Here is a 72,089-nt window from a genome sequence, read left to right as displayed (position 1 = left end):
AAGATGTTGGGATTTCACAGACCCTACTTTCATTTTACCAGAGTGTCTGGTAATAAGCGTATAGAATCATGGATTGTGGGGAAAGGCTGTGAAGTTACAAGTCACCCAAAATGCACCAAAAATAATCTTTTAGCTAGGAAGAGCCAAGTTCCCATTCCCAACAGTTATTCTTGAGTCTGTTCTGAGGTATAGAACTTAATAAAACAGTATTAGACTCTAGCTTGTTGTTCACAGATGACATTATTTTAAACAACCAGGTCCTAAAATTAGAAGGAAAGAAGGCCTAAGTTTTTAAGACATGGTCAATAAATAGATAGATTTTATTTTGGGGCAATCAAAGATTGCCACAAAATTTTGTCTACATTTTTTATTTCATAAAAAAATATGGAATAAATCCTACTTTGATGCCCTTCAAGAAAATATGTAAAGATATCAGATAAAGGGCTAGTATCCAAAATCTATAGAGAACTTATCAAACTTATCAAACTCAACATCTAAAAACCAAAAAGTTCAGTCAAAAAATGGGCAGAAGGTGTGCCTGGGTGGTTCAGTGGGTTAAAGCCTCTGCCTTCTGCTCAGGTCATGATCCCAGGGAGCCAGCTTCCTCCTCTCTCTCTACCTGCTTTTCTGCCTACTTGTGATCCCCGTCTGTCAAATAAATAAATAAAATCTTTAAAAAAAAATGGGCAGAAGTCATGAAGACATTTCTCCATAGAAATGGCTAATAGACACATGATAAAATGCTCCACATCACTTGGCAACAGGGAAATACAAATCAAAACCACAATGAGCTATCACTTCACGACAGTCAGAATGGTTAAAATTAGCAAGTCAGGAAACAACATATGCTGGCGGGGATGCGGCGAAAGGGTAACCCTCCTACACTGTTGGTGGGAATGCAAGCTGGTGCAGGCACTCTGGAAAACAGTATGGAGGTTCCTCAGAAAGTTAAAAATAGAGCTACCCTATGACCCAGCAATTGTACTACTAGGTATTTATCCAAAGGATACAAACATAGTGATTCAAACGGGCATGTGCACCCCAATGTTTATAGCAGCAATATGCACAATGGTCAAAATGTGGAAAGAACCCATATGTCCACTGACAGATGAATGGATAAAGAAGATGTGGTATATATACAATGGAATGTTACTCAGCCATCAAAAAAATTAAATCTTACTATTTGCAACCATGTGGATGGAACTAGAGGAAATTATGCTAAGCAAAATAAGCCAGTCAGAGGAAGACAAATACCATAGGATTTCACTCATACGTGGAATTTAAGAAGAAAAACAGATGAACATAGGGGAAGGGAAGGAAAAATAAAATAAAATAAAAACAGAGAGGGAGGCAAGCCATAAGAGACTCTTAACGATAGGAGACAAACTAAGGGTTGCTGGAGGGGAGGTCGGTGAGGGGATGGGGTAACTGGGTGATGGGATCTAAGAAGGACACTTGTGATGAGCACTGGGTGTTACATATAACTGATGAATTACTAAATTCCACCTCTGAAACTAATAATACACTATATATGAACTAAATTGAATTCAAATTTTAAAAATTTTAAAAAGAAAATCTGATTCACAGGTGTAGCAAAGTCTTGGACTTTCAGCACAAAGATCCTTTCTGGGATCAGCATAAACTGATAGCACAGCATAAACTGTGCTATTAAATATGACATGAGTAACAGTGGTAGCAAAGTTTAGGTTAAAACATTATTACATGACTGAAAATGGTAGTCTAGAGAACTCCAGAACCACTTCCCCCTAACCTCTTCCCCCCACACTAAAGCAATGATTAAGCTAGCAAAACCTGTCAGAATTAACTCTTAGGATCTCTGGACTATAATAACTTACACCTGGGGAATGATTAAAGAAGGAAGAAGTTACTGAAATTGAATAGGAGATAATGGTGGCATTTTTCCTTACCTGCCCGTGATGGTCCATGCCCCAGCATGGCAGCAACCAGGAATCCATGATGCAGCTTGCTAAAACCAGTAGGAGTGGGCCTTGTTATCAGAGGGTTGTGTCTGTGGGCTTTGATCTGTCTGGTGACTCTCGGGAGGCTTAGCCCTGGGGAGGTTCCTGTGGGGGTCCTAGGGGTTGGTGGAGATCACCTTTGTTTTCCTACCTTGGAGTTTTCTCAGGGCTGGATGGCTTCCTAGGCAGTATTTGTCAAGTGCCTCCAAACACAAATACAGTAGAGAAGCCACCCCCCAAAGGGCAAGCAGCAGACCAAGAAACCAGGGAAGGAAAAGGCTGGGAAGGAGACACCATGGTGAAACAAGGGCTTTAAAAATCTGTGTATACCACAGAATCTAGAAGGCCATGCTCATGCCCAGGGCTAGATAGATGTTCAAGAAAGACTGAGAAGACCCTGAACTTTCCCCTCTGACTATTAGGTTCTAGATAAATGGGAAATGAAGGTTAAGACAAGATTTGCCATCAGCCTGGGTAAATGTGGAAAGAGTGTCCCAACAAAATCCACCCTGCAAACTCAGGATTTTTTTTTTTTTTTTTTTTTTTAGCTCTAGGCATTTAAGAAAATCTATCTAATGACAAAGCTAACAAAATACAGAATCAGGGGGCACCTGGGTGGCTCAGTGGGTTAAGCCTCTGCCTTCACTCAGGTCATGATCTCAGGGTCCTGGGATCGAGCCCCACATTGGGCTCTCTGCTCAGCGGAGAGACTGCTCCTCCTCTCTCTCTCCTACCTTTCTGCCTACTTGTGATCTCTCTCTCTGTCAAATAAATAAAATCTAAAAAAAAAAAAAAATTATTTAAAAATACAGAATCAGTTACCTTGAGTAACAATGAATACAACCTTTGCAAAACTCCTTTAGAGTTTACAAAACTCATTTTAGAAATAAGTCATTTAGAAAAATGACTTTTCTTTTAGAAAAGTCAGTAAGCAGGGGCGCCTGGGTTGCTGAGCTGGTTGAGTGACAGACTCTTGGTTTTAGCTCAGGTTGTGATCTCAGGGTTGTGAGATCCGGCCTCACATCAGGCTCCACGTTCTATAGAACATACTACCCAACAATAGCAGAACACACATTCTTCTCAAGTACTCATGAAACGTTCTCAAGGATGGCTATATGTTAGGCCACAAACAACCACATAAAATTTAAAAAGATTAAAATTATACAAAGTATCTTCTTGAACCACTGTGGAATGAAACAAGAAATCCGTAATAGAAATAAACTGGAAAATGCACAAATTTGTGAAAATTAAACAACAAACTCTTAAACCACCAACGGATTGAAGAAAAAATTGCAAGAGAAAATAAGAAAACACTTTGAGACAAATGACACCAAAAACATCACATACCAAAACTTATGGGTTATGGTGAAAGCAGTACTCAGAGAAATTTGTAACTATTATAATAAATGAAATAAAGTATAAAAATGGATAGATTAAAAATTAGTTCTTTGAAAAGATCAACAGAATTGAAAAACTAAGAAAAAAGAACAATGAAATTACTGAAATAAGAAATGAAAGCATCAACTCTGTAGAAATAAGGATTATAAAATAATACTATGAAAACTTGTACATGACAAATGAGATAATTTAGACAAAATGAACAAACTCCTAGAAACAAGACACTATCAAAACTGGCTGAAGAAGAAATAGAAAATCTCAATTACCTATAAGAAGGAAAGAGTTAAATCAGTAATCAAAAACCTGCCAAAAAAGAGAAGCCCAGGATGGTGACTTCTACCAAATACCAAAAAAATTAAACCTAAGATTTTCTCAGATACTTTTAAAAAATAGTAGAGGAAGGAACACTTCTTAGCTCATTCTATGAGACCGGCATTACCGTGATACCAAAGCCAGACAAAGACATTACAAGAAAATGAAAACAATAGGGGTTCCTGGGTGGCTCAGTTGAGTAAGTGTCTGCCTTTGGCTCAGGTCATGATCCTGAAGTCCCAGGTTCAAATCCCACTTTGGACTCCCTACCCAGTGGGGAGTCTGCTTCCCCCTCTGCCCTTCACCCTGCTTGTGCTCTTTCTAGCTCTCTCTTTCTCAAATACATACATACATACATACATACATACATACATAAAATCTTTAAAAAAAATGAAAATGAAAATGATAGACCAACATCCCCAATGATTATAGACTAAAAATTTCCAAACAAAATGCTAGCAAACTGAACCTAGTAGCATACTGAACACATTATACATAATGATCAAGTGGGATTTATCCCAGAAATGCAACATAGGAAAATCAATCAATTCAAAACCCTACATTAATAAAACAAAGAAAGAAAAAACACCCCACGAACACCTCAAATGGTAGAGAAAAAGCATTTGACAAAACCCAATACCCTTTCATCATAAAAACACTCAACAGACTAGGAATAGAATGGACATTCTCAAAATGGCAATGGGCATTTATGAAAAACCCTACAGCTAACATAATACTACTCCATGATGAAAAACTGAAATCTTTCCAGCTAATATCAGGAACAAGGCAAGGATGCCTACTTTTGCCACTTTTATTCAAAATTTTATGCTCTATCCAGAATAGTTAAGAAAAATAAAAGGAAGAAAAGACATCCAAATATAAAGAAATAAAAATAACCATATTTCACGTACGACAATCCTACAACATCCTTATAAGAACTATTAGAGCTAATAAATGAATTCAGCAAATTGCAAGACACTGGATCACACAAAAATCAGTTGTATTTCTATATACTAGCAATGAACAATCTAAAGGGAAGTTAAAAAAAAACAGTTGAATTTTTATATTAGCATTTAAAAGAATAAAACAGTTCTGAATAAAATTAACTGAAAAGGTACAAGACTTGTGAACTGAAAACCACAAAATATTGTTAAAAGAAATTTGAGAATACCTAAGTAAATTGAAACTCATCTGTGTCAATGGGTTAGAAGGCTTAATACTGATGGGGTCCCTGGGTGGCTCAGTCAGTTGAGCATCTGATTCTTGATTTTGGCTCAGGTCATGATTTCAGAGTTGTGGGATCAAGCCCCAAGTCAGGCTTTTGCTCAGTCGGGAGTCTGCTTGAGATTCTCTCCCTCTGCCTCTCTCTTTCTTTCTCTCTCTCCCTCTCTCTCAAATAAATAAATACATCTTAAAAAAAAAAAAGACTTAATACTGTTAAAATAGCAGTACTCCCCAAAGCAATTTACAGATCCAGTGCAATTCCTATCAAAATTCCAAGAACCCTTTTCTGCAGCAATGGAGAAAGCCAATCCTAAAGTTCGCATGGATTTGTAGAGCACTCTAAACAGTCAAAACAATATTGAAAAAGAAAGGCAAAGTCACAGTATTAATATTTCCCAATCTCAAAACTACAAAGCTACAGTAATCAAAATAATGTGGTATTGGCTTAAGGATACTCTCTAAATAAAGGTATACATGAGATCATATTCATATAGGTCATGGAATAGAATTGAGACTTTATAAATTATCTATACATCTATTTTTCTTTTTTTTTTAAGATTTTATTTATTTTTTTGACAGAGAGATCACAAGTAGGCAGACAGACAGGCAGAGAGAGAGAGAGGGAAGCAGGCTCCCTGCTGAACAGGAAGCCTGATGTGGGGCTCGATCCCAGGACTTTGAGATCATGACCTGAGCTGAAGGCAGAGGCTTAACCCACTGAGCCACCCAGGTGCCCCTACATCCATTTTTCAACAAGTCTATCAAGGCCATTTAATGGGAAAAGAATAGTCTTTTCAACAAATTTGCTGAGACAATAGGATATCCAAGTATAAAAGAAGAATGTTGGAACTTTATCTCACCCCATATACAAGAATTAATGCAAAATTATCTGAAGGCCTAAATATAAGAGTGTTTAAAACTATGAAATTCCTAGAAGAAAAGAAAGGAGTAAATCTTTATAACCTTAGATTTGGCAATAATTTCTTATGTATGATATCAAAAGTATATTTGAGAAAAGAAAAAAATATGAATTGAACTTCATCAAAGTTAAAAACTTTTGTGCATCAAAAAACACAGTCAACAAAAAGGAAAAGCACAGAATCAGAGAAAATATTTGTAAATCATATATTCAATCACGACCCAAGATCCAAAAGATGTAAAGAACTCTTATAATCCAACAACTAAATGACAAATAACCCATTCAAAAGATGCGAAAAACTGGAATAGACATTTCTTTGGAGAAGATGTACAAATGGCTACTGAGCGTATGAAAAGATGTTCAACCTCAATAGTCATTAGATAAATGCAAATTAAAACTCCCATGAGATACAAATTCACAAATACCAGGATGGCTATAACAATAAAGAGAGGGAAATAACAAGTGTTGGCAAGGGTGTAGAGAAATTGAAGCCCTCATACATGGCTGGTTGGGACATACACTGATGCAGCTGTCCCTCCATCAGTTCAACATTACACTATGACCTAGCAATTCTACTCCTGGGGGCGGGGAGTACCAAAAGATTTGAAAACAGGTGTTCAGACAAAAACTTGTACACAAATGCGCATAACAGCACTATCTGCAAAAGATCGGAGTTGGAAACAATTGAAATGCTCAGGAGCTAATGAATGAATAAGCAAAATGGAATACGCAAGAGAATATTATTCAGCCATAAAAAGGAATGAAGTACTTGATAAATGTCCCAAAAGGATGAACACAGAAAACATGGTGAGTGAAGAAGCCAGACAGAAAAGGTAACATATTGTATGAGCCCATTCAAATGAAGTATCTAGGATAGGCAAACCCATAGAGACAGAAAGCAGATTAGTGATTGCCTGGGGCGGGTGAGGGGTTGATAGTGGGTCATGGGAGTGGTTGCTTAAAGGGTGATGAGAGTGCTTGGGAACTAAGTGGTGGTGATGGGTGTCTAACACTGTGAGCACTGAATACTTAGTTTACTCAGTTAAGTAGTTAAAATGGAGGATGTTAAGTTACGTGACTTTAAGCACAATAAACACCATTATTATCCAAATGGTAATTTATAGGCATTGTCTACACTTCACTGGGTGTCATGTTTTTCTGAAAGTGAATATCAAAATGCACAGATAACAGCTTGCCTGAAATGAATGTTATTTCTGTTGTTTTATCAATATTCAATGGCAAACGCTTGGAAGCCAGAGTCAGTGTACAAAGCACTTGGTATTTTTCACAGTGCTGCTTTCAACATCCATAAAGTAAAATGCTTCATGGGGAGGAAAGAGGCCCCCAGGTGCATCAAAGCCCCAAAGCCCCAAAATGTACGACGACAAGCAGCATGACCACTGTAATAACTTAAATTCTTGAACAACTACCCTGAACCGAGCACATTCATCATTTCTAATCTTTACAACAGTTCTACAAAGTGGGTACAATAGAGAACCCATGCCGCAGAGTTGGCGGGGGGGATGACAACTGGCCCGCTGATACCAAGGGTGCGTTAAAATGAAAATATTCTAGATGATGATCCAAATATATCTTTGAACATTTTATTTTAACTGAAAACATATAAACTTACATTTATTCATTAGTCTTTTCATAAGGAGCTAAGAATTTGCTTTGCCCATTGTTCATTGATTCCTTTTGTACAGCTCACTTATAACATGTGACCCAGTCTCCCAATTTCCAATTTGGCTTTCTTCCAAGAGAAGGGAGAATTTCCAAACACTTGTGAAATTATTAGAGCTCAGATTCCTGCTAGATGTTACATTCCACCAACCCAGCCAATGACGTAGAGTTGTCTTATTTCCACCTTACCCAGCAGGAACATTTTTCATTCCCTTTTCATACTGTCTTCCCAACACATTCAATGTCAATTTCATGGAGACAACAATTTTCTTTTGAGATTTTTTAAATCATTATTTTGTTTATTAATTTTTCTCTTTTCTAAAATTTTTTAAAAGATTTTATTTATTTATTTGAGAGAGAGAGACAGAGTGAGCAACAGAGATAATGAGAGAGACCACAAGCAGGGGGGAAAGGGAGAGGCAGACTCCCCACTGAGCAGGGAGCCCATGTGGGACTCGATCCCATACCCCCAACAGAAGGCAGATGCTTAACCAACTGAGCTGCCCAGGCGTCTCTCTTCTCTCTCATTTTAAAAATCAGCTTTGAAGTTATTTATATAATGACAATAAAAGAAAAGCAAGCATAAATAAGCGTGGGAGGGGTGCCTGGGTGGCTCTGTAGGTTAAGCCTCTGCCTTCGGCTCAGGTCATGATCACAGGGTCCTGGGATCGAGCCCTGCATCAGGCTCTCTGCTCAGCAGGGAGCCTGCTTCCCCTCCTCTCTCTCTCTCTCTGCCTGCCTCTCTGCCTACCTGTGATCTCTCTCTCTCTGTCAAATAAATAAATAAAATCTTTAAAAAAAATAAGCGTGGGAATTAAAACAACTTAATAGGTATGACAAGTCAGGGGTAGCAGCAGAAGTGTTGAGTATACCCCAGAGCAATCTAAAGTCAGACTTCTCAAACTTGAACATGCACAGAACTACCTAGAGAGGGAAATCTTATTGAAATGCAGGTTCTGATTTAGGAAGTCTGCATTGGGGCTCGGGATTGTGCCTTTCTTCTTTCTTTCTTTTCCTTCCTTCCTTCAGTCCTTCCTTCCTTCTAAGATTTTATTTATTTATTTGAGGAGGGAAAACACAGAGGGAGAGGGAGAAGAAGCAGGCTCACTGCTGATCAGAGAGCCCAACTCAGGACTCCATCCTGGACCCTGAGATCATGACCTAAGCCAAAGGCAGACACTTATCCGACTGAGCCATCCATGTGCCCCTGGGACTGTGCAATTCTAATAAACTCCCAAGTGACACAGTGCCACTAGTTCACGGTCCGTACTCTGAGAAGCAATGCGGTGAGGCTCTCCGTGGCATTAGCCAGGATATTTTCTGGAGGGAATGGGAGAGTCCATGAATGCAGGTCACTGTGAAGTGCAAGTCTGCTCTAAAAGCTTCAATTTCACTAGGTTCTGAATCTCATTCTATAAATGTGGAAGCTGAACACAGAGAAGCTGAAGGACTTACCAGTGCAGGCAAGTGGACAGTGGGTGAGCAGGGACTCAGACAGGGCTCTGTTTGGCTCCAAAGCCAGTGCTCTTACGACTGGATGTCCGGCACAAAAACCCAGGGAAGGGCTGCAGGAAATGAAGACCGCTTTGCGTCACTTGCTCAGAGGAAACAGCAAAAAGGAGAAAACAGTTTCCAGGGAAAGATCAGTGACTTTCTGGATCTTATACAGATCATTAGAAGGGTCAGCTAAAGGTAAGAGACCTCACATTCTCTTCCTTAAATGTACGTATTGTCACAAACATTTGGGGCTTGCAGGGTTCTCATGAGTTCTTAATTATTTTTATCACCACCATTTTCTCCAACACCCCAGTGCTCTTCAAGTGAATTGCAACCAGAAAGTGAACATATTGGCCCTCTGTTGTCTGGAAAAATGATCAGAAACTAGGCACAAGTGAACAATTGGGCATAATACAGTGATGTTAGTGCCTACATCATTCCTTAGAAGAAAGGTTCCTCCAGAAATAGAAAGTATTTTTTTTTTTCCATCAGGCTGCTCATTTGAATTCATATTCACTGCGTTATTATGCTGAAAATTGCACATGACTTCTTTGGATCTTTGGCTCAATAATCACTTTGATGTTTTATTTATTGATGCAAAAAGGGGACTTGCCTTTCAAGTTTGTTATCTCTCATTTCAATGGAATTTTTCAAAGTATTAAGAAACTAGCTGCAGAGTACTGTCTACCCAGTTTGGAATTGGCAGAAGATTATGAAGTGTTATTGGTGCCCCTGGGTGTTTCCTGCCATTTAGTTTCAAGCTAATAAGGAAATGCAGAGGTTGGCTAGAGTTTTCTATGAATATTGTAGGTAGACATTGGTGCTGGAACACACTCAAAGGAGTTTCTTCAGAGAATGCATTTTATCGTACCAGGAACTTTGTTTTTTGGCTATTGAACTCATTTGTATTTAGAAATCAGAGCTATTTCTCATGTTTGACCAACTCTTTTGTGAAGTCTGAACTTCCATGTTTATGGAATCTGTGATATCATTCAGTTATTTCCAAGGCAAAAAAAAAAAAGTAATTAAAAAGTTTAGAAAAAGCCAAGGAAGAAACAATATAAAATATAATATTGTTTTTGGAGGAAAGTCCTTTGCCCATTTTTGAAAATTGAGTTATTTCCTTTGTGTTTGGCTATTGAGTTGTATTTTATAAAGAATACGTACTTTATGTTTCTTAGATATTAACCCCTTATCAGATATATGATTTGTAATATTTTTTCCCATCTCATAGCTTGCCTTCTCATTCTATTGATTTTGCTGTGCAGAAGTTTTTGGTTTGATATAGGCTCACTTGTTTATTTTTCTTTCTGTTTTGGAGTCAAGAAATCATTGCCAAAACCAATGTCATGAAGATCTTCTGTTTTTTCTTAGGAAATTTACAGTTTCAGGACTTTAAGCTTTTAATCCATTTTGGTTTGAATTTTGTGTATGGTAAAGGATCCAATTTCACTCTTTGGGTGTGGATATCCAATTTTCCCATCACCATTTTCTTAAGAGACTGTTCCCATGTAGTCTTAGTACCCTTTTCAAAGATCAGTTGACTGTACAAATCTGAGTTTATTTCTGGGCTCTCTATTCTGTTCTATTGGTCTGTGTCTTTATGCCAATGCCACACTGTTTTAATTACTGTAACTTTGTAATATATTTGGAAATCAAGGCGTATGATGCCTCCAGTTTTGTTCTTCTTTCTCAAGACAGCTTCAGCTCTTCAGAGTCCTTTGTGGTTCCATATAAATTTTAAGATTATTTTTTCTATTTCTACAAGAATGCCACTGAGATTTTGAAGGAATTACATTGACTCTATATATCTCTCTGGGGAGTATGGACATTTTAACAATATTAATTTGTCCAGTCCATGAGCAGGGATGCCTTTCCATTTTGTAAGTCTTCTTTAATTTCTTTCATCAGTGTTTTGTAGTTTCAGTGTACAAGTCTTTCACTTTCTTAAGTTCATTCTAATGTGAAAAGCAAGTTTTGGAATTGGAGAAAATATTTGCAAACTATATATCTGACAAAGGGTTAATATTTGAAAAATTATAAGGAACTCTTATAACCCAAGAACAAAAAATAAATATCTTGATTATACAATAAATAATGAAAAGAATTATGCACAATGACTAAGTGAAAATTATTTCAGGTATGCAGTTCTGGTTCAGTATTGAAAATCAAAAATCTAATCCATCACATCAATAGGGTAAAAAAGAAAAACCACATGATGACATCAATAGATGCAGTAAAAGTATTTGACAAAATCCAGCATACATTCATGATAAATACTCTCACTAAACTAAGAATAGAGGACTTGATTAAGTCCCCAACTTGATAAAGACTATTTACAAAAACCTGCAGCTAACATTATACCTAGGGTAAGAAACTCGAAGCTTCCACACAAAAATCAAGTACAATGCAAGCATACCCCCTCTCACCATCACTTTTCAATATCATACTAGATGTTCTAGCTAATGCAAGAGGCAAGAAAAGGAAATAAAGTATATACGGATTGGGAAGGAAGAAATAAAACTGTTCATAGTTGACATGATCATCTACATAGAAAATCTAAAAGAATCAACAACAAAAAAACCTTTCAGGACTAATAGGTGATTAAAGCAAGGTTGCAGGACACAACGTTAATACACAAAAGTCAATCATTTTCTTATATACTAGCAACAAATAAGTGGAATTTAAAATTAGAAACACAATACCATTTACATTAGCATCCTAAAAAAACTAATATGTAGCTATAAACCAAAGAGAATATATTGTACAAGATCTCTATGAGGAAAACTACAAACCTTTGATAAAAGACAAAAGGTAACTAAATAAATGAAGAAACATTCCCATTTTCATCGATAGGAAGATGCAGTATTTTCAAAATGTCAGTTCTTCCCAAACTGATCTTAGATTCAATGCATTCCCAATCAAAATCTCAGCAAGTTCTATTGTGGATATTGACAAACGGGTTCTACCATTTATATAGAGAGGGATAAGACCCAGAATAACCAACACAATTTTGAAGAGGAACAAAGTTGGAGGGCTGACACTACTGAATTTCAAGACTCACATTATTGTAACTCAACTGATCTTCAACAAAGAACAAAGGCAAAGCAATGGATCCAGAAATGGTACTGGAACAAGTGGACATCCATGTGCAAAAAAAAAATGAATTTAGGGGCACCTGGGTGGCTCTGTGGGTTAAAGCCTCTGCTTTTAGCTCAAGTCATGATCCCAGGATCCTGGGATCGAGCCCCGCATCAGGCTCTCTGCTCAGCCAGGAGCCTGCTTCCTCCTCTCTCTCTCTCTGCCTGCCTCTCTGCCTACTTGTGATATCTGTCAAATAAGTAAATAAAATCTTTTAAAAAATGAATTTAGACACAGACCTTTCACCCATTACAAAAATTAACTCAAAATGAACTGTAGACCTAAATGGAAAACATAAAACTTGTAGAAGATATAACATAGGCAAAGACCTAGATGACCTTGGGTATGGCAATGACTTTTTAGATAGGACATCAAAGGCATGATCCATGAGAAAAATAATTGATAAGGGAGGAGTCAAGATGGCGGAGAAGTAGCAGGCTGAGACTACTTCGGGTAGCGGGAGATCAGCTAAATAGCTTATCTAAAGATTGCAAACACCTACAAATCCAACAGGAGATTGAAGAGAAGAAGAACAGCAATTCCAGAAACAGAAAATCAACCACTTTCTGCAAGGTAGGACTGGCGGAAAAGTGAATCCAAAGCGACGGGAAGATAGACCGCGGGGGGAGGGGCCGGCTCCCGGCGAGCGGCGGAGCAACAGAGCACAAAATCGGGACTTTTAAAAGTCTGTTCCGCTGAGGGACATCGCTCCAGAGGCTTAACTGAGGTGAAGCCCAGGCAGGGTCAGCGCGGCCTCAGCTCCCGCAGGGCCGCAGAAGGATCGGGGGTGTCTGAGTGTCGCAGAGCTTACCGGTATTAGAACGGGGAAGCCGGCTACAGAGACAGAACCGAGGAGTGACTCTCAGCTCGGGGTTGCCTTGAACTGGTCGCAGGCTTGGTCAGCTCAGAGCGCGGCCGGAGGCCAGGGTGACGGGAGTCATTGGGCGCTGTTCTCTGAGGGCGCACTGAGGAGTGGGGCCCTGGGCTCTTGGCTCCTCCGGGCCGGAGACCGGGAGGCCGCCATCTTCATTCCCGTCCTCCGGAACTCTACGGAAAGCGCTCAGGGAACAAAAGCTCCCGAAAGCAAACCCAGCAAACCCGAGCGGATTACTCAGCGCGGCCCCGGGTAAGGGCGGTGCAACTCTGCCTGGGGCAAAGACGCTTGAGAATCACAACAACAGGCCCCTCCCCCAGAAGATCAACGGGAAACCCAGCCAGGACCAAGTTCACCTACCAAGGAGAGCGGAGGAATTCCAGAGGAGAAGAAAGCAAAGCACGGAACTCATGGCTTTCTCCCCATGATTTTTTAGCCTTGCAGTTAATTTAATTTTTTTTTCTTTTTCAATTTTTTTTCTTTTTCTCTTCTTCTGCTAAATTTTTTTAACTTTTACCGTTTTCTTTTTTAACGTTTTTTAAATAGTTTATCTAATATATATATTTTTTTCCTCTTTTTATATTTTTTCTTTATCGGCTTTCTTTTTTTTAATAGTTTCTTTCTTTTTTTTTTTTCTTTCTTTCTGAACCTCTTTTTATCCCCTTTCTCCCCCCTCACAATTCAGGATCTCTTCTGATTTGGCTAAAGCATATTTTCCTGGGGTTGTTGCCACCCTTTTAGTATTTTACTTGCTCCTTCATAAACTCTTATCTGGACAAAATGACAAGGCAGAAAAATTCACAACAAAAAAAAGAACAAGAGGCAGTACCAAAGGCTAGGGACCTAATCAATACAGACATTGGTAATATGTCAGATATAGAGTTCAGAATGACGATTCTCAAGGTTCTAGCTGGGCTTGAAAAAGGCATGGAAGATATTAAAGCAACCCTCTTGGGAGATATAAAAGCCCTTTCTGGAGAAATAAAAGAACTAAAATCTAACCAAGTTGAAATCAAAAAAGCTATTAATGAGGTGCAATCAAAAATGGAGGCTCTCACTGCTAGGATAAATGAGGCAGAAGAAAGAATTAGCGATATAGAAGACCAAATGACAGAGAATAAAGAAGCTGAGCAAAAGAGGGACAAACAGCTACTGGACCACGAGGGGAGAATTCGAGAGATAAGTGACACCATAAGATGAAACAACATTAGAATAATTGGGATTCCAGAAGAAGAGGAAACAGAGAGAGGAGCAGAAGGTATATTGGAGAGAATTATTGGAGAGAATTTCCCCAATATGGCAAAGGGAACAAGCATCAAAATTCAGGAGGTTCAGAGAACCCCTCTCAAAATCAATAAGAATAGGTCCACACCCCGTCACCTAATAGTAAAATTGACAAGTCTTAGTGACAAAGAAAAGATCCTGAAGGCAGCCCGGGAAAAGAAGTCTGTAACGTACAATGGTAAAAATATTAGATGGGCAGCAGACTTATCCACAGAGACCTGGCAGGCCAGAAAGAGCTGGCATGATATATTCAGAGTACTAAATGAGAAAAACATGCAGCCAAGAATACTATATCCAGCTAGGCTATCATTGAAAATAGAAGGAGAGATTAAAAGCTTCCAGGACAAACAAAAACTGAAAGAATTTGCAAATACCAAACCAGCTCTACAGGAAATATTGAAAGGGGTCCTCTAAGCAAAGAGAGACCCTCAAAGTAGTAGATCAGAAAGAAACAGAGACAATATACAATAACAGTCACCTTACAGGCAATACAATGGCACTAAATTCATATCTCTCAATACTTACCCTGAATGTTAATGGGCTAAATGCCCCAATCAAAAGACACAGGTTATCAGAATGGATAAAAAAAACAAAACCCATCTATATGTTGCCTACAAGAAACTCATCTTAAACCCGAAGACACCTCCAGGTTTAAAGTGAGGGGGTGGAAAAGAATTTACCATGCTAATGGACATCAGAAGAAAGCAGGAGTGGCAATCCTTATATCAGATCAATTAGATTTTAAGCCAAAGACTATAATAAGAGATGAGGAAGGACACTATATCATACTCAAAGGATCTGTCCAACAAGAAGATCTAACAATTTTAAATATCTATGCCCCTAACGTGGGAGCAGCCAACTATATAAACCAATTAATAACAAAATCAAAGAAACACATCGACAAGAATACAATAATAGTAGGGGATTTTAACACTCCCCTCACTGAAATGGACAGATCATCCAAGCAAAAGATCAACAAGGAAATCAAGGCCTTAAATGACACACTGGACCAGATGGACATCACAGATCTATTCAGAACATTTCATCCCAAAGCAACAGAATACACATTCTTCTCTAGTGCACATGGAACATTCTCCAGAATAGATCACATTCTTGGTCCTAAATCAAGTCTCAACCGGTATCAAAAGATTGGGATCATTCCCTGCATATTTTCAGACCGCAATGCTCTGAAGCTAGAACTCAATCACAAGAGGAAATTTGGAAAGAACCCAAATACATGGAGACTAAACAGCATCCTTCTAAAGAATGAATGGGTCAACCAGGAAATTAAAGAAGAATTGAAAAAATTTATGGAAACAAATGATAATTAAAACACAACGGTTCAGAATCTGTGGGACACAACAAAGGCAGTCCTGAGAGGAAAATATATAGCGGTACAAGCCTTTCTCAAGAAACAAGAAAGGTCTCAGGTACACAACCTAACCCTACACCTAAAGGAGCTGGAGAAAGAACAAGAAAGAAACCCTAAACCCAGCAGGAGGAGAGAAATCATAAAGATTAGAGCAGAAATCAATGAAATAGAAACCAAAAAAACAATAGAACAAATCAACGAAACTAGGAGCTGGTTCTTTGAAAGAATTAATAAGATTGATAAACCCCTGGCCAGACTTATCAAAAAGAAAAGAGAAAGGACCCAAATAAATAAAATCATGAATGAAAGAGGAGAGATCACAACGAACACCAAAGAAATACAGACAATTATAAGAACATACTATGAGCAACTCTACGCCAACAAATTTGACAATCTGGAAGAAATGGATGCATTCCTAGAGACATATAAACTACCACAACTGAACCAGGAAGAAATAGAAAGCCTGAACAGACCCATAACCAGTAAGGAGATTGAAACAGTCATCAAAAATCTCCAAACAAACAAAAGCCCAGGGCCAGACGGCTTCCCGGGGAATTCTACCAAACATTTAAAGAAGAACTAATTCCTATTCTCCTGAAACTGTTCCAAAAAATAGAAACAGAAGGAAAACTTCCAAACTCATTTTATGAGGCCAGCATCACCTTGATCCCAAAACCAGACAAGGATCCCAACAAAAAAGAGAACTACAGACCAATATCCTTGATGAACACAGATGCAAAAATTCTCGCCAAAATACTAGCCAATAGGATTCAACAGTACATTAAAAGGATTATTCACCACGACCAAGTGGGATTTATTCCAGGGCTGCAAGGTTGGTTCAACATCCGCAAATCAATCAATGTGATACAACACATTAATAAAAGAAAGAACAAGAATCATATGATACACTCCATAGATGCTGAAAAAGCATTTGACAAAGTACAGCATCCCTTCCTGATCAAAACCCTTCAAAGTGTAGGGATAGACAGCACATAACTCAATATTATCAAAGCCATCTATGAAAAACCCACCGCAAATATCATTCTCAATGGAGAAAAACTGAAAGCTTTTCCGCTAAGGTCAGGAACACGGCAGGGATGTCCGTTATCACCACTGCTATTCGACATAGTACTAGAAGTCCTAGCCTCAGCAATCAGACAACAAAAGGAAATTAAAGGCATCCAAATTGGCAAAGAAGAAGTCAAACTATCACTCTTTGCAGATGATATGATACTCTATGTGGAAAACCCAAAAGACTCCACTCCAAAACTGCTAGAACTTGTACAGGAATTCAGTAAAGTGTCAGGATAGAAAATCCATGCACAGAAATCAGTTGCATTTCTCTACACCAACAACAAGACAGAAGAAAGAGAAATTAAGGAGTCCATCCCATTTACAATTGCACCCAAAACTATAAGATACCTAGGAATAAACCTAACCAAAGAGACTAAGAATCTATACTCAGAAAACTATAAAGTACTCATGAAAGAAATTGAGGAAGACACAAAGAAATGGAAAAATGTTCCATGCTCCTGGATTGGAAGAATAAATATTGTGAAAATGTCTATGCTACCCAAAGCAATCTACCCATTTAATGCAATTCCTATCAAAGTACCATCCATTTTTTTCAAAGAAATGGAACAAATAATCCTAAAATTTATATGGAACCAGAAAAGACCTCGAATAGCCAAAGGAATATTGAAAAAGAAAGCCAAAGTTGGTGGCATCACAATTCCAGACTTCAAGCTCTATTACAAAGCTGTCATCATCAAGACAGCATGGTACTAGCACAAAAACAGACACATAGATCAATGGAACAGAATAGAGAGCCCGGAAATGGACCCTCAACTCTATGGTCAACTCATCTTCGACAAAGCAGGAAAGAATGTCCAATGGAACAAAGACAGCCTCTTCAATAAATGGTGTTGGGAAAATTGGACAGCCACATGCAGAAAAATGAAATTGGATCATTTCCTTAAGCACACACGAAAATAGACTCAAAATGGATGAACAATCTCAATGTGAGAAAGGAATCCATCAAAATCCTCGAGGAGAACACAGGCAGCAACCTCTTCGACCTCAGCCGCAGCAACATCTTCCTAGGAACATCACCAAAGGCAAGGGAAGCAAGGGCAAAAATGAACTTTTGGGATTTTATCAAGATCAAAAGCTTTTGCACAGCAAAGGAAACAGTGAACAAAACCAAAAGACAACTGACAGAATGGGAGAAGATATTTGCAAATGACATATCAGATAAAGGGCTAGTGTCCAAAATCTATAAAGAACTTAGCAAACTCAACACCCAAAGAACAAATAATCCAATCAAGAAATGGGCAGAGGACATGAACAGACATTTCTGCAAAGAAGACATCCAGATGGCCAACAGACACATGAAAAAGTGCTCCATATCACTCGGCATCAGGGAAATACAAATCAAAACCACCATGAGATATCACCTCACACCAGTCAGAATGGCTAAAATTAACACGTCAGGAAATGAGAGATGCTGGCGAGGATGCGGAGAAAGGGGAACCCTCCTACACTGTTGGTGGGAATGCAAGCTGGTGCAACCACTCTGGAAAACAGCATGGAGATTCCTCAAAATGTTGAAAATAGAACTACCCTATGACCCTGAAATTGCACTGCCTGGTATTTACCCTAAAGATACAAACGTAGTGATCCGAAGGGGCACGTGCACCCGAATGTTTATAGCAGCAATGTCTACAATAGCCAAACTATGGAAAGAACCTAGATGTCCATCTACAGACGGATGGATAAAGAAGATGTGGTATATATACACAATGGAATACTATGCAGCCATCAAAAGAAATGAAATCTTGCCATTTGCGACGACGTGGATGGAACTAGAGGGTATCATGCTTAGCGAAATAAGTCAATCGGAGAAAGACAACTATCATAAGATCTCCCTGATGTGAGGGAGAGGAGATGCAACATGGGGGGTTGAGGGGGTAGGAGAAGAGTAAATGAAACAAGATGGGATTGGGAGGGAGACAAACCATAAGTGACTCTTAATCTCACAAAACAAACTGAGGGTTGATGGGGGGAAGGGGTTGGGAGAGGGGGTGGGGTTATGGATATTGGGGAGGGTATGTGCTATGGTGAGTGTTGTGAAGTGTGTAAACCTGGCGATTCGCAGACCTGTACCCCTGGGGATAAAAATATATGTTTATAAAGCTGTAAAAAAAAAAAAAAAAAAAAAAAGAAAAAAGAAAGGATGAATACCCAAGTTTTGTAGCAACATGGACGGGACTGGAAGAGATTATGCAGAGTGAAATAAGTCAAGCAGAGAGAGTCAATTATCATATGGTTTCACTTATTTGTGTTGCATAACAAATAACATGGAGGACAAGGGGAGATGGAGAGGAGAAGGGAGTTGAGGGAAATTGGAAGGGGAGGTGAACCATGAGAGACTATGGACTCTGAAAAACGATCTGAGAATTTTGAAGGGGTGGGGTGTGGGAGTTTGGGGCACCAGGTGGTGGGTATTGTAGAGGGCACGGATTGCATGGAGCACTGGGTGTGGTGCAAAAATAATGAATATTGTTATGCTGAAAAAATAAAAAAATTAAAAAAAAAAAGAAAAAAGAAAAATAATTGATAAGCTGGACTTCATTAAAATTAAAAACTTTGGCTTTGTGAAATACATCAAGAGAATGAGAAGACAATCTGCAGACTGGAAGAAAATACTTACAAAATAAATATCTGATAAAGAATGTTAGCCAAAATATACAAAGAACTTTTAAAATCCAGCAATAAGAAAACAAACCACTCAATTTTTAAAAATGGGCTTAAAGCCCTTAACAGAATCCTCACCAAAGAAGATATATGGATGGGGAAGGAAAATAAGCACTTGAAAAGATGCTGCACATCATATATCATTAGGGGAATGCAGATTAAAATGAGATACCGCTACACACCTATTAGAATGGACCACACCAAATGCTGGTGAGATGGTAGAGCAGCAGGAACTCTCATTTACTGCTGATGGGAATGCAAACTGGTACAGCCACTTGCAAGAGAGTTTAGTGGTTTCTTATAAAATTAAATATACCCTTACTGTATGCTCCAGCAAGAACACTCTTTGGTATAGCCAAAGGAGTTGAATACTCATGTCTACACAGAAACCTGCACATGGATGTTCATAATAATTTTATTCATAATTGCCCAAACTTAGAAGGAACAAAATGTCTTTCAGTGTGTGAATTGATAAACTGTGCTACATTCAGAAAATTAAATATTATTCAGTGCTAGAAATAAATGACTGATCAAGCCATGAGAAGAACACAGAGGAAGCTTACATGCCTATCACTAAGTGAAAGAAGCCAATCTGAAAACACTACATACTGTATGATTCCAACTACATGGTATTCTGGAAAATGTAAAACTATGGAGACAGTAAAATGATCAGTAGTTGCTAGGGGCTTGGGGGGGATAACATGGGGGAGGGATGAATAGGTAGAACACAGAGGATTTTTAGGGCAATGAAAATACTCTGTGTGACACTATAATGATGTGTACATCATTATGTATGTTTGGCCAAACCCATAGAATGTACAACACCAAGAGTGAACTGTAAGGTAAACTCTGGACTTTGGGTGATAATGACATGTCAATGTAGGTTCATCAGTCCTAACAAATGTACCACTCTGGTGTCCGGATGTGGATAATGGGGGATGGGAGGGAGGGCTGTGCATGTGTGGGGGCAGGAGGTATATGGGAAATCTCTGTACCTACCCCGAAATTCTGCTGTGAACTTTAAACTGCTCCAAAAACTTCATAGTCTGAATTTTAAGAATGGGAAAAGGACTTAAATAAGCATTTCTCCAAAGAGATATACAAATGGCCAATAAGCATACTAAAATTGTCAGAGAAATGCAAACAAAACCACAATGAAATATCACATTCTACATGCTTAGATGGTCACTGTGAAACCACCCCCCTGCCCACCACCACCACCGCAAACCACTAACAAGTGTTGGAGAAGAGGTGGAGAAATTGGAACCCTTGTATACTGTGGATGAGAAGGTAAAATGGTGTGACCCCTGTGGGAAATAAAATGGTGGTTCCTCAGTTAATTAAAAATAGAATTACCATCTGCTCCAGAAATTCCACTTCTGGGTATTTATTCAAAGGAAACAAAACCATTATCTTAAAAAGCTACCCGTACCATGTTCACTGCGGCATTATTTCTAATAACCAAGAAGTAGAAACAACCTAAATGTCCATCGACAGACAAATGGGTAAACAAAAGATAGTATACACACACCATGAAATATTACTTGGCATTCAAAAAGAAGGAAATCCTACAAATGTGATAGCGTGAATGAGCTAGAAGTACATTCTGTTAAGTGCAATCAGCTACTCAGAAAGACAAATGCTATAGGATTGCATTTACAAGAGGCATCCTCTGAAAAAAACGAGGCAAACTCATATTTCTGTGTTCCCTCTAAAATGATCCGATGAGCCACAGAGATAGAAAAACAGAGCTGGTCACCAGAAAGGGGAAAGGACTATTATTTATGAAGGAATGTACCAAAAATTAAGGACAAACAACAAGGGTGAGTGCGGTACTCCAAGGGTAGGCCTTGTGGGGAGCGATGAAAGGTATGGGCGGAAGGGCTTCCAGAGAGAGCAGAGAGGGCAGCTCTTTGGAGAGGACCATCAGATAGGAACTGTGGCTCTGGCAGCTAACCCTACAGGGACCCAGCAGGTAGACAGCTGGAGGATAACTCCCCCACCCCTCTCCCCCTGTTTTGGCTTGGACTGCATGTCTACGCCCCTATTGACTGATTTCAGTCAGATGAAGGAGGCAAGGGGAGCCCATGGCTGCTATCTGTATGGGGACCCAGGTCAGGAAGGGTGGAGCCTGGATTTGGACCTGGAGAGCCCAGTGGACAATCCTGCCCAGCTTACCATACGTGCTTCTCCTGGATTTTCCTTGGTGCCTCTTTTGCTGAACGTGACTTTTGAGTCCTTCATCCTCAAGATGTGGACAAGCCTGTCTGTCTGAAATGACCAGCTTATGGCCTGGAGGATACCACCACCCCACCATGGATGGGAGCCATGGCCGAATGTTTGACTTGGGTACAAAGACTGAAGCAAAGTATGGGGAGCTCAAGTGAGTGATTGCCTGGGCAGTGTTTATTTAATAAACACAGGCAGACGTGGCTTGACCAGGACGGTGTGCTAAGCCAAGGCCAAGATGAAAGCTGGCCTGCTCCAAGAATTCGCTAGAACCTACTTTGGCCCCAGAGAGCACAGACACTGGTACACGTACTTCCATCCAGAGGATCTCTTATACTGCACACCAGGTTTCTTCTCAGGAGTTTCAGAGAGTGCATTAAATCTCTCTCTGGCTTGACCCGAGCTGCTCAAATACCTGTCCCTTGAGCTTGAAATATCAAGTGTGTGCTCGTGGATGCAGAAGCCCATTCCAAAGTCACCTTCACTCACTGGTATGGAGACCTTGGACCAGGAAAGATCTGGCTGAGGAACTGAGGGTCACTGAAGCCTGATGATGTTTGGAAGTTGAAAATGCCCGCTTGTTGCAAAGAGGGCATGCGTCGTTCCATCCAGATGGTTCCCGAAGGCTTCTGGGAGGAAGGAGCCTCCCTCGGCTTCCCTAAGCCTGATCAGGGAGTAATGATCATATAAGGAGCTCGCAAAGTTAAAAGCAGAGGCTGACGCTACCCTAGTTTCTACTCTCTCTCCCCTGAAATCAGGGAATGACATATGCTTTACAGCTTTGCTGTGTCTCCTGGGTTCTGGAAGGGTGGGTGATAAAGTGCCTGAAGAAAAATTGGCTTGTTTGTGGGGAGTTAGGACAAGCATTCTGCAAACCCTAACCGGATTTCCCCGCAAGAATTCAAAACGGTAAAGTACTAGGGTGTAGTGAAGATGAAACACGATAATGGATATAAAGAACAGGTTACAACGCCTCAGACACTGTGCATTCGAGAAACGGTTGCTGTGCTTGAGAAGGTCAGGCTGAAATTCTGGAGTGTGAAAAGAACGGCTCCCACAACAACTCTTTGATTCCCTAATCCCTGACCTCAGGGATCGTCACCTTTATCATCTAGAACCAGAAATTAGTGATGCCTTTTTGGTCTTCTCTAGAGTCGGCTGAGGTTTCCAAGGAATCCAATGCTCTATTCACTAGCCTTACTTTAACAAACACTTCAACAATGGGTCAGATTTAATCTGGAACATGTAGTTAGTGGGAAAGGAGAATTGATTTGTAGATTGGCGAAACATACATACAATTAAAAAACAGAAAGATCTTCACATTGACAAAGGGTGGAATAAGCATTGAAAATGGACACAAGTGTCCACTGGAACTGGATACCAATTGCTTCTCTTCCTATGTAAGTGGCAACAAACCCTATAACAAATGCTATGTCTAACAGGCCATAGTACTCGTACTGCTGTGCTCTCCATCTGATACTGGGAAGACAATTCATTTCAAAAGCTTAATGGATGCAAAGGGCTTTGAAGGCAAAGCGGTCTCATATGTCACTAAGCTGTCTTTTGTTTTCAGGGATAGCAAGGCTGCCACAGTGGAAGGGAGCTCTCTTCTCGCCTATGTGAGTTTCCCCTGCCAAGCTACCGGCTTCTAATACAACGCACAATACTCTTCTGTTTCGAGATGACACACTCTTTTCAGGAACTTTTTTCTTTTAATGATCTACTTAGGTGCTATGAGGCTGATTCACTCGTCTCTTCCATGTAAGGGATGCTGAGACTCCGATATAATATAGCTCCACTTACCAAATAAGTTGGAGGATAAAACTGCAACATGCAACATGTATTTCGATTTTTCAATCTATGGGAGATTTCAGTTTCAATGAGATAGCTCAGCGTTTCCAACTGATTCCGGGGCAGACATGTTACCTTGGGCCCAGCATGTGAGAACATGGACTGCGTTATTTAGGGAATGGGAAGACATTCTGCAAATGAGTTTCTTAACACACAGTATTCCTCCCTTGCTTATTATAACCTGATTTTCTGAAGGTCATGTCCTCTCAATTGTCCTACATATGCTTCCTCATCTGCTGCAGAAAAAGCTCAGACCTCAAAAGCTTAAAGTCTTCAGGAAGTACAATCCTGAACCTGCAGAGGATCTCTCTCAGCCTTTCCCATCACTTGAGAGGGAGAGACTTCATGAGGATTAAAGAGGCTGGAACAGTCCCCGAGCAGCGGACAAAGCTGCCAGGTGGCCCTCCAGCTCAGGAGGACAAAGATGCAGCTGGTGGTTGAAGAAGCTTGGAGGCCTGGGTTTGCAATGTGTTGCTATCTGCACTCACAAAGCCTCTGGCTTCCAGATTCTAACATAATGGCTCTACGAGATGGATTAAGTGACAGGGGCATGGAATCGCTTGGGTGGTGTTCCAGAGGGCAGAGGGGTCGCAGAGGTGGTTGTACAGCGATGTCAGAAACCAAGAGACCCAAATGAATCCAATGGACACCACGGGAGGCCACCAGTCAGATCCTGCAACCTGCTGTCCAGTGTGAGGTGTGGGTTTGGCCAGTGTGTTAGGTCTCCCCTGGAGCAGTATGATTGTGTCAAGTGTCTGTGTCATCAGGTCTCAGTCAATGGAGAAGTGGGAGGGCATCACCTCCCCAGTATTTTCTCGTGATAGTGTTACTTCTACCTACTGAAACCCCAGGGAAATGGGGTCGTGCTAAAATAGGAGCCCCACAGACATGCGCAGATCATTTACCCTGCAAGCCAAAGGCTCTTGGGTCATCAAAGGGAATTAAAGGATTCAATTGGTGTCTTAGGACATAGGATTCTCTTACTTATAAGAGAAGAATGCTTATGCAATTCTCAAGAGTCTAGAAATCAGTGAGAAACATTTATCTAAGCTACCTTTATTTCCTCTTGCTGCAGGTGTATCCTTATGAAAGATGTTTGGATTCATGAAAGCTTTAAATGTCTCAGGCCCGAAAAAATCTGTGTCAGATAGATAAATTCTCTGTGTCAGAGTGAGTCCATTTCCTGTGTGTTTCCACCCACATCACTGCTCCCCTAACGCCGCCTCAGAATGGTCTGCATTTTCCTTTGAGAACAGTGTCCAGAAATGCCCACTTAGATGCTATCTGTTGGTTGCTGCCCTCCATTGTCATGCGCCTGGTAAATCATAGGGACAGAAGGGGGGGGGTACCATTCTAAACGAAATATTGCAATGTGTGTGGATCGCTTTGAACATCGTCTCTGTTTTCAAGATCTATTTAAGGAGGGGGTGGGTTGGAGAATCTCTTCTATTTTTTTGAGAGCTTTCCCTTCAACCCAGAACTGCAGGTCTTACAGTCCAGTTGTTTTTACAAGTGTGTGTGAAACCATGTTGAGGACGCCCTGACCCCCCAGCCTCTCACGCAGGGAACCTCAGTGCTGGGCGCTGCTAAGAGTTACCCTAGTGGGCAGCCACAGCACAGGGATGCCACGACGACTGTTCAGGATGACAGGACAGACACCACCTGGAAGTCACAGACGCTGGGCATCTATGCAGATGACCAGATTTGTCATGTCTGCACAAATTACCTTTGTTCTGTACGGGGTGACTGGAGGCTATAGGAAGCTCCTGAGCCCAGGTCCACCTGGAGTTGGCCAGGGTTGCCCGAGGAACAACTTTCTGACCCTGACCATCATCAGCCTGCTACCCAGGAAGAGAGGAAGTCTAGTTCCCGGCCAGGGCAGTCAAGGACAGCCATCCTTTAGTTACTTACTTCTTCCACCAAGCCCAGGATTTAGAGTGGAGCTACCTGCCACTAACGTACTGACCCTTATTTGTGTCAATATGACATAACCAAGATGTGATACTTGTGGGTGATACAGCGAGTGACAGGTGTACATCTAATTGTGTTGATAATCTGTGATTAAAATACATACTGTGATGGGGCGCCTGGGTGGCTCAGTGGGTTAAGCCGCTGCCTTCAGCTCAGGTCATGATCTCAGGGTCCTGGGATCGAGTCCCACATCGGGCTCTCTGCTCAGCAGGGAGCCTGCTTCCCTCTCTCTCTCTCTCTCTGCCTGCCTCTCTGTCTACTTGTGAATCTCTCTCTGTCAAATAAACAAATAAAATCTTTAAAAAAAAATACATACTGTGATTAAAATTCTCTGTAATGATTTCTGGCGTATCAGAAAGTGATACGATCTCATGAATGTCATGTTGTCTCTAAGACATATATACATATGCATACATTATACACATGTAAATACCTACATATTTGGATATACGTGTGTGTGTGTGTGTATTGTTTAAAAGTTTGAGTAGCTAAGTCTGGGTGAGTGCCTGTGAATTAAATGGCTATAAATCTATCACTTCTATGACGAATCACTGAGGTATTCTTTAGCAGTGAACATAGTTTTTCACGTAATTTTATTATATCTTTTAAAGATAGCGTTAGCATTAATTAAATAGATCCACAGGTAAAACGTATTCTATGGGAGTATTTTTGACATCTTTGTTTATTAAACTTGGCAGACATTAAGTTAGTATTTTCATTTGAATAAACCCCCTCAGTATGCCCCACAACTTAAAATATATTCTAAAGATAAAGCACTTTGGGACTCCATGCTATCCTGATAACTCATCACCACACTGAATGCTACAGCATTTCATAAAGTTATTTTTTAAATACAAGTACGACTCTCGACCTTGACTGTGGTTTCCATGCTCACTTCCGGTTCCGTCCAGGCTTCCGCAGACTTGGTACTCCCCTCCGTCGGTCTCTACCGGCAATAGCACTTGGTGTTCAGAGAGCACCGTTTGGAACAGTCCAAAGTAGACGTGGGCAGACATGACTCACAGCCCCTCCCAACGTCTGCGAGGAAGAAGCTCACAGACTCTCTGGAAGGTGACCCTGAGACCCTGTGCAGCCACAGACCAAAGGCAACAGCAGGATAGAAAAAGAGTCAAGATGTCGCATCCGGCGATAAAAGGGCTTTACCGGAAGCCTGGGTTTCAGGCACACTGAGGGTCTAGTACAGCCCCGATGAGGATATCCCCGCTACACTGTCTTTGAACATTAAAGTGGGGTCTCTGCATAGTCATCTTTGAAGGTAGCCGGGATGACCGTGAGGCTCCGTCTGCCCACCCTTGACCAGATACAGCATGAGCCGGGAGGAGGGCCCCACGAAGAGGAAACTGTGGAATGAACAGGCACTTTTTTTTTTTTTTAATCATCCTGTTGGCATTTAATGCACTATCACCATCCCGTACATTGCTGGTCCTGTGGGTACTGCTTCTGGTATTTTCTCGACCACCCTTGTCAGCTGGGCAGTCATCAAGCAGCGTGCATTCCACGACCACCCAGAAACCAGCATCTCGCCGAGTCTCCTTTCCCCACAAGTTCAAACAACGGATAGTTTAAATTACGTTGAACCTTTAATTACAGATACTTTTCCCCTCCACATTGGAAAGCTGGGGTTTCCTCTTTTTTTTCTTCTTTTTTTTTTTTTTGCATTAAGGCTGTCAGGATGGTGAAGTGAAACCGTGTGTCTTTCCCTATATACATATCTACACTCGAGTCTCTTCTTTATTAATAGAAGGTGTTTTGCTGGTGGTCCTAACCCAAATCTGCACTGGATTCCAGGTCATAACACAGTTTCGGGGGAGGACAGTGGCAGGAAAAGCTGGAGCTTGATATCTGTCTACGTGTAACTCAGAAATAGATTAATAATCATGAGGGAGAGAAGAAGAGGACTTCGCTGTCACCCTGCTCCATCTACCAAACACATGAGCTCCACGCTCTCTGCGGTCTTAAAGTGCAATTACTCTTGAGAAGGCGTCCCGGCGGCCTGGGATCCCACTGGCCAGAGTTCAAAGCAGAAACTTCAAAAAGGGTTGCTTAGGACTCAGGCTGGGAGGGAGGGGGGCCTGGCAGCAGAATGGGAGCCACAGTTCTGGAGCACTCAAGTGCATCATGAGAAGGAGTGCCCTTTCTTTTCTTCTTCTCTCTCTCTCTCTCTCTTTTTTTTTTTTTTTTGGTAAAGAAATTTGTCCATTGTAAGGAATCCTGGCTTGGAAAAAGATTGCTTTTTAAGAAACATCTATCTGAGGACATTCCAGTGCAGGAGAGTCAAAAGGCCAGTGAGCCCAGCGAGAAGCAGGGAACAAGTGCTCCTCTCGGGCGCCCAGCTCCCGTACTGGTGACCCCGGAGGTCCTCAGAGAAGTCGTCAGCTCTGGGTGCAGAGGACGCACACTGAACTAAGGGCATCTGGTAGGAGGTGGCTCTCTTCTCGGGCCTGTCCGGACTGGACCCATCGCTGGGCCTCTGGCCATTGAACAGCAGATAGTGGCCGCGGGCATCCTGCTCCATTTTGAAGATCTCATATTCGGTGTGAGGTAGTTTGATCCCCAGTGCCACGCAGCCGTTGGTGTGTGTCACGTCCTGCTGGACGCCCACCTGCCAGGAGCCCTCGGCCCCGCACTCATTCCCGTTGAAAACGTTGAGAAGCGAGGCAGTGGCCGCGTCCATGGGGGTGACCTTCATGTGGTTCACTGCGAAGGAGAGAGGACAGGTCGGTGACACCAAGCCGGGCACGGCATGTGGTACAGAAAGCACTCTAGCCCTAAACCCAGTCCCTCGCGGCCACCCACTGGTTGCAGCCTTGAAGAGCAGCTCCCACCCCAGTCGGGAGAGTTCCACATGTGAATGTGACCGCCGCTGTTAACGTGAACTCAAACTGTCATGCAGAGTGTCTCCCAGGACTTGCCTTTGGTGTCACTGCGTCTTTGGGACTGACACAATATTCAACGCAAACTGGAATTCTGTTTTCATGAAAAGGGCTTTGAGGTTTTTAAATACTTTTGGTGTTGAATGCCTATCCTAGCTGGGAGCCTTGCAAATTCATACTGGCCCACAGATCAGGCATCTAAAATGAATGAGGCTGCAAGCAAGAAAAATATGCGTGAATGTATGAAACAGAAATCCCAGCACTTAGAGAGGGCTATTTCTGAAGGACCCTAGGGGAATTTATCTTATGTGCACCACGGCAGCTTCGGGGTGGAACCTGGCCAAGGTGGCTGTTTTCTTGGCTGCATTTAGCAAAGGTCCACCCTTCCTGGAGAAAACCTTCCTTCCTAGGTGGGGGATTAAGAAGGCCTAAGTCTTATCAGGTTGGCAGAAATACTTCCTATTAAATAGACGGAACCATGGAATGCTACCCTAGGAGGGGTCACACGCAGTACATGGGCCACGTCTCTGTTACTTGTCTGTGATATGACTGCCACCAGCTTGAAAAGATGTATAAGTGCAGAAAGAAATTCTAGAAAGAGAGGCTGCGAGACCTCCCTTGCTGATAACAGCCTGGTGAATTTCACCCCTTATGTTCCTCGCTTAAGTAATCATTACAAACCCCAAACCTCCCACTTCCAGGCACAGGACAACTTTCAGGTGCATGACAGACACAGCGATAAGTATGATGCTATCACAGGGGCAGCTCAAAAGCAGCCTGAGCGGTGTACAAAAAAGGAAATGGGTAGGGGCGCCTGGGCGGCTCAGTCAGTTAAGCATCTACCTTTGGCTCAGGTCCTGATCCCAGGACCTGACACGGGGGATCAAGCGCCGAGTTGGGCTCCCTGCTCAGCGGGAAGCCTGCTTCTCCCTCTCCCCAACCCCCAACTTGTGTTCTCTCTTTAAAAAAAAAAAAAAAAAAAAAAGGCAATGTGCAGACGTGAGGCTTCATTCCTAGTCATGTCCTCCCTGGCCACGTCTGACACCGTGCAGAGCCGTGTGGGCCCTTCCGAACTGTGGCCCACGGGCTGAGCCACCCCTGCCGGCCCCATTATGAACAGAGGGGAACCTCGGAAGCTGATGTGAATGATCACCTTGAAGCAGAAAGGACTCCCTAATTTCTCCCCCAACATCTGTCCCAGAAAAAAAAGAAAGGCCCTTTCTCTCAGGCTCTGCCTGAACACAAAGGTCCCCAAACCGCTCAGTTCCTCACCGGCTGGGCTGTGACTTTGCGAGTCGCGGCAGGAGCCCTACCTTTGAACACGAACTCCGTTCCTCCCATGACCCTGGAGGAGTGCACCCCCCGGCTGTAGCGGCCCTTGGCATAGATGGTGAAGGTGGGGTGCTTGCAGACGGGGTCGGAGTAGTGGTAGTAATGCCCTTCCCAGGTGTTGTTGTTGTCGTGAAAGATGAAATGGCGCGTGAGGAACAGGACCTCGGGCCGCACCTCGCAGCGCTGGCTCACCCACTCGCCATGCAGGCCGACGGTCAGGTCGGCCTTGGGGGGCAGGAGGGGCGGGCGGTGTTCATCCGACCTGTGAATGATGCGGCAGGCGATGCAGGCGTGGTCGTGGTTCTGGGGATGAGAAACACACATGTGGAGAGATCTCAGTCATCGTGATTGGGCAGTGCACGCGTGCTGACTTCAAATGAGGCCCACAGTGGGACTGGAGGGGGTCCCGTCATTTGTCACCTGGGGACCCAGGAGGCACCTGGAGCTAGGCCCTCAGGCACGGAGGGGGTGAGATGGGGTGTGTGTGTGTGTGTAAGTGTAGGCTCACAAGTGCACATGTGTGTTTGGCTGACATCAGCCAAACTTACCTAAATATGTCAGCTGTGAAGTATACTCTCTTTAGAATCCTACCACATGTCCCAAATGCTTGACTTCAGCAAGGCTATAGGGTTACCACTGGGATGGGTACTAGGGACAAAATCTGAACAGTGTGGACAAGGAGGGTGGGGGGGAGCTGGAACCCGAGTGCGCCCTGTTGGGAAGCTAAAATGGGACAGTGGCTGAGGGAAAGAATTCCAATACGATGCAGCAATTCCTCCTCTGGTTTATGTCCAAAGGACACCAGAGTCTTGAAGAGACAGCCACGCATCCATGTTCCTAGCAGTGCAGTCACAGGGCCAAATGATGAAAACCACCCAGTATATGTCAACAGGTGAATGGAGACATAAGATGTGGTCCACACCTACAATGAAAGATTATTCAATCTGGAAGAAGGAAAGAAATTCTGACCCAGGCCGTAACACAGATGAACCCCGATGACAGGATGTGAAGTGATATAAGCCAGATACCAAAGGACAAATACTGTACGATCCCATCCCTCTTCTATGAGCCACCCAGAGTGATCAAATTCAGAGAGAGAGAGAGAGAGTAGAATCATGGTGGCCAGGGGCTGGGGGAGGGGAGATGGGGAGCTCGTGTTTAATGGGGACACAGCTTCAGGTCAGGAAGATGAAAAAAGGTCTGTGGGTGGATGGGGGAGACAGTCGCACAACGGTGTGAATGTTCTTAATGCTGCGGGACTGGACCCGTCTAATAGCTAAGATGGAAATGTTATGCGTCTTTTACAGATTTTTTTTTTCCACTTTTAAAAACAATTAGGAGACACGTGAAACTTAAAAAAAAAGGCCAAGCTTTTTTTGCTGGGATGACAAAGGGAGCTGTGTAGTAAAGCAGGGGTCCTTTCAAAGGAGGGCCGTAAGGAGGCGGCCGGCAAGTGGGCAGGAGCAGAGGCCTCTGTGAAGGCAGCCTGCACACCTCGAGACCGGCCTTGAGGCCTGATGGTTTATGGTCTCTTCACTTGCTCCCTGCTCTATAGCTTTAAGCCGTTTCACTAGATCAAGATAACTGCAGCTCTGCCTTCCAGGGGCTGCCTCCCTGAGTGTCTGCTTCAGAACACTCCCCCAGCCTCCCGACGATGGCTGTCTGTCCACAGCAGTGGCCGAGAAACCATCCCAAGCAGCAGAGGTGGCCGGAGACTGCCAGCCACGTAAACGCTGTTTGCCCAGCAGGCGTGGGGCTCCCCTTCGAATGCCACAGTCCAGAGGGTAGGACAGCTGTGTTCTGGGCCCGACCTTCCATGGCCTGTTTGATAGGAGCCACAGGACACCTGTGGGCTGTGGGCTTCCTGCCCCTGGACGTGGGGGCCCACGTCTCTGGTACCCTCCCTCCCACACCAGCTGTGCTAAAGCTGACAGGGCTAACAGAAGCACGAGGCAAATCTGATCTGTGCAGTGGCAGGAGGGTCACCATTGCAGCCAACTGTTGGGGGAAACAGCTCGTGGACACTGGCCTTGGGCTCCCCCAGCCATGGGATCCATGGTATGGGGCAGCTCACTGGTGTGGTCTCAGGCCTAACAAAAGGCACTGACAGGAATGCCCAGGAGGGCATACCCATGCCTCCCAGAGTCAAAAATCCAGATTTCAAAGGCCTTTTCTTGTCCAGCAGTGACTCAAGGTGTCGTTGCAGTTGTCTAGTTAGGTGCCTGGAGATCTCAGAGAGTGGGAGAGCAGGACAGTGGGAGAGGGCTCTTGGCCGTCATGCCTCCACAGATCTCTGCGGAGATCTCAATGCTCACTAACAATGCTCTTTCGTGTCATTCCCCACAAATGGGTTTGCTATCTGTAGTTCGGGGATTGCCTGATTATTTCTTTCAAGCATTTTATTTATTTGACAGAGACAGAGATAGCAAGAAAGGGAACACAAGCAGGGGGGGTGGAAGAGGGGTGAATGCTGAGCAGGGAGCTTGATGCGGGGCTCGATCCCAGGACCCTGGGATCATGACCTGAGAGAAGGCAGACGCTTAATGACTGCCACACCCAGGTGCCCCAGTAGTTTGGGGATTTAAAAACATCACTTGTGACCACTTCATTTCTGGCCATTCTGAGATAGGAGTCTCATTTCCTGACAGAATTTGGCTCCTCAAATACCAGTATCAGTTTGGGAACCTCAGAAAGCTTCTTGGATAGGGCAGAGGGGGTGGGGGAATAGGGGTCTTCTCACAAGAGCTTCTGCCCCCAGCATAACACCAGGGATCAAGCGCTCTTCCGTCAGAACCAGAACAGGCTCGGTGACAGGAGGTGGGCACAGCCCTCGGACCCAGGCTCTCTCAGAAAGGTGCCATGGTAGCATGTGGCGTTCACGTGGTGCTCTTAAGAACAACGGCACAGAGGTCTGACTTCGGAGATGGGGACCTGGCTGAAGCATTTCTGTTCGTCAGCAGAGAAAAGCCACAGGCAAGGGAAGCTTGCCATCCATCAGCTGGGTCTATGAAAATTTAGGGATGGAGTGGTATGGAGTGGGAGGAATCTGGCCCTTAGCTACTAGTCTTGCCAAATTCCTACTTTTTTTATTATGGTAAAATATACATGACGTAAAACTTAACATTTTAACCATTTTAAGGACAATCACACATTATGCAACCATTACCACGGTCCATTTCTAGAACTTTCTCATCTCCCCAAATTGAAACTCTGTACCCAATAGACACCAATTCCCCATTCTTTCAATACCAGTCCTTGGCAACCACCATTCTACTTTCTGTCTTTATAGATCTGTCTACCCTAGGTACCTCACAAATGTGAAAGCACAAAGAATCTGTCCTTTTTGTGACTGGCTTAGTTCACTAAGCATAATGTCCTCAAGGTTTGCCCATGTTGTAGCACATGTTAGAATCTCCTTTCGTTTTAAGGCTGAATAGGAAGAGTTCGATGTATGTATGTACCACGTTTTATTTATCCATTCATCCACTGATGAACATTCCATTTTTTGACTACTGTGAATAACGATGCGATGAGCACAGGTATACAATCTATTTAGAGACCCCACTTTCAGTTCTGTTGGGCATCCATTCAGAAGTGAAGTTTCTGGATCATACCATAATCCCACGTGTAACTTTTGGAAGAACCACCACCATATTGTTTTTCCAAAGCAGCTGCACCATTTTACATTCCCACCCCCAGGGCACAAGGGTTCCCATATCTCCACATCCTTGCACACAACTATTTTTTTTCTCTTTCTGATAATAGCCAATCAAATGGGTATGGTGTGGTATCACACTGTAGTTTTTATTTGCATTTCCCTAATGATTAGTGATCTTGAACATCTTTTCATGTGCTTAACGGCCTACCTGTAGATCTTCTTTAGAGACATGTTCATTCAAGTCCTTTGCCCATTTTGTAATAGGGTTGTTTTTCTTGTTACTATTGAACTGACCTGTCGTAACAACTCTTGAGTAGCCATTAAGAAACCAAGATGTCATAAACATGGGTGGGATTTTTGGCCTCTCTGTGCATACTGTCACCAAGCAGACAGTTTTAGCCATGGTTAGATAAGGGGGAAACCTCTCTATTGTATGGACAGATTTTTTTAAAAAATCTAATTTGTGCTCTTCATTCCCACCATCCTTGGCTTGAATAAAACTTGAAAGACCTATAGGAACAATTACGTGGAAGCAGAAATTAAGGCCTATATTCTGGCTCTAAATTTTCTCTTCTTCCAGATGCTTTTCTTAAAACAGCAGCTTTCTGGGGCACCTGGGTGGCTCAGTTGGTTAAGCTTCTGTCTTTGGCTTGGGTCATGAGCCCAGAGTCCTGGGATCGAGCCCCACATTGGGCTCCCTGCTCAACAGGGAGTCTGCTTCTCCCTCTGCCTGCCGCTCCCCCTGCTTGTGTTCTCTCTCTCAAATAAAATCTTTTTTTTTTAAGGTTTTATTTATTTATATGACAGACAGATCACAAGTAGGCAGAGAGGCAGGCAGAGAGAGGGGGAAGCAGGCTCCCTGCTGAGCAGAGAGCCCAATGCGGGGCTCGATCCCAGGACCCTGGGATCATGACCTGAGTCGAAGGTAGAGGCTTTAACCCACTGAGCCACACAGGTGCCCCTCTCAGATAAAAATCTTAAATAAATAAATAAATAAATAGATAGATAGATAGATAGTAGCTTTTCAAAAAGAATAAATGGGAAGAGTTTCCTGACATGAAGAGTGATGTGTACTTTGAAATATCATTTGCTTTATGAAATTCCTCTCTTTTAAGGTCCGTGCTCTGATACTGGTTCTCCTCTGAGAAGCTATACTTTTGTAGGCTCTCCCACTGGGCTTCTACCTCCCTCCCTCCTTTGGGATCTTAGAATGGGCTACTTTAAAGTTAGGGTTTCTGGACACAGAAGATCCGAAGGTTAAAGCAGCAGGACCAGAATGTGTTTCTTTGTTGCTACTCTTCACACCAACTATAAAAAGCTTTAATTTTGAAGGAGGAGGGGAGAAAAAAAAGTCCCCATGGAATTAATTTCCTAAAAGAAGATAATCAAACTTATTCAAAAAATGACAATCGGGACGCCTGGGTGGCTCAGTTGGTTAACAGCTGCCTTCGGCTCAGGTCACGATCCCAGCGTCCTGGGATCGAGTCCCGCATCAGGCTCCTTGCTCAGCAGGGAGCCTGCTTCTCCCTCTGCCTCTGCCTGCCATTCTGTCTGCCTGTGCTCGCTCTCTCTCCCTCTCTCTCTGACAAATAAATAAAATCTTAAAAAAATGACAATCAACCTTCAACTTCATAAGTGTGCAATGTTCTAGCAAAGAGTGGGGTTTTGCCCACTCTGCATTCCAATTCCTGTCCAACTCCCTACCCACAGCTTGCACGTCCAGCACAATGAGTCTGAGCAAGTTCAAGTACACCATCCCCTTAGCTTTACAACCTCTCGAAGAGACCATGGGTACACTTTACAGATGAGGCCACCAAGGCACAGAGAGATAGAATAACATGGCCCAGATAAGTTTACAAGCCAAAAGTAGAGTCTGGAACATACTCTGGTCTTGGGGCTTGCTGAGTGCTATCCTCTGGCCCCAGGCTGCCTCTCAGGCTGAGAACAGATGTCTATCAAGGACTCTGGTCCCTAGAAAAGGTCTTCTCTGGCTGATGACTGATAGGGATTCTCCAGGCTCTCTCCTGTTCCCTGCCAACATTTATTTCTGGAGAGATGGTTCACCAACAACATTTGCTGACAGTATCCACTTGTTTCCAGCCTCTTCCCAGAACGGAAGAAATTACTTGATATCATCTTGCAGTGAACTGATCAACTAGAGAAGCAGGATGAATAAAACATTTCTTGGGCTAAAAGTTTTGCCCAAGGAGGAGGAGAAATGGGAACAGATGATGGAAACTTCCTTTCACAGTTTCCTTCCACGGGATCAAAAACACATTCATGTTTCTCAGGAAGAGACCTGCCAATGACTGAAGCTAAAAGCTTTTTTTTTTTTTTACAACAGCAATTCTCTATGCATTTGATTGCATTTCTACTGTAGGTATTTCTACACACATAGCCTTCCTGGAGCCTCTCTATTTCACTGGAGAAGAATTTCTCCAAGCTCTTGGAGGCCAAGACCAGAGTACTCTCCCATGACATTTGGGGGAGTGTGGCAGACTGATTGCTAGAATGTCGTCACTGACTCTTTAACAGTATGAACAGAGTAGGCAGCAGTCATCGCAAATGATGAAAGCTGATGGCCTTGTGGAAGGGGCCTCCTGGGGTGCATTTCAGATCTGGGGTCACAGGAATTCATGAACCTGGGCTCATTTTGACCACCTCGATGGGTCACGATGATTCCACTTTCAGGAGGATGTGGAACAGCCATGGTCACGCCTGTTGTGTCTCTCCAACAGTGGCTTTAGGAGCTGGAGGGGGCTGTTAGTGGCCACGAAGGGGTGGGGGACGAAAGGAGAACGGAAGGACATAAGAAGTGTGAGCTGCCAATGTCTCAGGCTTCATATTTGTCTCCTCGCCGCTCAGTGAGACAAAAGTTAACCCAACACTGTCCTGGAGTTAAGGGGTACTTGGGGGCAGGGGAGGGGGCTCGCTGGGAGCAACCCTTCATTTTCTAAAAAGAGGTTTTCTAAGAAGTTTAGAAGCTAAGAAGTTAGCTCACAAAGGCCTTTCCAGTTTACAGAACATTAGGAAATCATCCAAAGATAAGTTTGCTTCCACCTTGCCTATATACACCCATCATGTTCAGACTCAACAGCCAGAAAGGGCCATGAGCAGCCAATTCTTTAAAACAAAGTTCCTCAAGAACGGTTTCGGAAAAAAATTTCTGATTGATGTTTTTACTTGATTGTGTCTTCCACTCCTGTCAATTTAAATTCATTTCAATAGTTAAAGTAGGCTCATTGTAATAATGACATTAAATCTACTGTAAATCCAGATACCCCCTTACCACCCCCCGCCCCCCGCCGAGGTCAGGCCCTCTTCCCCTCCTCCAAGCTCTCCCCAGTGCCGAGTCGGCCCCCCTGCACGCTAGAGGCCTACTCCAGACTGAACAGCTGACTTCCGGCACGCCCGGGGCTTACTCTCCGTCCTCTGGGCTCTCTTGCCTTTTAAGGGATGAACTGTTTACCACTTATCCTGTCCCTGACAACAAGTATTTCCTGGTCGGCCAACTCCTTAAATAAAGCAACCTCGCATGTCTGTTTATCTGCTGAAATGCTCTGGAGTCAAGAAATGTAACGAACTGTTTCTGCAAGGAAAGTAGACGCCAACAGCTGTGGGGAACAGAGATTGAAGGCACGATATTCACACTTTGGCCCAAATCAAAGGTCCACACAGGCAAGCCTTTCCAAATCAAGACCCCATCACCCAACCCCCATCGTCAGCTCTGACTTCTCCAACCACGTGCAACATTGGCTGCTCTGTAGTAAACACCCAGCCCTGGGGAGCAGGGCCACACTTTTCTTTAGGATTCCTCTTTGATGTGAGACGGGCTTTTGATTAGGTCATGACTCCTTGAATTCACTGGTCCTCTACCACCTCTTCTGTTCCCTGTCACCTCCACGAACCCCTTTCCTCTCCCTCCAGAGGCAGAAACAGAAAGCAGGCAAATTCTTCCACAACCACCTTCCCCGGCTCCTCCTGCCATTAGTTCTGTGATGCCCACTCACCCAGTCAGTCCCCCGCCCCAGGAGCCCACCAAGCACTCACCTGAGGAGCCCCTCCCTCACCCCGTCCTGTGGCAGAGCCAGCTCCTGGGCATGGGCAGAAAAGTGCACTGCCCGTGGCCACCTGATCCATGGTGCCTCAGATGTCCCTGATACAGAAAGTCTCGAGGTCCATCTGTATTTCTCACAGACTCTGAAAAGGCTCGGAAAGGCCAGCTCCCTCAAAAACGAACACTCGTTCTCAGTCTAGAGGTTTCTACAGAATTCAAGAGCGAAAGCACGGGAGTATCACATTCTTCATCTTTAGTGCTCAGCGACTCTTGAAAATACTTCGGTGCCTGTCTTCCCCAGAGGGCCTGTGGACGCGCTGGGGCAGAATGTTGGAGATGCATGGCTTGGGGAAGGCTGTCTGGTTTCAGACAACCTCTCTGATGTATGATGTTGTGGCTAAATCAGTGCAGGGTTTTGGAAAGAGACCAACTCCATTTGCTTACAAGTCTGATCCCGAGGCTCTTGGCATCCTCAACAACCCCGGTGATCATTTGCTTTTAATTACTATCTGATTCTACCACTGAAAGAATTCGGCTCGCTCACCCTTCAACGGCACGAAAAGCAGAGGGCGATGGCTGCCCTGATGGGAAACTCAGTTGAGGGAAACCATCTTCTTTGAGGGTTATTTTATGTGGTCTTGATTTTCCTAGTGAAGAGCAGCCAATTTCATCCTGGAAGAATCCTCCCAGCACACCTGATTCTCTTCAAACATGATGCATTTGCCAAAGGACTCTGAACCTCACAGCAAAGCTGTATAAAGCTTAGAAAAACAAGTTGATTTAAAGTTTCTATTTTTACATGGTGTCCCATTTCCAGAGGAGCTGAGATGAGTGGTTTCAAACTCAATTTAGCATTTAAACTAATTTTCAGCCAGGTCTCTATGGACCAGCAATTAGAGGAGGCAAAAAGTTCAAAGAGGCGGGTGGCAGGGGGGAGTGTGGTCTCTCCGGATGCATTCCCAGCCCTCCTCCTTCCCGTTCCCAGTTCCCAGCGGGCGAGGTGACCTGCCACTGGCCAGTGGGTGGGGAGCACCTGGGGCTCTGCCTGCGCTGAGTCCGGAAACGCACCAATGGCAAAGTCCGCTTCTTCCTTCTCAGAGCTGTCCTGTGGAGGGATCTAAAAACTTCCTGAGGACTCTGCGGCATGCTGTGGGCCAAGATGTTCAATGCCAGGGACAACAAGAGAAGAAGGGGCCCTTTCAGCTCCCAGAGCCATGCAGACCTCACTGGCCTTCGAAGGACGCCCGTGGCCATGCAGGCTGGCTACGGAAGCAGACGGCAGCACACACTGGCCCTGGACGGCCGCCTGGGTCCTTCTCCCAGCCCTGCCACAAGCTCTGGCGGTGGCCAGAGCTCCCCTCTGAGCCTCAGAGCCCTAGCTTCCAAAATCTATTTCCTTCTTGCACGATGACTCTGTTTGGACAATACAAGATCATGGCACAAAATGCAAAAGGTACAAAAAAGGCATACAGTGATGAGTTGCAGTCCAACTGTCCCCCAACTGTTCCCTTCCTCAAGGGCAACTGTCATGTTTCTCATGTGTCCTTCCAAAAATACTGCCTCCTTTGTAAGTTTACCTTATTCTTCTTATTAGTTTCACATGATGGTATCATACTGTTCATGCTATTCTAGATGATCTTCTTCTTCTTTTGTTTTGTATTTAACAGTATGCCCAAGGTTCTTTCTATCCTTAAAATTTCTTAAATCAGGGCCTCGGGCCTAGAGTTTAGAGGGTCTCCCTCTTAAGTATCTGGGTCAATGTCTTCACAGTTGCCTTAGTAGGGAGGGGAGGAGAAAATGGGAGGAGATGCTTCATGGTGAAGCATCATCAAACACCTGAAGACCCCTGGTCAATGTCATTGTCATTGTCATCCCTCCAGGAGACACCTGCCCAGAAGAGCTACCTACTCCAGGAGTGGGCAAGACAGGAACTTTGGTGAAGGGTCTTTTCCAGATGGCAGATAGCATTCAGCATGCTAATCCAGTTGATTCTTCTATTCTTACCACTTTATGGAAAAAAAAATCAAGGCTCCCAAAGGTCAGACGACGCCACTAGCACCTCGCAGCTGATGGCCACAGAAGAAGTGGACTCCAGGATTGGCTACCATCTCCAAAGTCCGCATTCTTGCCAGTTTATCCAGACAGTGTTTAAAAAAAAAAAAAAAAAGCATGTCTCCCACTTTTGTGTTTATAAAAATTCTAAGGCCAGCCTTACAACTATCATCCTTAGTCCTTATGCCAATGGTAATAACTCATGGTCAAGACATTTTCCCTCCAGGAACCACAAGTGTGTGCCTTTGCTCTCCCAACAGACAGGCTCTGTTCAGGGAGTTGACTGACAGCAGGAGAGATGCCTCCTACGGGTCTGGGGAGGGAGTGGGAGAGAATCTTCCAGAGCTGCAAGTCTTAGGAATACTGATTTTACTTATTGAGCCTGCTGACCGGGCAGCCACCGGAAGATCAGAGTGAGGGAACGGACGTAAGAAAAGAAAGGTATTACGGTTCGTCCTTTTTTCTTTTCAGTCCTAAAAAGAGCCTCCATGGGCGTCTACAGTTGAGGAAAAGGAATGTGAATCTGAGTGTGTGCAAAGGACTAATCCAAGGTCAGGTGTGGACAGGAGAGCAGCCAGACTCCAGCCCAGACAGCTCCGGGATGGTACCTGCCTCCTCCCTCAGACTGCCTCCTCCTTACTCAGTTCCCTGCCTCACTGCTCCTGCCTCTTGGCCCTTCGTTGCCTGTTAGTGTCTCTGCTGGAGGGCGAGCAGGCGCAGAAAGGACCGGACTGGCGTTCCTGGCTGACAGAAAGTTTCTGGATTATCTGTGGGCCATTTTTATTCATGACATTCTTACCTCCCATTACCAGAGATAATTTAAAAGTTGGCTAGACCGGACTCAGAGGAAGCCAAATGTTCAGACGAAGAACTCCTTTACCCTGCTGCTCTCTCGCACCAGAGATTTCGATCAAGAGAAGTGCTGTTCAGCTGCAGTGTTCAGCACCGACTCTGGACCATGTTTCCGTGTGGAAGCATCTCAGGATGGACGGGGAGCCCATGAGTCCTGTCTGCCCCTCCCCCAACAGACCATGCCCTTGCCTAGGGGCCACCTATGGCCACTGTCCTCTTGATGCCTTTGTGTGACCCATGGAATGAGTGCAGCTTCAGCTCCTCTGCTCCCTACCTCTCCTGAGGAGGCCTGGGGCATCCCAGAGTGATACTGGGATGGAGACAGAGAAGAAAGGCCATGCTCTCACTGCCCTGTTCCCCTCTTCCTCCTCAGTGCATCTGGAATCTCGAGGCAGAATGCAGGAGCCCTGACTCCCTTTTGGCGCCCAGAGTCATGCTGTGAGCCCAGGGAGGGCTGGGTCTGGGGCCCAGAGCCCCCGGTCTGGCTTCACCTCACACACGGGGACCGTCCCTGGTGAGGCGCATAAAGAGGAAGGAGTCTTGGCCAAGTGGGCTTCCTCAGCAGATTTCCCACAATTAGAATAAAGGCGACTTTCATTACAGGAGCTCACAATAACACAGATAAACAGAAGATAACACCGAGTGGTCTCTGGCAGAAGTACTCTGGGATATCTCTACCAGTCATAAATAAGCTCAAAGGACTAAGAAAAAAATAAAGATTAAAATAATGAATAAACCATCAAACAAAAGTCAAACGGGGCCCCTCATTTAGAGAGTCCTTGTTGGAGAGAGGATTCCACAGAAGCCAATCCGATGGTGGCGGGGGTGGGGGCGGCCAGAGGAGAAATCTCCCTTGACCCCCTCCCTGCACGCCCCTCCCTGCCTGGAGCTTCTGCAGTGGAATATGGTGCTACAGGCTGACACGGATCCTGAGCCCATGGAAAGGAAATGTTTTGTGAATTCCAAATATAATTACTGGACTATCATTCACAAAAAGAACATTATAAGGTTTTAATTGTTTCCTGCCCCACTCCGTCCTCCCCCGGGGATCACAGTGACTTTACATTTCACTTAGCTGAATGGAAAGAACGTGGGGTCTGGAGAAGGAGGTCTGGGATCAAGTTCCAGTGCAGAACCTCACCGCCTGGGTGACACTGGGCAAAAGAGACAACCCCCTGAATCTCCACTACCTCTCCCTTCTGCCTAAGGGGGCAGCCATATCTGCCTCAGGGGTTGGCTGGGAAGACCAGAAGCAGTAGTGGGGGTGGGAGACCATCAGCTCTGCAGCCTACAAGAGCACTGTCCCTATTCCCCTCAGCTGCCTCGCCCTCTCCCCCAGGGCCGGGATCACTCCTGCCGTGGCATCTCTCCCAAACATGGTTCTAACATCTCCATGTTGCCTTTGTGCTTTCCTTTCAGAACCAAAGATGTTTGTGGAGTGTTAGAGCTGAGGAGAGCCTTTGGAATATGCTGGAACCACACCACCAGGCCCCTAGCACACCCACAAGCCCACTGCCATTACCCACATCATGCAGAAAAGCACAGCACCCCCACGGCAGAGCAAGCCGGTGGCCCAGCCTGGTGTCCTGACTCTGCTGCGGGTCCCTCCCTGGGTGGCCCTCCGCCATCTCCCCTGTGACGCTGGTCACCTCGCAGAGGTCCCTACGGACCCCACTGCCATGCCTCCCCATGGCTCGCTCATCTTGCTTCATAAAGACCTGCCCGCGGGTCCCAAGTGCGGTCAGCTGTGGGGTACCTTGGCGTTCTGCAGGGGGGGCTGGTAGCTGGACGGCCGGTAGAATGTCCTCTGCGAGGCGTCCGTGTGGATGTCCCCGAGGAAGAGCTCCTCCACCAGGCGGTCCAGGTTGTGCTGCAGATACTGCTTCTCCACCCGGATCAGCTGCAGCTCGTGCATGGCGAAGTTCACGGCCTTGGTGCACTCGCAGCCATTCTCTTCCCGCCACAGGTCGTAGGGCACATCCCGCACCCAGGGGCTCCCGGCGGGCACGAAACCCGGGCATGTGCGGTTCACCAGCTGGCTGAGCGTCTCGGCGACAGCCTCCGTGTGGCAGACGACCTGCACGTTGTGCAGCTGGTAGTCGGCCTCGGTGCCCCCTCGGATGATCCAGGAGGCCTGGCGCAGGCGGACCTTGCCCCGGATGACCAGGGTGTAGGTGGGGCTGGTGCACCGGTTGCCGCCATAGTAGAACTGGTAGGCCTTGAAGGTGTTATTGTGGTAGAACCTGTAGGACCTCGTGATGAACTCTGGGCCCGACCTCACTTCACAGCTGCAGGAGGAAAAGGGAGGGAAGACGTTTTCAAGCCCAAAAGCGCTGAGGGGCAGATTCGCTAAGGTGTCAAGAAACTAGGGTCACAGGCACTGTTCTGTGCCTTCACAGACACCCATGTATTGACTCCCCACAACGACGTAGGGCTAAAGGAGATATCGTTTCCATTGCACAGTGCAGAAACCAAGGCCTGAGAGATTAGGGAAGGTGCCCCCAGGCCATGTAACCAGGAGAAAAGCCAGACCATGAATCCAGGCAGTCTGGCTCCAAGCAGTGTTCCTAATCTCTCTACACCACAGTCTTTATTCGTTGTAGGAACAAGCCACCAGAGCCCAAACCTGCCATTCTCACTCCTCCCTGGGGGCTTGACTTCAGAGAAGGGTCTTTCCGGTGGAAAGAGGGAAGAGAGTGGTGCTGGCCTATGAAGGAAGGCTCCTTATGCTAGCTCAGAAAGAGCTGATCCCCTGAACACTTCCATTTTATGGTCCTTGTCTAGAGCAGGCGGGTGCCGAATGTCTGTCATTCTGCCATGGAATCTAGACTGGGGAGAAGTCTCTTAGGGGCAAGTGGAAATTCACCCTCTCATCTCGTGAAAATGAATTTTCCCTCTACTGGGGAAAAGGGTCCATTAGTGAAAGCAAAGGTAAAGGAACAGAACTAAGGGTTCCTTTTGATTGTGCTGATTGACAAAATGGCAATGACAAAGTGGTTTTCTGCTGTGGCCTTAGATCAATACTAGGTTCGCTGGCCAGAAATACTTGGACTAGGTCTACAGTACACATATGGCCAGCAGGAACTGATCACTGCCCTACCTGGGGCCCGTTCCTATTGCTGCAGCGCAGCCCATACCAGGGAAACGCTGGCGGGCTTCTTCAACATACCCACCACAGAATCCAACCTCTGGAACTCTCCAGTAGATCAGAATCTCAGTTACATCATGACTTACATCCATCAGGTTTGGCCTTATAACTCTGCTCAAGTCTGTGAGAGAGATATATATATATATATATACATATATGTATATATATACATATATGTTTACATATATATTATATATATAAAATATAATGATATAATACCAGAACTCAGTAATATATAGTATATTACATATATATATTTACTATGCATTATTTATAGAAATTATGGTTTGAGCAGACTCTGCATGGTTTGAGCTGAAATCCTAAAGACCTGTTATTCTCAAAACTGCTAAACACTTCCATTTTTCAGTTAACACACTGCTGAAAGGTAAACATCACTCCAAGCGGACACCCGCTTCTGGGAAAGGCTGTCGGTGGAAGTCCGGGGAGGGCGCATGCTCAGAAGGCACTCGGTGGAACTCTGAGCCCAGCATTCTGCAGAGAAGGCACGAGAGGGGCTGCAAAGGTCCTCCCCACTGTGAAGGAGGCCCTGTCCAGCGAGAGCCGTAATTGCAGTCTGTTCATAAGGGCCCTGAAGGTGTGCTGCCTGACCTCAGGGCTCAAGGTATCTCAAGTCCTCAGGCACTGCACCGGCCTACCACCCCCTCACCTACGCGTTGTCATCTCTAGATGCACCTGTTACAACCATCTTTTAATTGGTCATCCTCCTCTCACTTTTTCTACTACCCATTTGCCGCACTGCAGCCACAGTGCCTCATGTGAAAGCTGGATCGTGTCTTAAGCATGGCCCATGCTGCGAACTCCTCAATGACCGTCCAGTTCTAACCCCAATCTGGCCAGATCTGCTCTGGAGTTGTCCCGGCCCTTCCTGGCAGCCTCATCTGGAGCTGCCCTGCCTCACCGCCCCCACCCCAGTCCCTCCACCGGGGTTTACTACTCCCCTGCTACAAGGACTCCTGGTCAGTTGCTTCTCCAACCCAGTCTTTGCTAGTTCTTCCAGATGGAAAGCTCTTCCCTGGATCTTCGCACAGCTAAGGACATCCCAGCTCAAGTGTCCTTTCCTCTGGTAGCCTTTCCTGACCCCACCCCCGTCCTAAAATAAGGCCCCTGGTATCCTCCTTTAGCACCTGTTGTTTTTTTCCCTCTTCAAAGTACTTCTTTGTATGTTTATTTGTAAAATTCCTGAAGACAGGGATCGTGTCTTGTTTTGTTCACTGCTAGATACACAAAATCTAGAACAGTGCTGGGCACACTGTAAATATTTGTACACTCAATAAATAGGTGTTTGAATAAGGTGATAAATTCTTTAAAAGTACATCACACTAAGATTGTGCAAATATTTATCATGCAGTTATTTTAAGAAACCCCCTCTTTAGGGGGAAAAAAAACCCACCTCTGGGTCTTCATCATCTTATAAAAATTCCTTTTTTTCTCTTCTCTGTGCGCATTTGATCCCTCCCCGGGGTACCCAGAGGCTGCAAGGGAGAAGTGATCAGATCCCAGAGCAAGCCTTGTTAATTCTCAACAATTTAATGGGTAGGGGAAAAACTGCAGGTCTGCCTCTAGGCTATTTTTAAAAGCTCTAATGGAAGATAAGCCAGAGCTCAAACTGGGATAAATCTCAGCTCTGTAGCCTGGGAGAGTCAAAGAACTACGCCCTGGCTGGTGGAGGTAGCCTGAGTACCTCTCCACGTACGCTTAGAACCCTGAAGCCATATATTAAATTACCAGAATATGGCTAGAATATTTAGACCCTCAGAAGCTTGCAAGTCATGTTTCAGGGTTGGTGAAACACAGACTCCTAATTTCACTTGCTAATGGTTTCTTTTCATACAGGAGAGTTCAGTAAACAAGGACCCATTCACTCACAGCCTGTGGTTAACAGTGGTAAGCATCATCTCTGCTTTGGCTAACATTTCTAAAGTCCTGAGCTCCGTGCTTTACCCACTGGAGTCTCAAAGTGTTGCTTGGTTTTTAGTTAGAACTTAGATAACACGTGCACCATTGCAGATAGGATACAGTCTCTGGGCATCTGAGAAGCCCCGAGGAAGGCCTTCCACAGATGTGTGCTCTCTGGTCCACCCCCACCCTCCACCTTCCCTGCCTTGGTCCAGCCCCGACCCTCTTACCCAGTGGACACCCAGTGGCCCTCGATCGCTGGCGGCATCTGCACGGTGATCCTGGCGCCATTGTGGAGATGTTTGAGCATGTGATGGCACTGTGATTCCTTGAAAGCCCTCCAGGCACTTTTCTCTAAGGACCTGGGATGGGATCTGCTGTCTGGATGAAGGAGGGCAGAGCCCTCTCCCAGCCCTGAAAAAAAAGTGGAAGTTTGCTGAAGGGAGATCTCGCAGCACACTGGAGTCAGGCTGACGAACGGCCTCCTTGACAAGACATCGCCGCAAATGGCCGGGGCGCCTGGGTGGCTCAGTTGGCTAAGTGTCTGCCTTTTGCTCAGGTCCCGATCTCAGCCTACTCGCTCAGCGGTGAGTCTGCTTCTCTCCCTTTGCCTCTCCCCTCTGCTCCTGCTCTTTCTCTGTATCTCTCTCTCAAATAAATAAATAAAATCTTTTAAAAAATGATTAAAAAGGAAATCACTGCAAGTAGGAATTGTACTCCTACCCCACCAGGTTTATCACTGCCTCTGCTCTCCTGGAGTTCACATCTCAAAGGGGGATGTATTTCCCAGGTGGGAAAGCCAGGAAAACCAAACCCCAGGGAGACAACACAGACTCCTGGGAGATCTCTTGGCTAGTTCCTGGCAAAGCCTGAGCTCAAACCGGTGCCTCTCTGCAATGGCACATAAAACAGTGCATCTAAGGGAGCAGCTTACAGTGCAGACAAATGAATGTAACAGGGGCTGAAGAGAGAAATTAATATGTTCCAAAGCCACCCAACGGAGGCGTAAGAAAGGGGTCGGCAGGAAGGGTGGTCTTGTGCGGTGACACATTAAGGTGAGGAGGGGCAAGAGCGTGGAGACCAGCCTCAGTGGAAGGGGAATTCTGATGGAGCGGAAAAAGGCCCAGGAATAACTCAGAGGGCTCCTAACTGACATTTGTTCCCTGGCTCGGCTCCCGGCGGCTCCCCCCAAGCCGGGCATCTTCTGGTTCTCTCTGTCTCTGGATGGACACCTTCTACAGGGCTGCCCATCAGTGGGGCGTAAGTCATATACCCCCCTTCAGTGGGGGACGTGGGGGACATTTTTCCCCAATTACCTTCCCACTCCAGCCTCTCACACCCATAAAGGCAATGCTAATACAGGGTTCTAAATTAAGAATAACTCCAAGAAGACTACATATTTTTATTTTCCACAGGTAAAGGAATATTCTGACTCAGTTCATCTTCAGTATAAGCAGTTTAGGTTGGCAGACACTTAAAGGAATGCAAAAATAACCACCAGCCCCTGTTCAGAGGAAAGCATAGCCAGCTGAGTTATAATCTGAAAGCCTACTCTCCCTTTCCTTTTCCTTTCCTTTCCTTCTCAAAGGAAATTGACAGACTTCTGCTGTCAATTACTCCTGAAGTAACTAACACATCAATAGGTCTTTATTGTAGACCTACTAAGTATTCAGCACCTTGTTAACCAAAAAAGAAAAAAAGATCCAAAACAAAAAGCCCCTGACAAATAGACAAAAGCAAAATAAAAATGTACACAAAATAAATAAAATGCACCCCTCAGAATTGTACTAGGAAGAGGCAATTATATACTTTGTAATCAACACCTAAATAACTTCATAGAGAAACCAGGGCTTGAGGGGGGATCGTTTAAAAATGAAAAGTTAGACCCAGAACATGGTGACTCAGAGCAACAGGGTGAAAATCTATAGGAGAAACACGGACAACATGCTGATAACATTCAGATATTTAGAAAATATTCAGTTATTGGTCATAACTGAGAGGGCTGAACTAATCTTGTTGGAAGTCTTTGGTACTGAGAAGACACATGCGAACTCTGGGCTCTTCCTCTGAGCAAAATGCTAGCCTTGGACTAGAGCAGTGACTTTGAATTGAATTGTTCCCATGGATCTTAAGTGAAGCAAAAGGCAACGAATGAGGGAGAGACACCCATGAGTATGATTCAACTAATTCAAAAAGAGTGAAAAGAGATTCGAAATGAGAGGACAGTGCTGCGTTCCTATGAAACGCAACCTCATCACCAACCCTGCTTAGTCCAACCCAGTGATTTGGACCCCAGCAAGAATATGTGAGAAACATTAAAACCCTGAAATCCACATCTGGCGGTGTCGGTGCTCATGGGTTCCTGGAGGTTCAACGAGGCCCTTCCTACTGGTGGCCTCTGCTTGCACGGAGGACAGCAGAATGACATTTCTGGGAGTTCTCTCCCCAACCCTCTGAAGCTGTGTGCACAACGGGAACAGGTGTGCGTAACTACACCATTCGTCTTTTTCCTCTTTTAAAAATACAGTTTATCCTTGAACACCATGTTCTATGTGTTATATACTATATTCTTACAGTAAAGTAAGCTAGAGAAAAGAAAATGTTATCAAGAACAGAAAATATACATACAGTACTATACTGTCTTTATCGAAAAAAAAAGCCACATGTAAATGAACCCACGCAGGTCAAAGCTGTGTTGTTCAAGGACCAACTGCACATGCATTTTATTAGTGCCTGCCCTGCCCATGTAGTAGGCACCCGGACCCTTTGGCTGTCTGGCTGTGGCACGAGGTAGAAAGGCCAAGAAATTCAGGGGTGAACTGTTAGCAATCTCACCATGGACATCTGTCGATACTGCGATTTCTTTCATCTTTTCAAAGATTTTATTTATTTGACAGACAGAGATCACAAGTAGGCAGAGAGGCAGGCAGAGAGAGAGAGGGGAAGCAGGCTCCCCACTGAGTAGGGAGCCTGATGCAGAGCTCGATCCCAGGACCCAGAGATCATGACCTGAGCCGAAGGCAGAGGCTTAACCCACTGAGCCACCCAGGCTCCCTGATACTGTGATTTCTGACTGAGTATTATCACAGTTCTCATGTTTTCACCCCCATCTGTCTGAGACCTCTGCTGATCTCTCTGTCGGCTTTGAACTAGTGGAGGAAGAGGGGGTTACTAGGGACCTCTATGGATCCCAAGAGCTGTAATTACCTCGAAGATGGGAAGCAGTTCCTGAATTCCCCTTTAGGCAATCAAGAAATAAAGGACAAGACAGCTCACTGTCTGGTGGCTCAACCGTCTATGTGATCAATTACGACGTGGCTAACTTAAAACAGATTTGAATTCAAGTTATGAAGCACTGGGAGCTGGGGAAGATGCTGCTTTAAATGGGACACCGAGCGTGCGGCAAAGAACCATCATCGTCTCCCTATCGACCATGCTATGTTCTAAACATTGATTTGTAAACCCCTTTACACCCTGCAACTGCTTTCCCGTAAAGATGATAAAAGCCGGAAGGAGAGTGGATGTGGGCGAAGATTCTGGAGCTAGGCTGCCTGAGTCTGAAACTAGATCTGCCACTTAAAGAATTTCCCCGAATCCAAGACTTCAAGGATTATTAAGATGCATTATTATTTTACAACCAGTGACAAAAACACTTGCCGCTCAATGATTTCTGCACGAGGGTCCCAAAATCCCCCTGACTCGTGCACAGCAGCACCCCACTTCTCTGACATTGCTCTGGTCAGAGAGATCTGACATTTCTTGCCTTCCGTTACAGCGCTTCATGTGTGACAGGTAATGGGTTTGCTTTGCACATATCTCAACAGCAAAACAGGAACAGGGCCTCATCTTTTGGTGGGTATCTTCCTTTCTACGTAATTGACAGTTGCAATGTAAGTATCTGCCTCACTGAGGTCAAACTTGCCCCCCACTGCTCTGCTCCAAGCCACGCTGGTTTTGAAGGGTGAAATTTATTAAGTGACTTATGGAGAAAATAGCCAAGCATGCGTGATTCAGACATCGACTCTATTTTCAAAACTGACCTATTTGCAGCTAGTCCATAGACGGGGAGTAACTAAGGGGTCACGCAAAGGAAGTGATGTGATGACAGTGTGAGCTGCTGTGTTCAGACTCACGCAGGCCAAGCCTGCAGCACCTTGCCCGTGACTGCTGCCTGCAAGCTAACGTGGACTGGGACCCCCATCAACCCTCAGATGCACTTCCACTGCAGAGATCTTAAAATAGGGGGAAAAAAAAAAAGGTGGGTCTTCCAATCAATGAAACACACCATTAGCATGGTTACCTGAAAGAAACAACTTAACCTCCAAGCTTCTGTCTACTCATCTATGAAGAGGGGATAACATTACCCGTCTCTCAGGGTTGGTTTCAGGATTTGCTGAGACTGTCTTCCTGAACTCAGACATAGTTCTCATGAAATGTGTTATTATTTTCCATAGTGATTAGGCTTTTAGACCACCCTCAAAAAGTCCTTCCTAAAAAAAAATAAAAATAAAAATAAAAAATAAATTAAAAAAGTCCTTCCTAACTAACAGCAGAGTTAAAATAACGGTAAAAGTCAGCCACAGCCAGGCTCCCTCTGAGCACTGAGAAGGCCAGAGAGCTCGGAGTAAAAAAAGACACAGGGCTCCGTGACCAAGTTAACTGGTGACCCCCGTGCAGAAGAGGCGGGACCCAAAGCGCTGGGCTCTGTGGCTCAGTTTAACAAATACCTATTCACTCTTTGTATATTTTAGGAGCCGGAAGCATGAAGGAGAATGAAGATAAGTTTTTTCCGACCTTAAGGCTCTCAAGGGCTCATTGGCCTGAATGTCAAAGAACAAGGGTGGGGATGATGAAGGGGGTTTCTGGGAAGGAAGCTGGGAGTTCAAAGACAGAGGAAGAGGGAGTGGTGGTCAGAATATGCATGGGTCGTTCATAAGGCCAGTCACAAAGGAAGGGAACTACAGGGATGCTTTTTAACCAAGGGTGGAAGAAATAAAATCCCAGAACCACCAATACGCCGATCATTCGAAAGCAGGCACAAGATCATACGTCACTCGGGTTTCTAGGGACAACTCTGCACTTGGCCATTGCTCTTATGGTCACAGAACAAAGGTCACAGACACAGCAAGATTGTCAGTGCAGAAAAGCAGCAGCATAAACAGCCAGGTAGAATTCTACAGTTAGCATAGCTCTTCAGCATACAGTGAGTTAGGGTTCATACTTGAGGCTGATACTGTATTTTTTTTTTTAAGATTTTATTTATCTGACAGAGATCACAAGTAGGCAGAGAGGCAGGCAGAGAGAGAGAGAGGAAGGGAAGCAGGCTCTCCGCTGAGCAGAGAGCCTGATGTGGGGCTCGATCCCAGGACCCTGAGATCATGACCCAAGCCGAAGGCACAGGCTTTAACCCACTGAGCCACCCAGGCGCCCCCTGATACTGTATTTTTAAGGTAGAAAAAAATGGGATTGGTTCCTTTCTATCTTTGCCCTTCCAGGACCCATCACCTTGGTGGGAACAAAATTAAATGGGTCATGTGAAAGCCGGGGCTGCTGTACAGTCAGAGAAACTTGTCTCTTAGGTCTACAGTCAACTGCCAGGAGTGGTCTCTAATATTTATTTAGTTTTTCTGGGATGGAAACTCTGGTTGGCCTTCTCATGAGTGCTACTTCTATGAAATGCCTTTTAGAATTAAAAGGCCATTTGAAGCGCCAAGTCTAGCTGTAGGAGAGGTCAAGGTTAACAGCTTTCCTTATCCCCCAGACTTCCATCTTAGGATTGCCCATGGAGTGCCCTCCAAGGACTTCTGGTCAACTCAGGGACCCCGGTGTTCACTGTGTCGCTCAGAATAGGTCAATTCCAGTTTGGGACTGAAACTAGCAACTCATTCATTCTAACCATCAGAAAGGTTCTGAAGGGCCAGGCTCTGTTCTAGACATGGAAGCTGTAAACATTATGGCCTAAGGGAGTCTCAGTTGGACCAGAAACCAGACCCCAAGCAGGCTTGTAGAGGGACTCGTAGGACAGAGAGAACAGGCTCTGAATTCATCCTTGGAAGGTTCGCAGAGGGACAACCATGCCTTGAATGCTGAGTGGAAGTGGTCTGGGCAGAGTACACAGCATACCCAAATATAAGGATGTGGACAGGAGGGGTTCATGTAGGAGGAACTGGGGCTGGGCTCGGGGAGCAGGCACCACGGGGTGGCCCACAACAGAGGAGCAGAAGTAGAGAGGCAGGTCCATGATCAAGAGTGCCACATAGCAGACAGAGCGTGCCCTTCACTGGAAAGGTGAAGAGAAACCACGAAAGATGTTACCAGTGTACGAGCACAACAGGAATTCCGTTTTGGGAAGATCGCTTTTCCCAATTTCGGAGGTATGGGAAACAGATGGGAAACAGGAAAATCCATTCTGAAGCTTCTATGACGATAGCTCAGCATATCATTTTTGCCTGAATAAATAAGAAAGATAAGAGATGGGAAGCACTCTGGACAAACAGCAGTAAATCTCTTTCATAGTCTCTTGAGTTTTTTTTGTCCTGACCATCTTTTACATGTTGTGGAGAAGGTACATAAGAAGTTATAGTCAAAGAAAGGAAAGAGGAGGGAAGGGAGGGAGAAAGAAAAGTAGGAATGAATACTAATTTAGCACTGCATCTAAAAAGACTTGTGCAAAATATTTTTATGTCCTACGTGTCCTAATTTATATGTCCTATATGTACTAATCTTAAATTATGTAAATCCGTCATCCCGGTACTTAGCAATGCAGTACTCAGGGGTGGCAACTATTAGAATAGCTGCTGTCTATTATTTATAATAAATCTGCTTATTATATATAATAACTTTTTAAAACCCCCATTTAATTGGACTACCTATGTAACTGAAAGTGTGGCTAATCACAAGAGCTGGTTGTTGAAAATTCTGCCGTTTTATGTTGAATGCAGTTGACATTTATGGTCGTTCTCTGATGATTCAGGTTCTCAAAGTGACTCAAGGTCATTATGAGGAACATCAGTGCCGGATACAGAAATGCTAGACCGAACAGGTAACAACCCTATTTAAGCCATGAAGTGTTTTTTTTTTCTTTTTTCTTTCTTTTTTTTCTTATAAGACCAGAGTGATTAAGTCTGTGTGGGGGAGTGCAGGCACAAATCATGTCAACATATGGGTCAACTGAGGATTCTAGATATTTTGGTTAACTGAGAAGATAAGTTAGTTGGGTTCTTTTATTAAGATTTTGCTTAATAAGGGAAAAAAAAATACCTCAAAGGATTAAGAAACAACCACCATCCAGTAAGAAAGTGACTGTGAATTTGGTCTTCAAGGTGGCTTTGGGCAGATCATCCCATATGTTCCTACTACTTGGATAAAAGTAAAAATTATAACAACAATAATCATAAGTAAAGTTTGTGTGACAATGAACAATTTACTTTATGCACAGGCTATCTCATTCTCAAATGCCAGTTACTACCTAGGTATAGAAAGTTAGAAGCAGAGAACCACTTTTAAATGTGCAGTATTCTATAAATTGCCAGTCCATGACACCGACTAAGCGGGAAGCTCTCCATAGCCCTGTTCCCTGTCCAGCAGAGCTCTCAATCAGGAAAAGGACTTCTCCATAAAATGGTCTCCAAGACTGGGGGTCTTAGGGCCTGGGCTCAGATAAAATTATGACGACAAGTGAGTATTTCTTTCAAGTAAGTGTGGGAGAGAATAGTAGACTCAGGAAGAAAATTATTCACCTACTGAAAAAAAAAATTCCTGAAGGCTTCAGGGTATTATTTTACAGGTTACCACTTCTAGAGAACTAAACAAGATCCCGGAGCTCTGGAAGGCTGACTCACATGCCTGCATGTGTGTGCGTGTGTGTGCACGAGTGATTTACTCCCAGAGAATAAATCACTCTGTAACAGTAATCCAAAATGACTGCAGAAAGACCTCAAGCACTATCATAATTGTCATGGTCTACTGTTCAGAGACTGAAAACTCTCAGGGACATCGATAAAAAGCCCCAGATTTCCGGAAATGAAAGGAAGCATAGGGTTGACCATTTAGGCAGAGACTGACACCCCAAATACAAAGCCCGTGTGACCAGGTGACCATTGATACCACTGAAGTCACCAGTTTGCATTCAGAAAGCAGTCCTTAGCATAGCTCTCAAAGGGAATGAATATATTAGTTTTGCCGTGGTCATCCCCAGCAAAGCTTGTTCCTAAATCCAGGGTGTTTTCAGAAAGTAGCCAGTCCAGGGACAGGGAGGGACTAAACAGAAGAGTGAAAGATGGGGGAACAGGGAACTGGTGAGCAAGGACTACTTGAATGTTTGAAAGTCAAGATTCATTCATTTACCAAATAGCTGAATACCTGGGAGGTTCTCCCTCACGTGTGGGCCATTGTTTTTAAATGAAAGGAAATGTGAAATAGAAGGAAAATATACCCCATGTCCAAATCCCCAATTTTTCAATAACATTTTAAAAAATTTGAATTATTTAGATACATTCCAGAGTTTCTCACCTGCCACTCGAGACGGAGAAGCAAAAGCTCCACACTATTTTATGTGTAATAAAATGTAAAATTAGTGGGGAAGGAAATGATTTTCAAGCATACTTGGGACTTAAACTAATCTTTGATCAGGACAGTCTCTATAACATGTAGTGCAATCCTTTAAAGAAACTTTTTAAAGGCTAAATAAGCATATGGAAAAATATTAACAATGGTTGTCTCCGAGGAGGGGGTTCTGAGTGATGCTTTCCTCGTTCACTTTGCATGCCTCTGTTTTAAATAATGTGACATGTATCACTTGGATAATCAGAGTGAGAATGTATTCTCAAGTTAGAACTGGTGGGATATGTAAAAACCCAAAGCAGATAAAATGTGACTGATTAGATTAAATGCACGTAATTACCTAGCCATGAAATTGCCCTACCCAATTAAATAAGCAGTCATTACTGTAAATGTATGCTTTACCATGGATTCTGCTAGATAAACTCCAGCTCAGCTTTTCATGCTGTTGGAATAAAAGCCTGTATGTGTTGCAGACAAACTGGATTTTACTATCATGTGGGTAGCTATGCTTACCAAGCTCTTATTTTTATTTCCAAATTGTTTTTTGAGATCAAAGCTGAAAGAGCAGCTGTTGCCAATCTTTAAACCTTTTTATCTAAAACCATTTTTCCCTTTATGAGAAATATAATAAAGTCAAGATTTCAAATTCCTGGCTCCATTCAACCGTAGCTGCAAATGAGGTAATTGTCTATGTCATTTTCTTCTAATGCCAGTCTCCAGGTTAGACACTGGGGTTGACATCCAGTGTCAATTGCACAATTTGCACGTTGCATCTGTAGCTGACTGTTGCTGCCGCACAGTGCTCTTCAGCACAGTCGTGCGCATGTGCAGGTGTGCGTGGTGTGTGTGTCTGTGCATGTGTGCATGTGCGCATGTGCAAGCACGCTTGCATGGTGCGCGTGGGGTATATGTAGGTTTGGGACAGTTTGGTGGGATTCTCAGCAAGGAAAGTACTACAGAGCATGCCATCCTCCCAGCTCTGGAGCCTTGCAACAAGCTTTCCTTCCTCACCCCTCAATATTCTTTGGGGCTCTGCAGGAAAGGGAGTATGGGCCTCCTCACAGCTCCTGTCCCTGGCACACAGTGGTACCTGGCACACAGTAGGGCCTCATAAAGGTACTTGCTGAGTGAATGAAACTGGAAAACCCTTACAGAACACCCTTAATAATTTTAGGGTGTTCCCCTATCATTTCTCTGACCTCGATACCCATCCCATAACATCCCAGAATAATTCTATTCCCAAATCAGAGCTACACAAGGACCCAAACACATACAATCTTGACACAGTAAGAAGGCGTGCATGGACAACGATGGCAGGGTCTTCATTTCAAAGCTACACGCGGGGGTCTATCGAAGACACGTCCTGCTGTGTGAGCTTTCAGCAGATGTATACAATCACTAACCTAGCTTTTCATGTTTCGAGTCTTAAATGTTTTATGCTTCACTTTAATTGATTATATCAAGTTGTCATCAGTCTGTCCCTAAACACTATGTAATTACACAGTCATATCATCCACTTAAGGTTTAGTTCTCTTCTTGTTTGGGGAGAAAAAGAATGAACATTGTTATTATAGATCTGCCTAGCTGCGTATTTGAAGCAAGTCAATTGATTTCGCAAGAGAATATTTAACATCTAAGACCCTTGCCCCTTGTTATGTACCACTGAGTCAGATTTCTTCTCAAGATTTCATTTTATGACCAAGGGGGAGAGGGTGCAGGAAACACAGTGTTTTCTTGGTTACAAAAACTGTCTTCTTTAGTAAAACGGTATTTCAAAGATTCTTATTTTACCCTATTTAAGTGTTTTGGCCAATTTTGTTGGGTAAGCTCGCATTTGGAAATTTAGTTTTTCTTTCTTTCTTTTTTTCTTTTTTTTCCATTTTGCTAGAATTCCTTGGATGAAAGGGAATAGCTCAAAAGTGCCTTCACCTTTCAGAAAAGTCAACGAATGCTACACAAGTAAACGGCATGGGGGGTAGAACATCTCCCCCAACATCAGTTCCAAAACTTAAAATCAAATATTTCCATTAGCAAGGGGAGTCTGCATTTTGCTGTGCATTAAAGCACCACTTATTCTGGAATACCTCATGCTAATCTGTGTTTCTGGAGCCGGATGATTTTTGTGGCTTTTCATCTAAGCAAAGAAAACAGTGATAACGGACGTCTTCCAGCTGCATACCTCCGTGACATTCAATAGGTTTTATTTGGATTAAGAAATTCAATTGTTTTCAGAAGTGGAAGGAGAGGAAAGTAAAACTGACGTGTATACTTTTATGCCATTAGATTTTGAACTTGAGTCCTGCTCTACATTTACAGTTTAAAAAACAGCAAAAACAAACAACAGGCTCCAAGTCTGGCCAGAGCCTAATTTACTCACCAGTAGGACATAGGGGTGATTTATGACTTGCAATGAGTTGAAATAAAAGTAACCAACAAACTGAGCAAAGACTGGAGGCCAAACATCATAGTTTTTCTATGTCATCCTTACACAGAATCTTCCTGAAGGCCTCGTGTACTTTTTAATCTTATTAATGTGACTTGCTAGTGTAACTCTATAAATGATGTCTGAAACTATACTCAAAGTTTGTCACAAATACACTCCTGACCCCAGAAAATCTGTTGTTACCTAACAATTGCTACCCTAAACAGACAAATAATGTCCTAGGGTTAGTAAAATAAGATGCCTAGGTATCAGGAAAAAAAAACCATTAAGCCATTCTAAGAAGATTTTAGGTAATTTCCTTCAACTCATAACTACTAAAATATACGATTAAGCTCATCTGTCACTACAGAATTTTTAAATGCTTGTAAAACCTCCTATAGAGTAGGACACATTCGTCAAGCCATTCACTAGGGTTAAGACGATCAATACCCATTTTCAGTTAAAATTAACATGAATCGGGAAAAATCAGGAGGAAAAGGAGAATACTCAATCATTTCCTGGTGCTTTACATTATCCTAACGAATTATGACAAGGCTTTCTTAAATCCCAAGGATTTATACGTTGAACCACCATTCCATCTGTTTATTTTTTGTGCTAGAGTCCAACACTCCCTGCCAGATCCAAGGGGATCTGTGAGCAACTACAGCATGAATAATTTTGCCATTGCAGATTCATCCAGTTAGAATTTGCAAACTGCCTTTTTTCTCTTATATCCTCTTCATCACCATGCACAGGGTCTGATGCACTCCCCCCCACCACTCGGGTTAGAGTGCAGACTGACCCCTTCCTTCCTCATCACAAGGTTCTCCTTCTAGCACAACTGGGTCAATCTCTAATCCCGAGAAGTTCAGGCCAACACAGACTCAAATTGGGAGATTTGGGGCTACACTCACAAGGGTATACTGGGGCTTTTATTACTAACTATTAGTTACCATTCCAGCTTAGACTAGCGGGCAGAGTAGGAAGTATAATTACAACACCCGTCTCTGAAAGGAAGGAGAAACCGTTCAGAACTAGCCAGTCCACGATGCATATGAGGACCACTTCTGTAGTTCAAAATGCAAAAAAAAAAAAAAAAAAGAAAAAAGAAAATTCTGTTTATGCCCAATTTTCAAGTAATCTCTCATGTTAAAGTCATTTGACCATCCTGCCATTTTTGTTTGCAGATATTACAACAGATTTTTTTTTAGGGGGACAATTTTCTCTGTTTCATCTCTCTCACTCTTTCTTCTGGTGTGTGTGGCAGCTGCTGTTTGATCTGTTCATTGGCTCTGATTTGTTTCATGTTTCAGCCAAAGATTAAAACTGCTCTGTAATTCTAAGCAGATGGGCCTAGGAGTGCAACCCTATAATTATACCTTCTCTCTTTGGCCCTGGAACTGCAAGCCTTCCATCCTGACTTTTAAAGTCTGGGATCACTGGGGCTCGAAGACACACCTTGGCAATCAGGCAGGTCTGGCCCCACTGGACACCTTAGCAGGGCCTGGAGCTGTCTGCCCTGAAGCAGGACTACAAAGCAAAGAGCCACTTCCATAGCTCCAGGATTCACTGGCTCCTGCCTTTCTAGATCACTGCAGGGTGGGGGGCTGCAGTGGGGTGGGATGGGGGTCACAGTCTGGTCTGGGTGCTAGCTACATACATGCATTCTGAGGCTCCACGGAGAGAAACTGTCTTTGAGGGTGCTCATCTGACCTGCAGAGGTTGGGGAGGCTTGGTGGTGTGGAGGAAGGAGAGCCACGCTCTGGGTGGAGACGCTCCCTTAAATGTCAGGTGGCCACCATTAGGGAAAGTTCGCTCAGGACTTCTCAATCAGCACAACGTGTTCTGCCACCGCCTGCAGCGAGGATCAACACCAATCTCCCACAAAATCGGCCTTATTTTTTTTCAGTGCAATTCCTGGAACTCTTTGAAAGAGCTGATGTTCTCCGGCTAAGGTTTACTGGAGCCCCCGAGGAAATGGGGCCCATGAGGCGCAGAAACAAAACCATCAAGCAAGAGTCGGAAGGCAAACAAGGTGTCCGGGGCCGGAGAACCTTCGGAGACCGGTTTTCATAATTACACCTTGACTGTTCAGAGTCCCCTGCTCCTTGAGACTGCACCCAGTCCACTTGGGGGAGAGCCCCACCACCACACCTTCAGCAAACACTAGTCCTCTCCGAGGGCACAGAGAAACGCGCGCGGGCTGTTTTCCCCCTTAAATGACCACGGTTTCGCTTTCCAGCCCCACAAAAGCTTGCACCACATCAAGAGCCCCTCTGGCAGGCACTCTTGACACTTTGGAAACTGGATGGCCAAGCCCACGATTTCATGACAGTCCACACTCTGAAACCCCAAAAGCGCGTAAAAGTTTTCCCTGGAACTTGATGCAATCCATTCAGGAGCTAAAAGGGGTCTGTGTGTGAGCTCCGCACCCTTCCAGAAAGCAAGCTCCAGCCGCAAACCAGCTCCGGCCACCGCCGGGGGACCCGCGAGCACCCTCTCCCGGGAGGCGGGCAGGGGGAGCGGCGGTCGCCCGCGCAGGAACTCACCGTGAAGCAGGAGGGCCGGGAACAGGTACGCGAGCAGGAGGCGGCACAGACCGGACATCTCCAGTCCTCCTCCGGGACCGCCCGAGCCGCCCGCCGTCCAGGGACGCCGCTCCCCGGGAACGGCCGCGGCGCCGCGCGCGCTCTGTCCCCCCGCCTCCAGCCCGAAGGACTCGACGAGGCGGCGGCGCGGGGACACGGGCGGCCGGCCCAGGCCCCGCGCGTCAGGCGGCAGCGGCGCGCCCCATGCCCAGAGGGCGCGGCGCGGGGGCTGCGGGGCGCGCGCTCTCTGGGCGCCGTCGGAGCCCCGCGCGCCCGGCCCGGTCCCGTCCCCGCTCCCGGCCTCCCGGCACCCGGGCCCTCTGAGTCCCTCCCCGGCCGCCGCCGCCGCCGCCGCCACCACCGCAGCGCGCGCCGCTCCGAGCTGCACTGGCCGCCACCACCGCCGCAGCTGCAGCGTCTCTTCATATTTCCCGAGCGCCGCCGGCGGGGCGGCCGGGCCGCGGGCCGGGGGAGGGGCCGGGGGAGGAGACGGGGGAGGAGTCGGGGCGGCACCGCCGGGCCACCGCCTCCCAGGCCGCAGACTGGGGGCCGGGGGCCGGGGGCGCGGAGACTTGAAAGGGCGCATGGGGCACCGCCTCTCCCGCCTCCTTCTCCAGCCTCCTCTCCCACCCTCCTCCTCTCCAGCCCCTTCGCCTCCTCCCGCCTCCTCCTCCCTCTCCCTCCCCGCCACCGCTCCCCTGCACCTTCCCTTCCCCTCCCAGTCCTTAACCTCCTCCCTCCCGCCAGCATCCCCCCCTCTCCCAGCCCTGGGCTCCGCGCCCCTCTCCCTCCTCTCCGCGCCGGCCTGGAAAGAGGTGCCCTACGCCATCCTGGCCTCCAACCCGGGCACTCTGGATCCTTTCCCTCCCCTCCGCAGGGGTGGGGGCACCGCTTGTGAAAGGTGTTCCGAAGTGGGGTGGGGGGCCCTGCAGGGCTGGAGGACTCGTGGAGGGCGCCTGAGAAAAGTCCGCTTGCAAGGATAGGGGTGCGTGTATGTGTGTGTTCCCACGCGCGCGTGTCCGCGCGCAGGAGGGAAAAAGAGACTAGGAGAGACAGGAGATTAGTGCAAAGAGGAGTTGAGTTCTGGAAAATTGCTCAGGGTGGGGACGCTGCAGTGTCTGCTGCCTCAGGGGTGCCGTGTGCGGCTTCGCCGACAATCTTACCCTCGGGAGCAAGGAGCCCTGTCGCAGGCCCCAACCTGTGAAGGGAATGGTGGAGGCAACAGGAGCTCTTGCTCCCCTTCCCCTTCCAGGAGGCAAAGGACTTGTTGAAACACGGGAGAAATCTCCGAGAAACACTCGCTGTCAGTCCCCAGGAAAGTGCACCAAGGCCCCTTCTCTGATTCCCCCTCTCCCCGGCCCAAAACTTGATTTTATCTATGTTCTGTGGGCCTTAGGGGGGTATGGTCAATTTTACAGTGGCTTTTAAGACCCAAAGGCGGGAATGGCTTCCACTCCCTTAATTCCCCCAGGGCACGGGGACAAGCTGTTTGTCCATGGCAGCTACCCCGCTGAGCTGATGTGCCAGGGCTTTCTGAATTCTCTGGAGTCCTAGCCTCTGCAGAGCTCCTTCATGGGCCGTTCACCAGCTCCCTGGAGGTTTCTGCAGGCTCTTAGGCTAAATGTCACCCCCTCCTCACACTGGAATAAGGAGCAGCCACGGGACCAGATGGAATCAAGAGAACATTTCTTGACTCTGCCAGTGTTTTTCATAAATAAAACACTTAAAAAGAATGCCTAATTTCCCAAGAGAGTTCTCTGCCCCTTTGAACAATGTAACAATTCAACTCCTTATGCTCTAGACTTTCAAAACTAGTGGGACCTTAGCATGGGTGTAAAACTTCGTAAAATAGATAAGAATATATTTGACTACTTTTCCCTTTCTTCCTTCCTTCCTTCCTCCCTCTCTCTTCTTTCTTTCTTTCTTTCTTTCTCCTTCCTTCCTTCCTTCTTCCCTTCCTCCCTTCCTTCTTTCTCTTTCTTCCTGAGAAAGCCATGGGACTTTTCATGGGATGGTGCTGATACTGTTTGATGTGCTTCAGTTTTTATCACCATCATTTTCATCTTTTCCATCTTTAATACGAGGGGATCATAACATGTACCACCTGCCTGGCTCACAAGGCTGTTGTGAGGATTCCAAGCCAATATTTGCAAATCTCAGAGATGAAAGACTCTCTCACTGTGGGAGAGAAGGCAAGGTTGAGCCTGAGCATTCTTTTGTGCTGGGTTTGTTTTGCAGCATCTTTTTGGGCCCATTTTGTTCCCCGCCTCTGGCTTGTCCCCATTAAGAGGTTTGGGTAGCAGATTATGACTTGCTGGATTTGAATGTTGCCCAAAGGTCAGTCCAGTTTAAAGCAGGAACTTGGTTTCCTCACGAGTGCTGGGCAGTTGGAAATGATGTAAACAGACGACTTGGCTGCTTCCAGCAGAACATTCGCCTTGTCACCAAGAACCCATACTAGGCAGTGTTTAACTTTTCTATGCCTTCTAGTCATTTGATGCTTTTTAAGTCTATCAGCGAATATTTGAAAGAAGCAAACAAGAGGGGAGAACATTAGGGATGAATAAGAGACTGAGTTGATAGTGATTGAAAAAGGTTAAGGTCAGGGCGCCTGGGTGGCTCGGTGGGTTGAGCCTCTGCCTTCTGCTCAGGTCATGGTCTCAGCGTCCTGGGATCGAGTCCTGCATCGGGCTCTCTGCTCAACGGAGAGCCTGCTTCCCCTCTCTCTCTCTCTCTCTCGCCTATTTGTGATCTCTCTCTCTCAAGTAAATAAAATCTTTAAAAAAAAAAAGAAAAAGAAAAAGGTTAAGGTCATTCATCACATGTTAGCAGAAAAATTAGGTCATGTATTTAGTTAAATAATTATTTGGTTCTGTTATTTAAGAAAAAGAAGAAGAAAACCAGCAGGCCAGCCAATAATTGGGTGTCATCTTGACAGTCAAGTTCATTCAATTTTTGTTTTTCCAACTGGTTTTACTGGTGTGATAGAAACATAGCCAGAATGGTGTCATCAGTTTAAAATGTGTTTTGCCAGTTTATTTTCTACATGTAGTGTCATAGACTTAAAGGCTTGACCCTCAACGCTCCACATAATATCCAGTCCAAAACGCTGCTCCCAGAAATTCCCCATCGCCTTCTGCCTTGTCCTAGCTGTAGGGTTCACTCTCTGTATTCATTTTTGCTTTTGCCCTGAGTGTGCTCGCTTCTGGAAGGGACTAATGAAAACAACAGTAGGAATTTGTATTAGAGTAATTGTATAGTATGTGGCTAGAGTAGTAGAATTGGGAGGGCCTTTTCTGGGAGGTAACAGAGTGGCAGTGAGTTCCAGCTCAGAAGCTGGCCACCTGCAAGGAATTTTCCCGGGGCCACATGCAAAGACCAAGTCCACATTCAACAACTCCTTGAGCAGGAGTGTGTGTAGCCAGGTTCTGGTGATAATGAGAGAGTCCCTAGCCTGGACAGCTGGACAAGATACCCTCACCAGTATCAACCAGTACGTTGCAATAGTTAGAGCTACTCAACTAACTTTGGGCATGTCGATGGGGAAGAGGAAAGTCAAAGGGGCTAAGTTCTCAGGCACACGGCAAGTCAGGGGTGCACTTGGAGCTCCGTGATTATTCAATCACCAGCCCAAGGGGCCTCTCACATGTCCGGGGAGTAGACTTTTCCTACCATTACTGCTGATCCTAACTCTGAGCCTCTACATTCGACTCCGTCTCTGAGTCAGAACCACCCTCTTGCTCTTTCCCAGTCACTCTGAACCATGAGCACATTTTCTGGAATGGACTGTACTGGCCACATAGCTTGAGTGGATCACCCTGGCTTGGTTTTCTTAGGAGGTTGTCTCAAGTATGACCAAGCAGAGTAGCGGAAAGCTCAACTGCCGGAAGGCACAAGGACCCGGAAGGCACAAAACCTGTGCCAAAATTTGGTTTCCCAATCAGTCCTTGGGAAAACTGACTGAAGGCATACCATCAGGCATGTCATTTGTAATGTTGAAGATTCCATGTTTTTCTTGGAGAAAATGATAGTGTCAAGAAGGGTTGGAGGAATGAAAACGTGAATTCTGTAGTTGAATTCAGTTGAAAGTTGAAAGCATTTTACTGCACCTATGAATAAAGTTGAAAGCATTTTACTGCACCTGCATCCTCAGAAGATGGGACTTTTCTCGAAACCTGCTGGACATCAGTGACCAGCCTACGACACCGTGGAAATGCCTTTGAGTGTGGGAGACTGGAGGACAGGAATGATGTCTAGTCATGACTCAGCCCCCCTTTGAGCACCTGTGTCAGTGTTCTCAGTCTTTTGCTCCCAGCAGGACTTCCGTAGTTGATAAAGACATTACATTTAGAAAATCTTGTACAGCTTCCTCAGAGGCAGAGCTGATAACATTATCCTGAGAAGTCCTTAGAAAGGGACATATGTCTGACTTACATTTTAAAAATACATTTGCTGGAACAAACTCTATTTTGGAAATAAAGTGTGGTTTCTGAGCTGTGTTTCTGAGCGACATGGTGTTCTGAGCTTCAGAAATTAAAGGTTACGCTCCATTGCATCCTCTTGGCGGTTATCAGAGGAAACCACTAAAATGTCTGTGACCTTAGCATTCATTCATTCATCCAGTCAATCATCGAACACGTGACCACTGCTGAATATAGGTATGTATGTACAATCATCCCAAAATAGGAGAGAGGTATATGAGGATGGCCCAGCTTACCCATCCATTTATCCCGTGTCACAAGCCTTTGCAGGGCCAATGACAAGACTTGGGACCCTTAATACCGAAGGAAAATATGAGATCAATGGGGACAGGAGGCAATAATGGACCTCAGTAACATTTTTTGTTTATACTTTCATGTGCCCCTTAGAACATCTTTTCTTGTCCGCCTGGTTGCCCTGTAGGTCTAACTGCTTTATCTGCTTAACGAAATTACTTAGCTCTTGGAGTGCGGGAAGAAAATTGGGTATTATGTTTGCCTCTCCCCCCATCCCCTCCCTTCACAAGTCTTTCCATAATGGGCATTTGTTAGGCTGGTAGATGAGGAAGGATAAGATCAGACCATCAAGAAAGGGTCTTTATGAGGCCGACACCTCCCTAAGCCACTGCAGCACACAACTACAGAAACAGGAAGACACAAAAACCCTGGGTTTCAATCCGAGCACGCCCTGTGTTGTTATGGCACACATAGCAACGCTCAAACATGTTTGTCAAATGGCAGGCAGTGTGGCACGCTTGGTAAGGAGCCAGATCTACCAGGCTCAGGTCTCATAGCTCCAGGACCTTGGGCAAGTTACTTAACGTGGCTGTGAAGTGGGAATAAGAGTAGCAGATACCTGCACAGGGTCAAGAGCAATGCCAGCGCATCCTGAAATAAATCACTCATTGACAATGATGATGTCAGACGAGCCCATACATTCTCAGTGACGGTGAAATCGCCCCCAAGAGGGTGAAAATTGAGTTTGGGTGGGAAGAGGGTGTGGAAAACAAAAACAAAAACAAAGCAGCTCTGATGGTTTGTGGCTTTCCAAAGGGACACAGGGCTTAAACAGGTGTACTGTATATCCACATTACTTACGATTTAATGGGGGCAGGAAGCAGTTAGGAATAAATGTCTAAAAGACTCCTTGGGGACAGGGCGCCTGGGTGGCTCAGTCGTTAAGCCACTGCCTTCAGCTCAGGTCATGATCCTGGGGTCCTGGGATGGAGCCCCGCATCGAGCTCCCTGCTCCACGGGAAGCCTGCTTCTCCCTCTCCCTCTCCCCCTGCTTGTGTTCCCTCTCTCACTGTGTCTCTCTATGTCAAATAAATAGATAAAATCTTAAAAAAAAATAAAAAACAAAAGGCTCCTTGGGGGGCCAATAATGAGAAGAGTCTGAGTAACAGTACTAGAGGAATGAAATTTAAGTGAGTCCTATTGTAATTAATCATACAGCAACTGTTTATAATAACCTCAATTCTTTAATTCACTTGATACATTTTGATTATATGAAACCAAATGTTTTACTTCAACTGACCATCTGGTATGGCATTCTACCATCTGATTACATCATCATGATATCACATTCAAATGTTGTTTATCTTTGATTTAGATACTTCAACAATTACTAGCTCTCTCTTCACAGATGGGAATGCTAAGGTCAAGGCCAAAGAGATTAAGTGGTTTGCATAAAAGTCTTACAGCTTTCCAGGGGCAGAGTTGGTAGGGTTCCTAACTTCCAACGGAGGTGTTACCTTCAGCTCTAAGGTCATACCACCAAGAATAAATGCCTTTTACCTCTTAGAAGTAAAAACAAACAACCTTGAGTTGGGTTTTGAGACATACAAACTAAAAAAGACAATGCCATTGAGGCTCTTTGGACGTTTCTTGCAACGGTCATCTGGATGGTTGGTGCTGCAGCTCCACATGTAAAATATCCGAAGAGTCTAATTTCTAATAGATCCTTGAGGTCTGTAAGATAGGGCGGTTGAGCAGGAGGTCATAAAGGGCTGTGCGCTGCCGCGACTCTTCAACTTTTCCGCAGGAGGGCGGGTCCAGCCCCATCAGAAGGTCCACATCTGTGTCACCGTGCTTTCATGCTTTCGTCAGCTTATATGCACTTTCTGCGGCATATATTCAGGGTGATGAGCTGCGCAGACATAACTAGATGCACTCGTATCTCGTCTTCCTGAAGTGCAGGTCTCTAACGCACTTAAACAAAACAGTCCTCTGGGCCACCAATGGCAACCTCATGGAGTCTGTAGCAATGTCTAACCTCCGGGACGGTGTCACACTTTGTAATTCTCAAAAGATGTCCAAGGACATGTTCTCTTTTGACCTTCATGCAATCTGGTGAAGGCCAGAGGACCGCCAGGGCTGTGCTGATGTCGGGATGCCAACTCAAGTTTCAGAGAGGATTACGATGTTCGTGCTAAGATCTCATGACACAGAACACTAGACCATTTTACATCTCCACACACTGACAATATTACTCCAGCTCTGTTGGGGCACAGGAGACCCTAGCTTAGGCCCTAACTGTTTTGTTTATTTTATTTTTTATGTTTTAAATTTTTTTAAAAATTATTTGTTTATTTGACAGAGAGAGACACAGAGAGAGGGGGAACACAAGCAGGGGGAGTGGGAGAAGGAGAAGCAGGCTTCCTGCGGAGCACTTAATGACCGAGCCACCCAGGCCCCCATAACTGTTTTGTTTTTTATACAGAACTTGGTGTCCTTGCTGCCTCTACCCTTATGCAGGCAGCAGAGGGAATCTTTTTTGAATAGACAGAGCATTCAAAAAGCACCAGAGTTCCGTTAAAAATAAATTAATCAGGGGCACCTGGGTGGTCCTGGGTGGTCGATGAAGTGTCTGCCTTTGGCTCAAGTCATCATCCTAGGGTCCTGGGATTGAGCCCCACACTGGGCTCCCTGCTCGGCAGAGAGCCTGCTTCTCCCTCTGCCTCTCCCCTTGCTTGTGCTCTCTCTCTGTCAAATAAATAAATAAGATCTTAAAAAATAAATTAATCATATTAATCTAGGTAAGCTATAAGGGTATATAGTTTATTTTTTTCACATTTTATCTCTAGGTTTTTCATATGCTTTAGCCTGGTGCCTAAATTAGTAGTTATTCACAGACCCTCAGTTGATGAGATGGGACCTAACCTAATGTTGTACTGCAATGGCTCCATTGAGCAAAATGAAAAGCAGCAAATATGTTGGCAAATTGTGCTAGAAAAACAGACAAGGAGGGAACAGTCTGAGTCATGCACACCTTGAGGTTAACCAGAGGGTTCACAGCCACAAGGAGAAGGAGGCCTCTTGATGTCAAACTTTCCTGAGGTTACACAAACCAGGGTCTGGGTCCAGAGCCGGGGCCAGACTCCAGGTGTCCCATCTCATTCCAGAGCATCTCTCCCTTCCACCTGTTGCTTCAGATCTGTATTTTCTTTCTCATAATGATCAAAAACCTGGAAAAATCCTGGAAAGCAGGACCTCATGAGGCATTAGGTTTGTCGAATTACTTACACTTTGGATTTCCTCGTCACTGTATATTCTGCATCATTAATTCTTTCCTTCACTGCATCTCTTCTGCCTTTGCTGCTTCTGAGGTCCTTCTGTCCTGGATCAAAATATTTTCTACTTTACAAAAAGCTCCTACTTTATAATCTCGTAAGTTTTTAACGTGGTAAACTAAGTAATTCAACTTTATCTGTGGTACTTACAATTTTTTTTTCTTTAGGTCTCCATCACAGTAGTTGTTGACTTTGTGCCCTTCTGTGCAGAAGGGCCACTGTGATTCTGTGAGATGACCTGCTGGGGAAAACTACTCTTGAAAATTCATTCATGTTGTGGAGCAGGCCTGGAGAGAGATGGACAAAGAAAGAAATTGGAGGTTATGTATTGATACAGACTCTGTCATACCTTCCTAGACCCTCCAATTCATCTTTCTAATATTTTAATGCAGAATGAAATGCAGAGACATCTTCCTTGCCATTGCATAACTGACAAGTATGCCAAGACTTGGTGGCTCTCCAGGAACGTGGTAGGTAGAGAGAGGGGCAATGGTTGATTCCATGCTTCTCGGAGGAGAGGCTGAGGCATGCCTGACCCACACTGAATTTAACACAATGCCCTGTTGCCATCAGTTCCATGGAAGCCACGGTGACAGATAGACCTCCTGAGACTTGCCACTTTTTAGAGGTGGGACAGCTTTCTGGAAGGCCATTTGAAGATGGCTGACCCCACATATGATACTTGAATTCAGTGATTCAGATTTAACATCTTAATCCAATCTCCTGGATACAATTTTTCACAGAAGACCCTCCATTCCCCCCTCCCACACACACCTCTATGGCTCTGCCCTAGAGATGTGACCTTCCTGTGGAGCCCAAGCATTTGCACAGAGCTGAGTCTGGCTGCAGGAGGTGGGCGCTGGAGCAGAAGAGCCACAAAGCACTGGACAGTCAGCAGTGGTTATTACAATGCCTGCCAGGGGACAAGGCCACATGGGCAGTTGTCTGTCTCCAACACTTTTAAAGTCTTCACCTTCAAGTGTCCATCAATATACCCTTACATATAAAGTGTCCAACATACCCTTACATATAAAATATATTCCATTATATATAATATATTCCATTATATATAATATATTCTATAATAGATATATATTCTATACATATACATATACATATACATATACATATACATATACATATTCTATGTATAGAATATATATCTATAATAGATATGTCATATATGTCCATTATATATGAAATATATTATGGAATATACACTATATATATATACTGGAATATTACACAGTCATCAAAAAGAATGAAATCTTGCCATTTGCAACCACATGGATGGAGCCAGACAGTATAGTGCTAAGTGAAATCAGTCATAGAATGACAAGTACCATATGATTGCCCTCGTATATGGAACTTAAGTAACAAAGTAAATGAACAGAGGGAGGGGGAAAGACAGAGCAAAAAAACAGACTCAACTTAGAGAACACACTGAAAGTCACTGGAGGGGAGGTGAGTGGGGGATGGGTGAAGTAGGTGATGGGATTAAGGAGGGCACTTGTGATGATGAGCATTGGGTGATGTATGGAAGTGTTGAATCACTTTATTGCACGCCTGAAACTAATATCACACTGTATTTTGACTATACGGGAGTTAAAATAAAAAACTTAATTAAAAACAAAACAAAACCAAACTCCCATCTTGGATAAGTAAGTTCCCTGGCTGACCAGGTCAGCTCAAAGAGATAAGTCGGTGGTTAAGCAAGTCTCTAATCAGAGACTTCTGCACAAGCCGTCACAGAAATCCTATGATAACAAAATAATTTGAAAACAAATAGCAGCTCTCTCCAATGAGCCAAAGAACAGGAACAAGCTAAGAACAAAGAAGAATAAGGAAAAAAAAACATAACTGAACAATCTTAGAATAAAGCTGATGTATACAGAGAGCCAAATGCAAAGAAAGGAAAATATTCAATACATTTTTTGCTTTGTTTAACAAATATTCATTGAGTCTTATTTCTCCTCTTACACATCCCGCAGGTCAGAATTCAGATGCCGCTTCCTCCTGGAAGACTTCCTGGGCCTCAGGCCATCCCACACACCAGCCTGGACCTCGAGGAGTGATGCCAGTCCACTTGACTCGATGACTGTGGGAAGGCAGGGCCTCAGGCCAGCCTCGAAGACAGGCATGGCACAACTGTGCATTAACTACATTTTTGCTGAATGGTTAAGAGAATGAATACCATGTTCTAGACATCTAGCTAGGTGCTAGAAATATAAATGAGAATCCAGTAGAATTCTGCCCCTGGGATCTCACAGTCAGTGTGAAGAGTATGTTGAGAATCATATCTTCTTCTGGACACATTCTGTTGATAATCTGAGTCAGGGCAACATGAGACCACAGGGAATCTGGGAGACCATGAGGAGGAGGGTGGGGACATTTATTTTCGGCTCTGCTCCTGACAGCTAAAGGTCTCAGTTTCCCCATTTGCAATATCAGGGTTTTCTTAGGCCCCTCCCAGCGCTAAGTCCTGTCTTGAAGGAGGAGTGGAAGAATTTTTATATCAACTGGACTTTGCTGGAAGGAGAAAATGCAGCCGGGGGAAACTCTAAATTATCTTTTTGTTGATTTCCTGGAACGATGCTATGTACTTTTCAGAACCCACTGAAAGTGTAGCTTGTGAACTTGATCTTAAGAAATATGTTCTCCAAAGGATATTACTCTTGCCATGAGGTCCTCCTGCATTCTGGGCCTCCTTTGTAACATTGCTCGAACAGCCCAAGAGCCTTCTGCATCTACCTTAAATCATACATTCATTCAATAAACATTTACTTAGCATCCACTGTATTTCAGACTCTGTTTACATAACACTATTTTTACCAGAAAAACACAGAAGAGCATCAGGATTAGAGAAATAAGTCTCCAAAAGATCCCCTTCTCCCTGGTGCTGCCCTGGGTCATGTTCAGCACTCATCTGACTTGACCTTCTTCCTTCCTTTGCCCATCCTCCCCAAAGATACCAGAATGCTCTTATGTCCTCTGCCCTTATTCCCTAACAAAACAAGAGTTGATCTCATAAAACCAGTCATACTAAAATGCAAAGAATTAATCAGTCTGAAGTATCAGCATTTAAACTGTAGATGAAACCCTGACCCAGAATGAAACTGGAGAGGTGGAGTTTTAGGGATCATTTGGAAGCAGAGGGCTCTCCAAGCACTGTCTTGAGTAACAACCCCAACCCCAGAGCATCTCAGTTGGAAGTAGAAGGATATCCAAGCACCATTTTGAGTAACCACCAGATCCCAGAACATCTCACCTTCTCGCAGCACTCACGTTGCCCGTGAACCTCTGTGCTCATATGTAAGAGGCTGCTCACTCCCCTGTGGGGGTGTGAGGGAGGGAGTGGTGGAGACTTGGCTTTGCTGTGTTTGTTTTGAACTCCGGAGAAGCCAGATTTCTCTTTCGTTTACATTATGGCTCTGGTTGTTTTATGTTTTCTTTCTAGCTGGGGGTGGAGAATTTGGTGACACCACTGGAGTGTTGTCTGCTCGTTCTGTTCTAACTTGTAAATGTTATCTCGTTCTATTCTGTTTTCCACTTTATGTAATATAACTTCAGTATCTACATTACCTGAACCATTAATTGGGTTGCAAAACCCTTCCTTTTCCCATGTGAAAGCCGAGAGGAATATGAGACATGGCTACAGATAGTCGTGTACGTATTTAGTTAGATTTGTTGTTGTTGTTGTTGTTTAGATTTTATTTATTTATTTGAGAGAGAGAAAGAGAGAGAGAGAGAGAACACAAGCAGGGGGAATGGGAGAGGGAGAAGCAGGCTCCCCGCGGAGTAGGGAGCCTAATGAGGGGCTCGATCCCAGGACGCTGGGATCCTGACATGAGCTGAAGGCAGACACTTAACTGAGTTGTCCAGGTGCCCCTATATTTAGTTAGATTTGTAGCATCATTTGCTTCTCACATGTAGAGAGGTTCTCTCATCTCCTCTCCTTTTACTATCGCTTGGCTAGTCAGTATCTTCTCTAAGTATCACTGGGGAAAGACTTAACGTACACGGCGTAACCGGAAGCTCTACCTGGTTTTCATTCCCTGCTGTGCTCAGATTGCTGTATCTTAGCTTTCCTGGTGGCGAATTCTCCATCATCAGTCAACAGGGATCGAGATTCCTGGCTCCTGTTCTCTATTGGCCAGTGGCATCCCGATGAGGTCTAGTAATAGATGAGTTCTCTGTAATAGGCGGGAAGTTGGTGCATTTCAAGAGGTGGTCAACGGTCCCATCATGCTGATGGTCTCCCCTGCTGTCTAAGAGCACCTTATGAAATGGGAAAATGTGGATGGCTGCTGGAAGAAGCCCTTTGTGTCAGGATGGACTTTGCAGGCTCTAGATGAATCTAAAGATAGGTCAAAGACCCTGAAAATGGCCATGGTGGCCTGGAGTTGAGGTTTGCCTGGCCCGAGAGCTGAGAAAGTCACTCTGCTATTTCAGTATTAACTAAGGGAAAATTTAAGTCTATTTTTATATGTGGGACTTGGTGTGATAAATTTCAGCTATAACAAACTTATTTTTTAACTCATTATGAAAATTAGTGTAGCTGGCTTAAATAAATAAATAAACAGGACACGCTCTTGCAAACAACTTACTATCACGTCTTTCATTTGGAAAAGGTTTCCCCTTATGAGGATGAAAGCAGAGACATTTTCGTATCAGAGTTCCAAAATAACTTTTTACAATTTCTATTTCTTTTGGATGCAAAGTTCTTTGAAGCTAAAATAAATAGAAATAAGAAGGCAGAAAACAAACAGTAAAACGAAAAATATTTCTCTGGATTGCAGTAAGCCTTGTGATCCTTTATGAGATACAAAATGCAAAGAAAAGTGGTGTGTATTTTTTTGTTGTTGTTGTCCCACTGAGAGGTGGGCTGTCCATGTTTATTTAAAATTTCCCTTTGGCTTATTTTCTTCTTTCAAAGTAGAAAAACTTCTAGTAATTCAAAGATGTAGCATCTTCAACATATTCAGGTAATTTCCAGTGGAAACGGAAGTTATTACAAAGGAAAAATGGAATAGTTTAGTTTTAACTCATTTGCTTTTGGGAGCTCAG

The 72,089-nt window shown here is 44.6% G+C and overlaps 1 protein-coding gene and 1 long non-coding RNA gene across 2 annotated transcripts; one reads left to right on the top strand and one right to left on the bottom strand.

Annotated features, from left to right (window-relative positions):
• The first annotated feature begins 20,328 nt into the window (after positions 1 to 20,328).
• On the top strand, positions 20,329 to 39,554 carry LOC125082236 (uncharacterized). Its single transcript, XR_007121925.1, has 3 exons — positions 20,329 to 20,363; positions 23,242 to 23,287; positions 39,312 to 39,554. It is a non-coding gene; the product is annotated as an uncharacterized LOC125082236 (long non-coding RNA).
• Positions 26,155 to 59,126, bottom strand: APCDD1 (APC down-regulated 1). Its single transcript, XM_047697647.1, has 5 exons — positions 58,934 to 59,126; positions 45,631 to 45,814; positions 42,092 to 42,623; positions 29,698 to 30,019; positions 26,155 to 28,208 (listed from the first exon to the last, which is right to left on the bottom strand). The coding sequence occupies exons 1-5, from the start codon at positions 58,989 to 58,991 to the stop codon at positions 27,757 to 27,759; spliced, it is 1,548 nt and encodes a 515-aa protein (XP_047553603.1). The 5' UTR covers positions 58,992 to 59,126; the 3' UTR covers positions 26,155 to 27,756.
• Positions 59,127 to 72,089: the final 12,963 nt, after the last annotated feature.

The sequence above is a fragment of the Lutra lutra genome, chromosome 12, assembly GCF_902655055.1.
Source record: "Lutra lutra chromosome 12, mLutLut1.2, whole genome shotgun sequence".
In the NCBI taxonomy this organism is placed as follows: domain Eukaryota; kingdom Metazoa; phylum Chordata; class Mammalia; order Carnivora; family Mustelidae; genus Lutra; species Lutra lutra.
The sequence above is the reverse complement of the archived record's forward strand: the minus strand, read 5'-3'. Positions and strand labels throughout refer to the sequence as shown.

Coding starts and splice junctions, on each gene's coding strand:
- APCDD1 (XM_047697647.1), bottom strand. CDS start 58,991: ATGTCCGGTCTGTGCCGCCTCCTGCTCGCGTACCTGTTCCCGGCCCTC. Junction 30,020..42,091: donor CCCCCCTGCAGAACGCCAAG/GTACCCCACAGC, acceptor TCTCATCCCCAG/AACCACGACCACGCCTGCAT. Junction 28,209..29,697: donor AACGGAGTTCGTGTTCAAAG/GTAGGGCTCCTG, acceptor TCTCCTTCGCAG/TGAACCACATGAAGGTCACC.